This window comes from Anabrus simplex, chromosome 13 (assembly GCF_040414725.1).
Source record: "Anabrus simplex isolate iqAnaSimp1 chromosome 13, ASM4041472v1, whole genome shotgun sequence".
NCBI lineage: Eukaryota > Metazoa > Arthropoda > Insecta > Orthoptera > Tettigoniidae > Anabrus > Anabrus simplex.
Window position 1 is genome coordinate 49,864,513 of NC_090277.1, and position 72,089 is coordinate 49,936,601.

General features: G+C 38.5%; 1 long non-coding RNA gene across 1 annotated transcript; it reads right to left on the reverse strand.

Annotated features, from left to right (window-relative positions):
• Positions 1–1,700: 1,700 nt before the first annotated feature.
• On the reverse strand, positions 1,701–27,808 carry LOC136885117 (uncharacterized). Its single transcript, XR_010861464.2, has 3 exons — positions 27,620–27,808; positions 27,367–27,499; positions 1,701–3,016 (listed from the first exon to the last, which is right to left on the reverse strand). It is a non-coding gene; the product is annotated as an uncharacterized lncRNA (long non-coding RNA).
• Between the last annotated feature and the right edge of the window lie 44,281 nt (positions 27,809–72,089).

Below are 72,089 nucleotides of genomic sequence, written 5' to 3' on the forward strand. Positions count from 1 at the left end.
AATATAATATAGGGGCCTAACAATTTATGTTGTTGCACAAGTCAGCGATCAGAAAGTTGTCCATACTTGTCAGAAATGGTTAGTGTTTTAATTTTTATTATTTAGCAGTATTGCCAACTCTTGGAAGTGGTGAACAGTTGTTTTAAATGGTACTGATAGCCTGAGCCTTAAGAACTTGCCAGTCTTGGTTCAATTTTTGAGAAATTATCATAAAAAATCTTTAAATTTAATGATACTAATAAAACCAATTGCTAGTGTTTGGACTTGCTAGGAAGCTTGACTGAATAATGCCATCGTTTAAGAGTAGAAGAGACCAACAGAGTGAGTTGGCCGTGAGCTTCCATTTGGGAGATGGTGGGTTCGAATCCCTCTGTCGGCAACCCTGGAGATGGTTTTCCTTTGTTTCCCATTTTCACACCAGGCAAGTGCTGGAGATATACCTTAATTAAGGTCACAGCTGCTAAGGGATGATAAACACACGGCCTTTCAGTATATTGTGCCAACAAAACCAGTGTGGTCTAACCAGAGAAATAACGGTGCCATTTTAAGCTGTGGTAAAATTTGGGTGGTTGGTAAATATTTTGCTAGATTATTTCTTTACTAGTGAGCCTCTGTGGTGCTGGCGTCTCACCGCTGGGTTCCATGGTTCAAATCCTGGTCACTTCATGTGAGATTTGTGCTGGACAAAGAGGTGGAACAGGTTTTTCTCTGGTTTCCCTGTCATCTTTCATTCCATCAACACACTCTAATGACTGGCAGATGAAAATGAAATAATATTAATCATTGCCCCAGAGGAACGTGACTGACAGGCTTTGGCAGTCGGCACAATTTCTATCCTTGCCAATAAATAGGGGCTTCATTCATCCGATTCCTGATCCGGTTGAATGACTAGAAACAGGCTGTGGATATTCATTTCTTCACTAGTAGGCATTATATATTTTACATACACAGTTCCAATAGTTGGCAGTGCTGCTGCATTTAATGTTTTAACAATGGCAACAGCTTATCGTTGCACCTGCAGAAATACACGTATGAAATGTTTGAGATAACAGATTTGGCTGGTGGAGTTTCGTTAAGGTTCAGTATTGTGAGTTGCGTGAAAGAATCCTCAGACATCGTGTAGTGGTTTCTGCAGGTGCTTTGATATGTATGAAGTACTGCTATTGCACAAGAAGAGTATTTTCACACACCCCTCCCCCCCCCAGTCGCTATTGCACAACTGGGGGGTGGGGGGTGAAAAATGCTCTTCTTGTGCAATAGCAGTATTGTATTGAGAGTGTTTAATAATATTTTTTCTTAATTTTTTTTCTTGAACAGGAAAGTCTGCGATTCATCAAAGTTTCAACGCTGAACCTGGACACTTGAAATGAGGTGTTGGACTTAGGGTATATTTTTAAGCTGTTTTTCTGCTCAGAATGAGCAAATTCAGCTAAGAATTATGAATTTTTTTGGAAATTTTAAAAAATCCAAAAGAAAAATCAAAATTAAAGTTCAAAAGATATTTTTAATTAATATTGTTTTGTTTTCAATGTATTAATGTATTTGTGAAAAATAAATGAAAAAAAACTAAGTCCAAACTTTTGTAATTTCCATTTATTCAGAATGGAAAACCTAAAATGTTTTTACATTTTGCTTTGTTATGTGGAAAGGAAGATACAAGGAATGTATATTAACAAGTCATCAGTTATTTCCATCCTTTATTACATCATTTTTTTAAACATTAAATTAATAATACAATTGATGATACAGGCTGAGGAAAGATTCCAACTACTGTGACTTTGATATACTGTACATTTACTTTTCTGCAAATTTCCAGATAAAAATGAAATACTACACAAAATAGAACTGGCAGTCATTCAGTAGCAAACTGGTCACAATATTTAAGTGAACACCTGAACAGAACAAGAATACTACAAATAAGTGCCCTATTTAGAACACTAGCATTACAAAACTGAAAGATTTTACAAGAGTCACAAAGAAAAGCACTGGAATGCTATAAATTGTATTATACAAGCTTAAAGAACTACGTTGTCCACCAGAAATAACTCCAATAATTACAAAAATATATCCCCATTTTCATTTTACTTTCAGTAATGATACCAAGGGGCTTACAACCAGATTTACAGTACTTCATGATAACATTTAAGGTAACAATATAAACCATTTTTTCTTAAATGGAACTGCACACTTTTCTATACAGCCTTAAACTTCCATTACAAATTTGGCACAATGATTATTTTGAAAAATCAGATAAGTACCTCAAGAAAGTAAGACTTATTCAGACATTTATTTGCTAGCGTGAATACATTAAATTTTCAACAGGTACTTGTACAATTTTCAAAATAATCACAGTGCTGAATTTATAATGTTAAAGTTTAAGGCTATGTATAGGAAAGAGATTTTAAAACACAAATGCCATTAGATGATATGACACCATGAAAAAGTACTGAAAATCTGATTTTTTGCCCTTTGGTACAATTACTGAAAGTGAAACAGAATGTCAATATCTTTAATGGTGCAAGAATTATTTGAAGTGGACAACTTAGCCGAATAGCCCAATAATATTTGGATCACTTAAAATTTCACATTACACAATTGCTGCTACATATTCTGAACTTAATATGCCAAATATGTAATGGATCAATTTCCAATTATAGCCTAAGGCAACAGGTTTCATTACCAATTTAAAATATAACAGTAGAAACAATCCAGCAATAAGAACTGCACCAGTTATTTTGCATTTAATTGTCAAAAGTCACAATTTTAAAGTAACATTGCAAGTGAGAATTCATAGAAAAGTCATTCACAATGTTAACATTTAAAAGCATAGTTATATCACCTAGTAATAACAGGATCACAATTTACAAATCAATGTCCTTAAACTTTTATCAAAAAAACTACTTATTTTCATGAATGCAAAATTAAGACTTTTCTTGTCTGGGTTGAACAATTTTCTAACTGCCATAGCAAATCTCCATCTGCTCCAAGCAGTACAGGAGAATACAGCTCTCAGCAACTGCAAACAAAATGAAAATATATTTATAATATATATAATTCAGTATACATCCAAACAAAACTACTAAAGTTTATTTTTGCTAGTGGCTTTACATCACACCAACACATAGGTCTTACAGCAACGATGGGAGAGGAAAGGCCTAGGAGTTGGAAGGGAGAAGCCGTGGCCTTAATGAAGGTACAGCCCCAGCATTTGCCTGGTGTAAAAATGGGAAATCACAGAAAACCATCTCCACAGCTGCCAACAGTGGGATTCGAACCCATTATCTCCTGGATGCAAGCTCACCGCCGCACGTCTCTAACCGCAGCCAACTTGCGCGGTCAAAGTTCATTTAGACAATAGTGGCATTGCATTAGGGTGACCAGATGACAATAGATTTTTTAAAAAAAGGACAAAACTATTTGAAAGAGGACAATGCCAGAAAAAGGACAAAATCATCCATTGGGAGTCTGAATTTAGACTTGCTATATATATATATATATATATATATATTGTAATTTTCATATGGATAAACAAAACTTGCACATTTCCATATTATACAGTAAATTCTTACAAAATTTAAACAATGAAACTAATTTACATGCCTTGCTGGTACATTTAAGATTCACTTGCCTTTACAAGTTTTGGCATGTCTGAAATAATATTTAGATTATATTGAACCATTAAGAGAATTTTCCACTTTGAAAGAGTTCCTATTATCAGTTCATTATGCTGAGATGAATCAAAATAATTTCTCTACATTTGCATTATGGCCTTGTATAAAAATAATATTCTGCAAGTTTTAATAACTCTGAACCAATTGAAATACTTTTCCATGTCTGACTACAAGATTGTTCAATTCAGAGTCATTACTACTCTCAAGAACTGTTTGAAATTGTACAATCTTATGATCAGTTCTGCATCAAGGAATTATTACCATTTACTGTAAAGTGGAAAAATGATAAGTTTTAGTGTTGTGTTTCTTTCAGCCCTGTCATGATGCAACTATAGACCTTATAAATACACGACCCAAATGTATCCAACACAGTTCATACAAATGATGACCACAATGACAAAGTCCAGCTACTTGAAGACAGCAGCACTGACAGTTTGATGCAAGTGTGATAAACAGTTTAACTTAAAAAAATACTCTCACCCATGGGTGAATAATACAAGTATCTAGCACAAATTATTTTACAATCATTATTATTATGACAACTTGTGATGTACAGCCATTTAGTATTAGTATATTATTTACATAGTCAGATGATCATATTGTGTGTGAGGTTATGTCATGAAACACATACTGTACATAAATATTTATACAAGTTCAGTTAATGGAAATACCTGTAAATTAATGTAGCTTTCTAGAAGCCTGGCCAGGCACATATATAAGGAGATGGTCTTTATGGTAACAAGTTATTGTTCAGTAGAGTTATGGTGTAGCAAGAATATACTTGTGACCTCGTATTGACATGCAGCGGTTGAAGTGATCGGCAGTTGTCTAGAATGGCAGCTTTCTTGATGATCTGGGAACAAAGTGTTTTATATGTGATACTGTGATTAAGGTGTGTTAATTTGTAAATAGATGTGAATAAATAACTGTACCAACTGACAGCATTTTGTGTGCATCTTTGTGGACACAAGTTCTAATTCCAAAAGTGACAGTGCCACTTGCTGAGATTCAGCACAGGAGTGTCCTGGCAACACAAACATGAGTATCTCTTAGCCATCAATTAGTTAAAACTCAAGTTTTATATTATCCCAAGCTTATTTACTTGGGAAAGGAAACTACAAATAAGACACCGATGAAGAATCGGCCAAGAAAAAGCCAATAGTTGCTTCACCAATATCACCTGCACGTGCAAGAGAATATGGTCGCCATTTGTCTCAATGAATGGTATTCAGAAATAGAAGGCCAAATGTCAGCTTCAAGGATTCAAACATTCATTGATTGTGAGATGAGCAAAGTAGTTCTATGTTTTACTTCAGAAAGAATCTTGCTTCAGTTCCTTCCAGAAAGTGAAGCTGAAACAAGTTGATGTAGAAATGTTAATATTTTGTAATTGTAAATACCAATTTCAACACAAAAAATTAATTTGTAAACAATGAAATTGCAAATATAATCTTTATTTCTCAGAGGCCTACCATGAAGCAAAGGTTATTCAATTTATGTTTATCATAATTACCTGGAGGTATTGGTTGAGTATCAGGACAGTGAAGTAAAATGTAAAAATGTTAACAAATGTCTTTTACCATAGACCCAGTACACTATTTAACATTAATGATCCATGAAAGAAAACAACCCATATTCCTCCTCATGGCTGTAGAGGTTAAAACAATAGTTTATACTGACCAAGGAGCTGCTTCCAAAGCAATCCTGAATCAATGATGCTTGTTGTCTTAAAAGGATCCAAAATCCCAGTCAACAGCCCTCCCTCTCCCCACTAAATGGTACTTATCACTAGTCAAGTAAAAATATTTTATTTCTCATGTTGCAGTACTAATCAAAAGTAACAGACTTATGGTGGTTCCACACATTATGGTACTACTCACAAGTAATGTATGTCACACAGGTAACTCAAGACCTATGGTGTTTCTCACATAATGGCACCACTCATAGGCAGTGCATACCCAGAGTGTTCCTCACCTACATGTATTAATCACAGGCACTGGTACTCCCATGGCATTCCTCACATAATGGGTACTACTCACAGGCAGTGCCCAGACCCATGGTGTTTCTCACAATGGTACTAATTACAGACATTGTAAACCCATGGTGTTCTGCATAGTGGTACTAATCATAGGTTCTGTAAACCCACAATGAACCACTCACTGCTGCTACTAATCACAAACATATTGTGTACTTAACATAGTGGTACCACTCTCAAAGGCAACCCATGGTGTTCCTCACATGATTGTACAAATCACAAGTTTCATGGTTCTAATTAAATTATCCCTTGTCACCCCTTTTAGTCTCCTCTTACAACAGGCAGGGGATACTGTGGGTGTATTCATCTGCATCCCCCACCCACAAGGGTACCACCGATATCAGCACCGCTTGCGCCATATTGAAGGAACTTAATATCTTTGATATACTTTTATCCTCTAACAGTATTGCTCGATAGATATTGAATTTCTCCAGTTCACACCTATGCACTCTTGGCTCACTATCAGCACTTCACATCAGTTCCCTTGCTGGTTTGGTTATAACTGAGAAGACCTAAGCTAAGCTTGCAACAGTAAACAAGAAAGGAAATTCAATTATTCAGAGAACTGAAAGAGTAGAAGCTGGATGATGAACAATATCAAAGAGCCAAACATTTACAAGGGTTGATCAGATACAAACTCAAGTACTTATTATCAGCAAAACTGAAAAACAATCTGTAAGAACTTCAATATATTCTAGAGTAGAATGACTAAGAAATCTAGGACTAAAGGAAAAGTGTCATTGTGGACAACAGTTTCAAGAAAAAGGTGGTAAAATTTGATCCAGTTAACTCTCAATCATTTTCACTTCCCCTTGTCCAGCTCCTGCCACATCAGTGTATTGGTACTTCACCATTGCCTCTGCTTCCACCACTCCCCTTCAGTAATCTTATTCCATTCCAGCCTTTTTCTCATTCTGTTTGTGACAGTATCAATCTTGCTCTGGGTCTCCCTCTTGCCCTCTACCTTAGACAACATATACTCTTATCCCCCACCCCAGTGTGAGCTTGTGCCGACTTCACCGTGGCCCACATCCTCAGAGAATGCACAGATCTCTCTGGCCTAAGACAGAGCCTCAGCCTGCAGGAGACACTAACACATACTAGCTGATTACGTGACTACTGCTGATCTCATCCGCTTTGTGTATGACTGGATTAATCAAGAGTATATAAATTTCAAGTGTTCATTTTCAATTCGTTGATGACCTTTTCGGCTCGATACAATAATTTTAGTTAATTCACAGAGGCTTGCTGACTGAACGCCGAAAGGCATAACTGTCTATAAAATGTACTGGTATGTATCTATGTTGTATATAACAGAAATCTAACGGTCCCGTCTAAACCCTATATGAACACTGTATTTAACACTGGATTACTAAGCTTTCGTCTGCCGGGCGACGTGCGCGGATATTAGTAGCTCCCCTTCCCCCTCCACAAAGGTATTTGCTTCACTTTCTCTCTAGCTTCCTTTGTGCGAGTATTGACCTTGTAGAGAACAGTTGTGACACCGTACGTTGCTTCATTCCGTCTCTACGGGGACCCTGTCGTCTGAGGTACGAATGCTTAGTGACGCTTTTATATTTTATACATAGTGGAGCATTCATTCATTCACTTATTTATTCATTTGTTTATTTCTTTCTTTCTTTATTTATTTATTCATTCATTCACTCTGCATATTCTAAAAATAAATAATTTCATTGTTAGGTTCGCATTAACTGTAATTGTGTGCTGAAATCGGGAATCCACTCCAGAAAATTGAAATATATTTCAGATAGCAAAGAATATCAGAAATAACCCACACACAATACTACAACTTCTGACAGAAGTAGATGACACTGGCGACAACACAGCAGTAACTGGAGAGACGTGCAGTGAACCGAAGGATGGCTTTGAACAGGACGACATTGAACTAACTGACAGAGAATCTGACCCAGAATATAACCCACAGTTAGATGATTCCTATGATTCTGACAAGCCGGGAAGAAAGAGAAGATGTGATCCTGAACCAACATACTCTGATGAGGACCCTGATTCAACTAATAGCAATTCTAACCCGATTGTTTCCAGTGCGAGGCATCCGAATGTTGTAGTCCCTAATAAGACCAATCTACGAGGGAGAAATAAACACAAATGGTCAACACTTCCATCGAGAAACCGTAATACCCGGACACCCGCCAGGAACATAATTCATATAAAGCAAACCCCTTTAGGAGAAGCCAGAAATGTTTCAACACCCATGGAATCGTTTTCTTTATTCTTTAACAATTTCATTTTAGATAAACTGGTACAACACACGAATGAGGAAATACAAGTTCAGAGTTGTAACTATGCTACAGCTAGTGCAACAATTTCTCAAACAAGCAGGGAAGAAATCAACGCTCTTTTTGGTATATTTGTGTTACTTGTGTTAGCAGCCATGAAAACCAATCATCTTCCTACAAGAGAGATGTTTGATCCAAATTTCTGTGGTTACAGAAATAAGGCAACAATGTGAAGTGAGCATTTTGATTTTCTGTTGACGTGTCTTAGATTCGATGATAAATCTACTAGGGTAGAGAGACGAGCGAGTGACAAGTTTGCAGCCATTCGAGAAGTATGGGATGAGTTTATCAAAAACTGTCGAGACTCATACAAGCCAGAAAGTTACACAACCATTGACGAACAACTCGTTGGATTTTGTGGACGATGTCCTTTCAGGATTACATCCCAACAAACCCACAAAATATGGAATTAAGATTATGTTGAACAAAGTTGGGACTAAATATATGATTGACGCTAAGCCATATCTGGGAAAAAATACGAATATGTCTGGTCAACCTCTCGCTCATTATTTTGTAAAAGAATTGACCATCCATGGTTCGAATATGAATGTAACCATGGATAATTGGTTTACCTCCATCCCACTGGCTGAAGACCTTTTGAAACCACCTTACTCTCTGACAGTTGAATTAGAAAAAAACACAAGATACCTCCTGAGCTCCTTGAAGTGAAGAAGCGAAAAATCGGCACGTCAATGGTTTGTTTCGATGGACCAAAAACTCTTGTTTTGTACAAACCAAAGCAGGGGAAAGTCATTGTTCTGCTATCCACTACTCACGAGGACATAGAAATAAGGGATAACAGTGGAAAACCTGCAGCAATTGAATTTTATAACGAAACAAAAGGTGCAACAGACTCTTTCGTACAAATGTGTTGCAGCATGAACTGCAGTAGAAAGACCCAGCGCTGGCCTCTGTGTGTATTCTTCACTACGATCAATATGTTCTTAGTGAATGGATATATTCTGTTTCTTCTCAAAGAAAATTCTTTAAAAGTCTAGCTGGCCATATGTGAGCATAAAGATATTTAAGAATCTTTATTAAAGAAGCCAAGAAAGCTAAAGAAATTCCTCACAACCCCACTCCACTAACAGTACATATTTTAGCTAATTTTTTTTATTAGTTTTAAATTAATTTTGTTAATTAACCATCTAGGTGTGCAGCCTAAAACTTACAGATATTTCTAATAAAACGTAAGAACAAAACTGGTTTGTGCGACTATCTGCTATAACGACCATTGATTGGCAGTCCCCTCGGAGTCGTTATAACGAGTTTCGACTAATGGAAAAGGCTTGGGATCTTTTTGAACATCTTCGTCTGTTTCCTCAACTAGAACGCCTCCAACTGTGTTTATTGGAAAAAGTTGAGGCATGTGCCAGATGAATTTGGTGTCCTACCTCATCTTATATTACTGTATGACTGCAACTACAGTATAAAGGTAGACAAGATCTCAGAATACTTTGTCCTGTGGCACAAGACAAGGCTGCATCTTGTCCCTTCAACTTTACAATATCCACAGCAAGTGTAGCATAATTGAGTTGGCAGCATCTCAATTGGGAGAAAAAGTAACAACTTGAGGTTTGCTGATGACAGCACCCTGCTTGTCAACTGCCAGGAGGAGCTTTCAGATCTGCTTTAAGGTGCATCCACACCAAGATGTTTTCATTAACTTTGTTAATAAACACTGTTCATTCACTTTTCAAGCACGTTGATAACATTTCTTTTAACTTTTGTGAATGAAACTTTTCATTAACTTTTCATGTTTTGTGAACATTTGAGTTCACACATGCACAAGTGGGGCAATTAAGGCATGCAAATTCGTAGCACAGAATAAGGAGATTTCTTCTAAAAATTGACAATCAAATTGCAACTGAAATTTCTAATATACAGTATCTTTAATTCTGTATGATATTCTTTTAACTGTGTTCTAATGTAGTTTCATTTCCAGCTTTGCTCCTCTCTGAATAACGTAACCTCCCATAATCACTTGTATATCAAAATAATACTATCCTAACTACAGTAGGTTAAATGAAGATTCTCTATTTCATACCTTTACCAATTCCTTGATATTGTTGTATAAAGCTTCAAACACCTCAGACAATAAATTGCTTGTTTTGATATTCTAGACAAATAGGTTCCTGTATATAGTGAAATGTCACCAGTTGCTAGGAATCAAAGTTATAGCCTATAATTAGTGGAGCCTGCTTTCTGATAATCTGTATCATTACTTGCAATTTCAGACCCAATTACTGTAAACAAGAACTGAAAGTCATGTGGGGGCATTCTCATGAAAATTTTGAAAGCCTGCTGCATCACAAATTACAGTAAAAGTTCTGACATAAGTGTTCTTTCCAAACTTAATTCTACTCGCCTTTCCAGTATTTTTCATTGCCACACTTTGCGTCTGCACTTTTCTCTAATCGTACTTACTAAAATAATGAAAGCTGCAGCTGTAAGTTTTTTTTCCTGACCCTATCAATTGAAACTTCACAAATAGCTATTTTGGTATGGACACAATCAAGAAGTTTGTTTACAAAAGTTTATTAACATGTTGAGAAATATTTTCATTAACATTTTTTATTAACTTTGCTGTGGACTAACCATAAGAGTAAAGAATGCCAGTCTTGAGTATGGAATGGGGCTAAACCTCAGTAAGTCCAAACTCGTGGCAATTGATAGAGTAGCACAGTAGCAAAATATTTAAGAATAAGTACTCAAACATTCTATTTAGCATTAGCAGTCCACCTATTCAATACATGTTAAATACATTAATCTAGTGCACATTTTGTCCCCTAGGGGACATAAGCTAGAGTGCTAAATATACACCAGATACAAAATTTTAAAATGGTGATACACAAGCTAAAAATCATTACAATACAATGGGACAAGCACATGAAAGAATTATCTCTTAAAAGTCAACCTTCTCAATACAATTTGTGATTAGAAATTAAAACTGGTGTTACATAATGGAATAAGAGGACATGTTTTGCCATGTCTTAATACTAAAATTAAAATGATCATCTAGTCTAGCTATCCCTACAACACTACATAAAATAGCTTATGACATTGAAAGAACCATCAGAAAAATACACAACATTTACATAAAATGAACATGTAGGTGCACTTGACATTTGTGTTTTCTTAAAAGTTCATTTGGATAAAATAACACTTGTTGATTGTCTTTGACTTAATATTTATAACACTTAGGTACACTTGTAAATATATTTCACAAACTTATCACTTCGTTGGAATAAAAATGCTACTGTTGATTATGTTTGTAACTGTAGCATTTTACATTGCAAAATTCTGATGTCTCAATTGCTGGGCATTATTTACATACATCATGAAGAACAGAGCAGCCCTATGTGGACAGCACAGAAGCAGGGACTTAGAGAGGTTCTTTAAAAAAATATATCTAACCACAGAAAGAGTCCAGGTATGGTGAGAGAAATAGTCTGTTTTATGTCCTAGCTCTGCTGCCGACTACTCAGTCGCTACAGTGTGTTCTGGCCGGGGCCAAGGCTACGCGTGTAGTGTATACAATGAGACATTTAAAATAGATTAGCAAAATGTGAATTAAAAAATGGTCTAAGTTCAAGCTCAAATCACATTGAAAGCTTAATATTATCAAACAGGAAAGTCCATGAGACTACTGACAGTCTTTAAGTTCATGGAAAAATGTTTAGTCAATAAGTTTGAAGATATTGGTAATTGTCATTGGAAAGTGACACTTAAAATTTCTCTTAAGTACCTAAAAGTTTTCCCCACCAACTTCAGAACCTAGTCAAGTCTCATGGACTTTCCTCTTTGATTCATTTTAATGGATTTCAATGTGATTTGACCTCAAAAGGACAGAACACTTGATTGTTCACTTGACTTATTTCCTTGAATTCCATGTGGAACATAGGGCCTCGACGAAATTTCTCCAGCTTGTTCTATCTGCCGCCAATGCTTTCACCTCCCTCCATGTCTTGTTAACTCCAGCAATCTCCTTATCTATGGTTCTCTTCCAGGTAATCCTCAGTCTGCCTTGCCTGTGACTGCCTTGTGGATTCCAACTCAATGCCTGCCTTGTGATACTCTCTTGTAGTCTTCTCAGGGTGTGCCCAATCCATCTCCATTTTCTTCTCATCTGTTCCTGTATGGGACTGACTTGTGGCATCGCAAAGGTCTTTGAGATAGTTTCTGGCCACCATATTCTCATAATGTACCTCAAACACAGATTTATAAAAGTCTGTAACCTTGTGGTAATGTCTTTGGTCACTTTCCAGGTCTCGCTTCCATACAGTAACACAGATTTAACATTTGAGTTGAATATCCTTAGCTTCGTTTTTATACGATTGTGAGGGATCTCCATATTGGTCGTAACTGTGCAAAAGCTCCTTTGGCTTTATTTATACGACTCACCACATCTCTAAAAGCACCTCCATCCTGGCTTATCATGCTTCCTAAGTAGCAAAATTCCTCTACCCTTTCTATATCCATTCCATCTAGAGCCAAGTTGCAATTGTTACGATGGTTATTAATCTTTAAACCTACTTCTTTAGCTTCTATTTTTAAGTCTTTCAGTTTGATTTCCATGTCCCAAAAACATTCTGCAAGAAGACAGATCATCCGCATAATCCAGTTCTTCCAATCTCTTATTTAATCCCCACTGAATGCCACGCTTTCTATTCATTGCCTCTCAGCATACAATCCAGTGTCATAAACAAGATTGGCAACAGTAGACATCCTTGTCTTACTCCAGATTTTACAGCAAAAAGTCCAGACAGCTTCCCTTTATGTTCTACTTGACAAGTATATCCATCATACATTGCCTGTGTAAGACTGACTATATTTTGTGGAATTCCAAACTTTTCCATAACCTTCCACATTTTCCTCCGGTTGATAGAGTCAAAGGCCTTTTCAAAATCAATGAAAAGTATATACAGAGATGTCTGATTCAGCCAAATTGTTCGATGATTAGCCTTAGTGTGTTAATCTGATCCACAGTAGACCGACATTCTCTGAAACCTACCTGTTCCTGACGTCTCGTGTCAACGACTATGCTTATTCTGTTCAGTATGACTCTTGACATCACTTTTCCCCCATATAAGAGCAACGTTATTCCCCTCCAGTTATTGCAATCTGAGAGGACACCTTTCAACCACTCCTCAGGGGTGTTCTTCGTTCCATATTAGCGTTAGAAGTGGCTCCATGATTTCCGCTGTTAAATCTGGATCTACCTTAAGGGCTTCTGGGATAATGTTATCTACACCGGGCGCTTTGCCACTCTTCATTTGTTTCACTGTTTGTGCAATCTCTTGTCATGTTGGTGGTTCTACCGAGATGTCTGGATCCTCCAAAATGGTTTCAACTTCTTCTGTTCTCAATTCTTCACCAAGATTGAGTACTTCCATGAAGTGATGTCTCCATCTTTCCAATTGTCATCTCTCAGATGTCAAGGCTACTGCATTTGCATCTGATTGGTTTCTGCGCTGAAAACTTCCTCCTCGAAGCTTTCTCGTAATGGCATATACTTCTTTGCTGTTGCCGACTCTTGCTGCTTCTGCTTGTGTTGCCAGTTGGTCTGTAACACTTTTTTATCTCTCCTCACTTTCTTCTTAACCTCCTTGTATTTTTCCATTGCTACTGCTTTCTTGTTCTACTGGAGTTGACAAGTGCCTTGCACCCTCTTCGCTTTTGGATTGATTCCCAAGTGTTATCCGATATCAATTCTTTCCTCCCTGGCTCTCTGTAGCACACTATCTCTTCACATTAGACATGAAAGAGTTCCTTGACTATGTTCCATTTGGTATTTACATCATCTGGTTGTTCAGCAAGGGCTTCAAACCTGTTCTTCAAATGTACCTTAAATTAATTTTGCACTTCAAGTTCCCCAAATTTCCCAGAGTTAAAACGTTTCATTCGTACTGCTGCCTGTTTTACTGGTGCTGCCACCTTCAATCTATCAGCAATCATAAGGTTATGGTTGCTGCCTACATCTGCTCCACGTTTATTCCTCACATCTAAGAGTGAATGTCTCCATCTTTTACTTATCGCCAAGTGATTAATTTGGTTTTCTGTGCAGAGATCAGGCAACACCCATGAGATCTTGTGGCAGTTCTTATGTGGAAGCAATGATCCATCTATAACCAATCCAAAATTACTGCATAGGTCTATGAATCTGGCCATTATTTTCTTCTATTCCGATTTATCTTCATTTTCATTACCAATTTTTGCATTTAGATCTCCCATGAACACCACAATGTCCTTTATCTCTGCCAGTGTTGATGTCGGCCTATCATAAAACTCCTCTTCTGCTACCTCTGTTGGCGCATAGCACTGTACTATGGTCACAGGTGTAACTTTGGTTCTTATTCGTACAGTAATTATCCTGTGATACAGCGGTCCATTCCATTATGCAATTTTTTGGTTTCTTTGTAAGACACCCGCTCCACTTGAATGCTGATCATTTTCTCTTCCAGAGTAAATGAAGACACCCCCCTCTTCTGTCCTCGCCTCTCCGTAGCCTGTCCATCTTGTTTCACTCAACCCAAGTATCTCCAGTTTATACCTTTTCATTTCTGCCACCACTTCTCAGTCTGCCAGTTTCATACATAGTTGAAACATTCCAGAATCAGATTCGTGTTCTGTATTTCATTGCAAAAGTCGTCTCCATAAAATCCGGCCAGTATAAATTTCGTCTGGTTTCTGTAATAAGTTTAATTCAGGTGTGCGAGTTATTAGCCCACAGGCACCCTGAGTCCAGTGGAGGGGCTGCCTCCTGTCTGCGCCAGACCGCAGGATTTTTCTGTAGGGGTTATCTCCCTTAGCTTTTAAAGATTCCTCTGTACCACAAGGCAGTGGTTTCAACTTTATTTATCCCCAAGAAGAAGGGTTGCCTAATCCGCCAGCTTCGCCGTACCAAAGGACCCCTTCTCCGCCGTTGAGGTCTTCACCAGAGCCCCGTTAGCCGTCACTTTTCAGAGTTCCTGTAGGGTCTTCACAGCTACCGTAGCAGTCATGGGGCACACACAGTCCCCACTGTACATCACCCCTACTTCATGCCGTTGCCCACCTCCCACAACGTGAACGAGGGTTTGGCCTTGTGGGAGGCTGATTGTTTACATTTTGTAATTATTTAATGTCTCTTATGTTAATGATTTTTTGATTGTGTCTCACCATTTTAAATTGTGACTTGTTTCTGATGACTTACCCTAGGGGTCGAAACCTGTACTAGATTAATGTATTTAACATGTACTGAATGGGCAGACAGCTAAAAGGAATATATGAGTACATATTCTTAAATATTTCGCTACTCGATATTCTAGTCATTAATGGAGTTTTCAAAGATTTACTTGTAATAGAGCAGCACAGGCCGTTTGAAAGAGTTTGATGCAGTGCAAGACTTTGTATACCTTGGGGCAACCATCAGCAATAAGAGAAGTTCCAAGAAAGATGAGGTTTGCTAGGACGAGTTGCTATAATCAAGTTAACTAAGATCTGGAAGAACAGGGGAATTGCTAATAACACAGGGTGGCGTACGAATAGTTGACATTTGAAAAGCAAACTAAAATGCAACTTATGTACTATGTTGTTCGAATTTCACGCACACCTTCCCTGTTTCATGGAAATGACTGCAGGTGACACTGCTGCTTTGTCTCCGAATGCCTGCATTCCAGAGAGCTATCGGCCACGGTTGACTCCATTCAGCAGCACACCAAATCAGTTATCTTTTATTCCGAATCAAAAAAGAGTTACGGTACACAAAAAGGAAATTTTGAGCTGTATTTCAGACTACGTGTGTACCAGCAAGAAACCCTATCCTTTGCTCATTTAAGAACAAGGCAGTGTGAAGGAAGAAAAGCGACCATGTGCACCAACAGTTTGGTCTCCTGTAAACATCACTGCGCTGACGATCACCGTGCAGCGCAGCCCACACAAGTCAACACGGCGAGCTTCAAGAGCAAGTGGAATATCACGCTGTTCAGTTCAAAGAATGTTACACAATGACCCTCAATTGTACCTGTAAAAAATGACTGTACTACACAAGCTAACAGATCTTCACAGGCAGGAGAGATTGCCATACGCCTTATGGGCTGAAGAAAAAGAAGTACTGTTTAACACCGTTCTCTGATGAAGCCTATTTTCATCTTAATGGAGCAGTTTAGAGAACCGTTTCCAAGTTATACCAGTCATTATATACTTTCATCAATACCCATAACACATACAGGGCCTCTCATAAACTAAGACCGAACGCACAGCGTTTGTGTGTTACAGCAGCTGCCTCAGCCAAACCTATGTCGCCCGCAGCTGGCCTGCTTTAAGTGCGTATACAATCTTACCTTATAAAAGACTCTGAAAGTGTTGCCCTTCCTGGGTTATACAGGCACTGCATCTGGTAACCACATTCTAGGTGACAAGTGAGGTCTGCAACTGTAATGTTTCCAATTTCATTCGTAATATTTTCTTTCAGTTCCTCCATTGTGAGGATTTGTTCAATACACTTTCTTTCAGTTTACCCCACAAGTAAAAATCACGCACTGTTAGATCTGGAGAACGAGGGGGGAAAAGACCAGCACTGATCACGGTCTGCAAACATTTCCGAGATTGTAAGGGAATCATCTGCTGTATGAGCAGGGGTTGAATTTTGTTGAAACCACCCACAGGATTTTTCTTCTTCCTTTAACTGATAGCATCAAAATCTCTTTGTACCTCTCTGCATTTACTGTGGTCTCAAAAATAGGTCCAATTATTCATCTTGCACTAACAGCACACCAAACACCAATCTTCCTATCATAATGAGGGACTTCATAAACACCATTAGGATTTTCTGCACACCAATAGCAAGTTATGACTGTTGACAAGACCATTAAAATGAAACCAGAACTTTTACATCAGTTTAGCAATGACAACTGTCTCACCATGTTAACATCTGAGATCCAGACTGGTGACTCTTGCGTGCAAGTTCATGAACTACGCATGCACCTCCCATACTGCAGCTGCCAGAGCGAAGAGTACAAACACTGCAAGTTTGGTCTGGGTTTACACAAGAGACCCTTTATATCTACGTTCTATTGTCTGAGGAACTTCAACATTATGCACTTATTCTTTCTTTTTACTGCCTGTACAAATAGACTGGGTCGAACAAAGTTGCTTATTAAGACAAGGTTCAGATTACCATACTAAATGAAGTCAACAATGCATACAAGAATTTAAGGGAAGTTTGACATGATAAAAGGAGGATAGAATTTAAGTTCAGAGATTTGTCTAATAAAGAACTGATGAAAGCCATGAATGACAAATTAGATCTGAGGATCTACCCCAGAACAGACACCCCCTTCTTAAATTAAAATCAAACATAAGAAAAGCTAACACATAACCACCAAATCCCATCTTCCCAAGTTAGGTGCCCCTTAGGGTCCATTTCAGTCACCTATTAACCCCCGATTGTCATAAGTCGCCATATCTCCCAGGCCATAAACTCTGGCGACAGACACCCTTAGCAACCTAACCCTTCATCATCATTATTATTAACCTTATTGGCAACAATGGACCACTCGAGTCTTCCATGTACAAGTTTTCTTTGAAGGTTGTACCGTTTGATTCTTCTTATCTGCCCAGTACTTCATTCGATCTGATCGCAGTGTTCTTAATTAGTCTGAAATCTCCAAAGGCCTTCTGTGCATCATTTCAGTTGAAAATGTGCGATTCTTAAGAAGGCTGGTAATTTTATTCTTGTTCTCTGCACCTGTAATTTGAAGTCCAACTGTTTTGAGATCCTGTAATTTCTTTGATCCAATGCCCTCCTGTCTTCTCTCCCAGATTTCTCATCACTAGTCAAAATCCTGTTTTCTGGTAATCTTAAGATGTAAAAGAAATAAGATTTTTCTTCATCGTGCTGGTAACTGGGTCAATCTCTTGATAGCTTCATTGGGGAGGATTATCCAGACTCCTTCAACCTGGTACTTTTTATTTTATTTATGCAATTTCTGATATTTCTGATAATTCTTCGTTCCAGTTTTGAGGAGCTGATCAGTTCTTTCTTGTTTAATTTGGAAAAAGGTTTCGCAAGTGTGTGGCTTCAGGCACAGTTACAGTTTTGTGGTGTTGGACACAATGACAAGCAGTTTGTTATAAGTTGACCAGCTTAGAAATTGTGCTTTTTCATTTTGTCTGTTCTATTTATCCATGTTTTCTCGCTTAAGTTGTGCATAATGATTTCTCCAAGGTATTTAAAGTTTAGGACTATGTTAATTTTTTGATAATTTATGATGACTATGTCAAGCGGTTTCAATGGCATGATCTGTTTTCTCAAAGGATATTTGTAATCTTATTTTTAATGCATGAGCACGGACTTCCATGTCAAGGACTAAGAGAGCTAAATCTGCAAACCCTAGGCAGTTTGTCCTTATTGAGGATTTTGCTCCAATTTTGATTTTAGGTGGGTTTCCTTTTTGCCAAATTTTCACCATGTAATCTAGAGCCACACTGAAGAGCAGTGGGGATAATCCATTACCTCATCTCCCCCTGTGGGTGGGGGCGGTAGAATAACACCCACAGTATCCCCTGCCTGTCGTAAGAGGCGACTAAAAGGGGCCCCAGAGGCTCTGAACTTTGGAGCGTGGGTTGGCGACCACGGGGTCCTCAGCTGAGTCATGGCATTGCTTCCACTTGTGCCAGGCTTCTCACTTTCATCTATCCTATCTGACCTCACTTGGTCAACTCGTGTTCTTTCCCGACCCAACGCTATTAGGTTCGCGAGGGCTAGGGAGTTTTTCATTTTCACGCCCTTCGTCACCCTTGTCTTTCTTTGCCCGATATCTTCATTTTGCGAAGTGTTGGATCCCTTCCATTTTTCCCTCTGATTAGTGTTATAGAGGATGGTTGCCTAGTTGTAATTCCTCTTAAAACAATCACCACCACCATTACCTCATCTGAGGCCTGTATTTATTGTAAAAGCACTTTACATTTCTCCTCTGAACTTTACCTTTGAAATTGTGTTTGTTAAAGTTAGGGCCGGTTCTACCATCTGCTGGGGGTGTAAATCGCCTGGTACTTTGGCTTGCGTGCAACCACCTCGGCGCAAGCGCTAGGTAGCTACCCAGAGCTAGACACCGATATACGAAGTTGACTAGACTTTCAGAGACTTCTTGCTTTTGAGTGTGGTGCTACCTATCAGATGTATGAAACTCATTTCAATTGTCTTATTTTCCTGAACTTGCACCAGCTGATTATCACCAAAAAGCCTAATAAAGGGAGTCTTAAGAGTTATGGACAACGATTTATGTCAAGCTTTCGTGATTTTAATCTATGAGCTTCAATATCAATACCTAATTGGGATTAAAATTGAGATTACATTTTCTTACGCCAGTTATAACCTGTCATGTAAGGCAGAGTTTTTGTAAAGTATTCTCGTAGTAGATTGGTCAAGTTGCTTGCTCCGTAATAGAAGGTACGCGAGTTTTAGTCTTATTTCTAATTTACATTTTAAAATGTATTTTCGTTCCCTGCCGTTCTTAACTCTTACGTATTTCCATATATGTATATATACACACACACATCTTCCTTACAGACTTATTGCCTTTGAGCATTCTATCTGTAGGCTTCTGTGAATTGATTAAGTATATCCACAATGCTCTATTTGCAACTGGCTCTGTGACCTCGTTTAGTTCCACATGCTTCCATTTATTGATAATTTATTTCATTCTAATGTTTAACTTTATGAAGATAAAGCTGGAAAGTACTGTAAATGTAAACTAATCGTGGTAAATATCCATTCATAGGAAGAGGAATTCGGGAATGGAATAGTTTAATTTCTTCGAAATCATTTACAAGAAGACTATGTAAACAACTGATAGGGAATCTGCTACCTGGGAGACAGTCCTACATACTATATTAATCATAACATCACTTTCTATAAGTAGCACATATATAAAATAATTTCCTAGTAGACATAATATTGTGATTCAGCATTTCAATTAAATATATTATAGGCATACAGATTTACACAACGCTAATAATGGAAATAAGAGATTCTCCATAATAAAGACTCGAACCTGCATACCTCGTATTACAAAGCGAGCGTGTTAGCCATTACGCTACGAGCGCGCTCGAGATAATCAGGATACATACAATAAGTCATACCTCGTATCTGAAAACTGAAAAAGTAAAAAATTAAAGCCCATTTGAAATGATTGCCAAATAAGATTTTGATTTTATATCCTTTTAAATTTTCTTTACGAAAGCTTGACGTATAAAATGTGTTCGCTACACTACCGATGCGAGAGGCTGGTGAGACCGTTGCAACTTGAGGGAAAATCCTGCAATACAATATCAATCACTGTTACAATATCATGCTTTTTTTCAGAATAATAAGCTAATTTAAATTGTATGTCACCAGAAATGCAGCTAATAATGTTCAACTCTCAAAACTTGTCTTATACCAATATAAATGGTCTGTTATTGGACATTATAAATTTTCCAGCTAACTCATTCCTGGTTGCCAGCGTTTCGCCCTTGTGTGCTAGGTTGGGCTCGTCAGTTGGTACCTAGCACACCTACCAAGACGCATGGCTAGTGCATACTGTGCAGGCCACTGCGTAGGCTACTTGAAGCCACCGGCAGTGCCAATGCACTATGAGTGTCCACTACCAAAAATGAATGCCTGCTTGGCCATCAGATGATATAGATGTTGATTCCCATGGGAATACCTGGGAGTGATCGAAAGGAAACGTCCTTTTATGCGGAGGGTAAGTTACGCGCTACTTTACCAGTAGGTAGTAGAACCGGCTCTTAGTTTAATTTATTTAGGATGAAGGCCATTGATTTTAGAATTTTTAAAAGAGTGGGTCTGTGTATACTAATCATAAGCCCTTTTCAAATCTATGAATGAAATAAACAGCTGTTAATTTCTGTATTTGTAATATTCCATTATTAGTTGCAGGTTGAGAATTTGGTCTGGGCAACTTCTGTATGGGCAAAATCCTCCTTGGTATTCTAGTTGTGGTTCCAGAATGTTTTTTTATCGTATTGTAAATGTGCGGGAGAAAACTTTTGTAAGTGCAGTCCAAAGGAGTTATTCCTTTGTCTGGATTGGTTTTATTTCCTTTGTTGAATAATGGATGGATTATGCCTGAGGTCCAATGTTCTGGGATTTTTGACTAGATGCTGATATAGATTTCCCTGGATTTTTCCAGATTTCTGCAAAGACTAGGTCTTCACCATATGCCTTATTTTTTAGATCCTTAACTGCAAATTCTACCTCATTGATAGTTGGGAGGATCAAATAGATCTAGGGTGATTAAAATGGGTGTGTCAGTATTTACGTCCAACTTTCCAAGTAGGCCATCACAATTTGAAGTTTGGTGAATGTCTCTGCAAGGATCTCTGCATTTTCTTGATTACTATGGGCTAACCCTCCTGATTTATATATCAGCATTAATATTGGAGGTTCATATTTTTTAAGGTATTTGCCAAAGGTTTTATAATAATCTTGTGATTGTTTTTTATTCTCTTCTATCTTTTGTAAGATATTTTTAAGAGGTTTGCATTTGGTTTGTTCAATTTTATGGGTTGACTGTTTTAGTTCTAAATTTGATTTGTCTAACTTTTGGGCTTAATTTATCCAAACTTTGTGTCTTCTCTCAATTCCCTGGTCACATTCTTCATTCCAACATTGTTTTTTCCTAGGATTTGTTGGAGCTAACTCTTCTATTTTAGTTTGGTGGTCAGTTTTAATGTGTTAGTGTTGACAGACTTCTGTTTTCCTATAGTACTTTCCATTATTTCTTAAGGTGGTAGGGTAGAATGGTTTTTTTTCTATTTTCATTCAGAGTTCTTTTCTTAATCCTTGGAGTTAATTTTATTTTGATCTTAACATAGTGATCTGACCCTGAGCCCCCCCCCCCCCCCAGGACTTTCTCAATCAGGTGTCTTACAAATTGCAGTGCAATAGTTGTGAAAGTACATATATAAGGAAACAGATGTAATTTTTCAGTAAGATACATGGAACATGTCAGTGCTTCAAGATACAATAGATTTTCTCTTATGGCACTACACGACAGACTTAAAACAATTTTACATCAATTGACCAAGATCTAAGCATATTAAAAATGGATAAGAAGGGTACCATGCTCAACATATTGGAGAACTGTTACGTTGATTTAGAACAGTACTTTAACCCTAACCATAATATTAATGAAATAAATGAAAAATCTAATATTCTATTTGATATCATCATTCCTATATATACAAAGTATGAACAGAAAAAAATACACGTTATGTGTACCAATCAGTTCAAACCTACCTACCCGCCCCTCCTCACACATCACTCCTCCAACCCCTGCCATCATAAGCTATACTCCTGCTCCATCTTGGTCAATCTGGTGATGGTGTCTATTAGATGCATGCAACTTACGAAGAACATAGGGGTGAGATCTATCTTCCCTTCTTTCCTCAATTTACTTCAAATTATATTCTTTTCAGACATTCACTTCAAATCACTACATCGGACAAAAAGTAATACCCATTCAAATTACAAATGTTCCCCTTCAAGCTACACAAAAGTCACTACCCATATTACATTGAACAAACAAATAAATCAAGTTGCTCGTCTATGCAGACAGGGATGCCAACTCCCAGATCAGCTCATGAGCATTTGGCTGCTGTAGGACAGACATAGTTCGGCATCTACAACAGCAGTTTTTATGTGTCATTTAGTTTCAAGTTTGGATGTGTTGGAGTTCAATGTTTTAAATTAAGATTGTAAATTGTGCTTAATTTATTATTGGTACATGTGTGCATATGTCTTTGAACCGTAGTGTGAATGAAGATGACCCAATATATATGGGGTCGAAACTAGTCCCATTTTTATAAGACAATATACAAGCTTATGGTATTGAATAGGTGGACCTTTCTCTTCCCTTTGATATTGATGGTGCAATTTATCCATGCAAACATGGTCCAGTTGTCATTCACCTTTTTGGAAATCAGGATGTTTCCATGTTTTTAATTTGTGAGGATTCCTTTTAAAGTATATTTAGAGATAAGACTGTAGTTTCTGCATTTTCCAATGGTATCTCTGTACCTTCTTGTCCCAGTTGTGGGTTGAAATCGCCAGGGAGAATTTTAACGTGTGATGGAGGTATGTTTATTAAAGTTTGATCTAGGAGATCCTAGAACTTTTGTGCTTTATCCTTTAGAGATAACTGTAGATTTTATTTGCAGATTTCAGAGTTAGTGTTTCAAGTCTGGGGGATTGAGATTTAAATCCTGAGATTTATTAGAAATACATTACCAACCTGCAGACAGTTTTTCATCACTCTTTTTCTAGGGATTCCTTTATACAGTCAGTATCCTTGTGATTCTATTGGGTCTTTATCACTATTATTTCTTAAAAGCCCATGATTAGAATTTTATGTTTGTCCATGATGTCTGACAATCTGTCAAGAAGAGATTTGTTTAGGTTTAATTCTTTGAAGGTCGTGTAGATGCTGGCTGTTGAGTTTCAGATGCTCTGATCCATCTTCAAAATGACTGCCCACTTCATCCAAATGCTGTCTTTTCTGCAATATACGGTTGCAGTCAGTAGAATACTTCAAAAGACTTCATGGTCTAAGGTGTCGCCTTGAGAGTAGGATAAATCTTTGAGTTACAATTCTAAATGTTACTTAGAAAGGTGAAAATGAGATGGATGATTATATGAAATTGTGAAGAAGGCTTTCAGCCTTATTTCATCCTAGTTCAGGACGGAGTAGGCAATTCCTCCATACCGCACAAACTATGGTTTTCCTGCCAATACTCTGGTAACCGATTGCAGTGGTTTCCCACTGGGCGATGAGGTCGCCACATCCCAACCCTTCATTACTACATATCCAGGTTGCCACAGAATAAATCACATTTTGAAATAAGCATTCTATCTTCCCTCATCCTCACCCCACACCTGGGATCTTCCAAGAAACCATAGTCATCTTCAGGTGCTCACTTAACCTCAAAAACATTCCCACACATTATGAACCAGACCAACCTCCACCCCCATCTGGCTTTCTACCCAGTGAGCACAGCTGTAAGCCACTGTTTAGATACACCTAGCAAGTCTTAACCCATACGAGGTCATCGTGACTACAACATTATCTACCAACTTCAGTGCCGACTGCTCAGTTTTCTACATTAGATTAAACGTATACGCGATGACTACAGTACCTAACTACCCACATAGAGCGCCCTGTCCCCGTTCACACCAGGCACCATTAAACTATGTTCAATGAATGTCGAACAGTTTAAGTCCTCCAACATTTACCCCCTACTTCCCACTCTCTTCTTAGCAATTCCGAAGTGGGACAACTGATGCTCTGGACTAGGGAAGCACGCAGCCTTGACATTAGATAACTGCTACTTTTTCCCGTTCTCTTGTCTATCTCCCCACTTCTCACCACAGCGTCTACTTATCAACAATGACCATTATTCTATCCTCCATGATGAATGTACTCCTTTAAAATGTACTCTATCCACACGGTCTTACATGGCAAGTCGCTGCTCTCCATCCGATTCCTAGACATAACCTATACATACAGAGTGCACACAAAGTCCATATACTCCTACTCATTATTGATTTCTATTGTCAGATGCCCACTGTTATTGACCAATTGTTGACAGCAGTTGGTGCCAAGATACTGAATGGCTGATACAAGTGATTATACGATTTAGGAAAGTTTGCTGGCCACTGTGCAGATTCACGAGCGTAAAATTAGCGGCAAATCAATTAAAGGGACGATCTTGTTGCGGTTCGTGAAAGCAGCACCAACAAAGAAGACCACGTTACTGTAGGAAAAGAAAGCCTTAGTAACTGGCAGTGTTCATGATGCGCTGAGAAGAGGAAGACCATCCAGACTAACTTTGTGCTGACGTGGAAAAATTGATCTAACAATCTCCGGTTAAATCCATACAGGAATGTGTGACAGAGCGAGGAGAGACAAAGCCAGGGAGGTACTGAAGGAAATAACGGAAACAGAAGCGATGAACACAGATTCCTGGAAAGGACCGAACTTTCAATCCTGCCACCTATACACATGTTTTGCCGTCCATGGTTTCCATGGGAAGATACGTGAGAATGAAGTGTTATCGCAACCCTAAGGAGGACTGCATCTGTAAACTTTGCACCAAACCTTACTTCAAATACCATTTAGCAAAATGGTAAAGTACAACTTAAACACACTAACAAAAGACTGGTGAAAGCTTAACTCAAATGTAAGCTATCTGTACGCATTGTGTTTAATAAAGTTGTAAATTAGTTTTTTTCTCACCCTTCTGCATTCTTTTTAGAAATTTTCATATTTGACTCAGGATATCTGTCAGATATTCTTATTTTTCAAAATGGATACCAACGTTCATGCATCTCACGTTGCACTATAGGCATAAAACAATCAGGTAATATCTGTTGCACTTACATTTTTAATACTGAAAAATAAAGTTTTGACAAAAAGCTAATTTTGTATATCATTACAGTAGCTGCGTCACAACTTCACAGCACCATATTTTTCTCTTTCCTTGGCCCTTTTCTCCCTCTCTGCAACGGTTTATTATTCTACTACACTTATTCAGCCCTTATATTTAAAAAAAGAAACATACCCCTAGCAGTAATTATCGATCTTTGAGTATAGAAAGATTAGAATAGTTTTCATTAAAAATTGTTTGTATATTCCATTATGGTAAGCCACATCATATACGAATGTCAAGGTATTCATTTTAGTTAACTAATGGTAAATCTATTGCACTGAACTCAAGCTGAACTTTGAAATATTCCTCAGCAAACATGAGGCACGTGTTGTGGACATTTTCTGCTCAACATTATTTGTCATTATCATTTAGACTTTCACGGCCCGTGTAACTATTCATGAGTTGTATTTTTGGGCTTATGCCGTGTAAATTATAAACACACTCAACGTTTCAAAAGGAACCTTGCCTTTCTTCATCAGAAGACAAAAGAGAAAAACGACGTATTGATGGTTGCTAGGAGAAAGCAACAAGCAAGCTTCAAATGGTGCCCAAAGATGTAAAGGGGACGCCATTTTAGCCCAATGCTAGAGACAATGGTGTCCCCTTTACATCTTTGGGCACCATTTGAAGCTTCCTTGTTGCTTTCTCCTAGCAACCATTAATACGTCGTTTCTTTTCTCTTTTGTCTCCTGATGAAGAAAGGCACGGTTCCTTTTGAAACGTTGAGTGTGTTTATAATTATTTACACAGCATAAGCCCAAAAATACAACTCATGAATAATTATTTGTCATTCATAATTCACTATTTATAATGTTCCTCTGTGTACATAACTACGGGAACTGTCTGATGATACACACCAGGAATCACCGGAAATTAAAAAGCGGGAATATGAAACAGCGAAATTCCAAAGCTATTCGTTGAGAAAGTGGACGTGGCTTTTCGAAGGGATTTTTAAATACCTCAGCAGGACATTCAAAAATGACCGTACATACAAAGAAAATTATATCACCATGTACCCCAAAGAATGGGGTAACTTTTAGGGCAAACGACTCAATTTTGGTTTTTGGACCATTTTGGCTTGAAAACTCAGTAGGGTTCCCCATTAAAAAGGGAATCAATACCTTCTTTTAGAAGTTGCTTTACATGCACCGACACAGATAGGTCTTATGACGACAATGGAACTGGGAAGTGCTAGTACTGGGAGGGGAGCAACCGTGGCCTTAACGTACAGCCCCAGCATTTGCCTGGTGTGAAAATGGAAAACCAAAGAAAACCATTTTCAGGGCTGTCGACAGTGGGGTTCGAACCCTCTATCTCCCGGATGCAAGCTCACGGCTGCGCGGCCAACTCTACTTCATAAACACCATTAGGATTGTATGCAAAGCAATAGCAAGAGTTATGACTTCACGACTACCGAGATGAAACCAGGCCTCATCCGAAAAGAACACAAGCTGTGGGTCAAATAAACGATCATTTAGTGATGCAAGATACTATTTACAATATCTCACTCTTGTGGCTGGATCAGCAGGTTTTAAATAATGGGCCCGTGTAAACCTGTACAGTTTGATGTGTAACAGCTTTGCAATTCCCTACTTGTGCTAATTTCGTGAGTGATTTATTCTGCGAATGTTCAATGTTCTCACCAATTTCATCTAGCTTTTTCTCTGTTAAAACTTGGTGCACGCATGTTTTTCATTGAGCACTGAGCCAGTAATTTCAATTTTTTTTTTACAATTACGTGAATCTGTGCTCGTGAAGGTGGCACTTCTCCAGGAAATTGCTGAACAAATGCATTGCGAACCTGTCGAGCTGACTTACATAAAATAATGTTTAGATATGAAAATATGGTGTTGCAATGATAACTCACCATGTTAAAAGCCGAGACTCAGGCTGGCTACTGATGCTAGGTCGAACACGTGCACGCTCCTTGCACTGTCAATAACAATGCTCGCGCCTCCTGTACAGCTGCTTAGGTCTCCGAGTAGATGATGCTGGACAGCCTGGGTTTATAAGAGACACTATTAAAAACAAATTGGAAGAGTCTACCCAAGGTATTAAGAGTAAAGAGCTACTACTAAAAGTTATTAAACCATTATAAATCAAAATGGAGAAATACAGACCTTGTTTCTGTACAAGAAATGATTTCCCATCATGATTTGAAGCAGGTAACATGTAAACAGGATAGAAAACTTGAGACTACGGCGATTGTGCTTGTCGAGTCTGCTGTATAGACGAGTTTGACACCGGGACCTCTTCCGTTCTCTGAGCTGCTTGATCTACCAGAAATGGACAGAGCTGAACATTCCTGTACACCTAGAAAATACAAGAAACACAATTCAGAAAGCCAATTAAAAGTGACAAGAGCACATGGCATGCAGCAAAAAGAAACACTCCTCTCAAAAGAAAATGCACTACTGTAACTTCTAACGTAGATCTAGACAATGTTCACTGGACCAAGCTTTGAGATTCTGAAGGTGATCGAGTAATTATTTCTCTTTTTCCTAGCGTTTATCCCAAATTATGAGGTCCGCTGTCTTGCTGCATCTCCATTTCGTCCTACTGCTGACATCTTCAGGTTTTAAACCAACGTCGTGCATGTCTGCTTTGATAGTCAGTCCACCGCTTTAAAGGCCTTCCACATAGTCATGTTCCTCCCGGATCAACTTGGAGAGCTGCTTTAGCAACTGAGCCGCCAGGCCTTCTCATAACGTGACCGTACCAGCAGAGACGCGCTTCCCTCACTTTCTCCACAATTGGAGCGACGCCAAGCCTTTGTCGAACATAAGTAATTATTTATTTAATTTATTTATTATTTATTTACAAAATTATTAATAGAAATACGCACAAAATGTTCGCCGTGGCTAACGAATTTGTATAGCACCACAGCAAGTAGTGGAGTGAGGCAAAGTTGCAATTTGTCCCCTCTAATTTTCATTGTTTATACAGAAGAGACAGTAAAGAAAATCAGAGGATTTGGGAAGGGAATCTCAATCCAAGGAGAGGAAATCAAAGTCCTGAGATTTGCCAATGATAGTTCTTTTATCTGAGACTGCAGAGGATCTGGAGAAATAACTGAATGCTATGAACAGAGTCTTGGGTAAGGAGTATGAGATGAAAAGTCCAAAACAAAAGTAATGGAGTGCAGTCGGATGATGGAGGAAATATTAGAATAGGAAGTGAAGTCTTAAAGGTGACGAACTTTGTTACTTCTGTAGCAAAATAACTACGGCAGGACATAACCAGACTAGCATAAGCAAGGAAGGCCTTTCTTAAGAAATTTGCTTACTTCAAACACTGATATAGAAATTAGAAAGGTGGTTTTCAAGACTTTCTTCTAGAGCATGGCATTGTATGGAAGCAAAACATGGAAAATAACTAGCTAAGAAAGAAAGCATAGAAGCTCTTGAAATGTATTACAGAAGAATGCTGAAGGTGAGATGGATAGATCGAAACATTAAGAGATACTGAATCGAATTGGTGACAGGAAATCAATTTGGCTAAATTTGACCAGAAGAGAGAATGATAGGATACATCTTAAGACGAGCAGGATTTGTGCGGTTGGTTTGAGGGAAGTGTAGGCAGTAAGAACGTTAGGGGTAGACCAAGGTATGAATATGACAAGCAAATTAGAGCAGATGTAGAATGCAGCAGTAATGTGGAAATGAAATTTTAGCACTGGATAGGGTGGAATGGAGCGCTGCATCAAACCCCGTGTACGGACTGATGACTCAACAACTTCTAACACATGAGGAAATTGTTCTAAAGAAAGGCTATGAAACCATAATCCTCAGACCAGTATACTATCTGACCAGTGCAGTCTGCATTTCATTCTACAAAATTGGGAATTCTGGCAAGAAACTCATAAAACAAGTTCAGCAAATTCTTGATCCTTCAACTAAACATTCAAGGGGTCAGAACCGGTGATAGCCATCTTCAGAAATGCATTTTCAGTTTAATGTATCTGCTAACCGAGCCAGATTCTATTCAGTGCCAGAGAAACTTACTCTAAGAGAATTCTTCCATGCTCCCTACCTAAAAAAAAAAAAAAAACCAAACATTATCACCACCTGTCCTTTGTCTCTGATACAAGTCATCTATTTTAATTACAATGAGTTCAAAACCATTTCTACTGTCCAAAAATGTCTAAGCTCTTCTGATTTGTTTCAATTACAATTCATTATATCAGGGACCTTTAAAAATAAAGGAGAAACAGAATTTATTGGTTTTGTGTCAACAGTAGGGCACTTTGTGGAGAAAACCTTACGTTCTATTACATTTTTGTTGGCTGAAACTAGGAATTACTAAAAATAAGGAATTTGTACAAGCCCTGTTGTATTATCAGCTAATTTTTTTCTTTATTTTCTTTAATTATTTACAAAATTATTAGCGGAAATACGCACAAAATGTCGTCTGCCATCGATAACTAATTTGTATAGCACCACAGCAAGTAGTGGAGGAAGGGTAGCTGAGGTATATTTTATAGCTAAGGTCATGGACATTCGCCTGGCAGTCAGTTTCTTAGCATGTAGTCAAATACTAACAGATTTTTAATTGTATAATCATGCCACATTTCTATTTAATTGTAATAGATGTGTAATATTCCTTTGGTGATACTGAATCAAAAAACTTTATACCGCACTTAAGTTGGTAAACTGTCAACCTGTACAACATTTACCTCTGTCGACTGTCGAAATTCGCTCACAGAGCATAAAGAAATTTACAATTTGTAGCTTTTTCCCCAGTTTTGATATATATATATATATATTATGACCTTTCATTGACCTGTAGCAATATGTCGGCCGGTCATTGAAAGTCATAAGTGAAATGAAATGTGTATCAATGACTTGGAAAAAGGTGTAACGTGTCAATATGCGGCTTACGCGCATATTGATAAAAAGAACCGATACAACTCGTAAGTGTAGAATAGACATGATGGATGAGAGCCGGTGGATCGAACTCAAGACCCCGTGGTACATGTCGAATTACGTCAAGATCAGCTTTATTTACAAGCAAGAGCTCAGTACAATGTCAGCATCAGCTGAGAAGAATGTGGCTAGACATGATATCTAGTTTGAAGTTGTATAAGGGGGCCATGGATTAGCATGAAACTTCATATGGCAAATCATCTAATGGGCCCGTGCTGACGTGTTTCATAGTAAGAAGAAGAACAATAGTGTGTGTTTTCCTTTAGCAACTTCTATGATGAAGGTTAGAGTTGTTATTCAGTTCCTCAAATGTCAAAAACACATGTATAGCTAGCATAGGATTTCTCTGCTTATGGAAAGCAACTTATTATTATTGTAAATAATAATGGAAGGAGTTCGTGTTTTACTTACTGATTACTGTATGAAGGAAGATAATAGAAGCAAGCTTAAGGATCTGGTTCTGTAATTGATAAACATAAAGAATAAGCCCAGATATAAGTTATATAATAGCCAAAATCATTTGCAAACCTCGAATTATATGTTTCCTCAGGCCAGTATCAAACTGGAATAGTGAAAATACAATTAGTGTGAAATTGTATTCCTAATGATATTGTACAAGTTTCAGGTGGCGGCCGGAGATGTTAAATCACTATCTGACCAGGGAATGTAAATGAACAACATGAAGTGCTAAACCAATATAGTGCCCTGGCGGACTCAGGCCTCTGCCGGAATGGACGGAATTACAAAAATGATGATTAAACCGCTGCGGAATTACCATGAAGAAGCCAGATAAGTTATTGTACTTGTCTATCTTTTGCTTTCCTAGAATGCTTTAGTAGCGTTAGTCCTTTTGTCAATGTCACGTAGGTGACAAGGGTGTGTTAACTTGAACGATCTAACAGATTTTCGGTTGTATTTGTCGGGTTGCGATTGATCATACGCGGGTAAATAGTGTATGCCGTCAATTACCGTGGATGAGACGTTTTACTGCGTTGTGTCCGTATTATTTATCGCTGTGAAACAAAATAATATCATTTACTACAGGTAAGTTGCAGTGTGACAGTGTGTGTGAAATATTGGTGCGTGATCTTGGTATAATTCCCATGATGTGATATGGATGTTCATTAAGGTGTATTAGGTAATGTTCATGTATAATGTTGATAAGGCTCTTCCTTAATATTGCTTGTGCAGTTAGGATGTGATGATTTGTGCGGTATACAATGTGATGACGAACGTAGGGTCGTCATAAAGCGTGGCGGACACGAGATAATTTAGGTTGATTTTTATGGTTTGCGTGTCGAATTATATTGAGTTTCGAGACGTGTTAAGTTGTTAATGGTGTTGTTAATAGAATTTCCGCCGCATATTTTGTGAGATGATTGAACAAGCTAGTCCAGCGTTAGGCATTGGTATTGAAGAGAGTCATCAAGTACATGAATTAATAAATTAAGATTCGTAGTTGCAAGTAACGAAATGTTGGAATGTGCGCACGGTTAGGGTCTTAAAATGCAATTCAATGATAGTTATGTTTAAGATCAGAATCACCTATTGCGATCGATGTACATGTAGTAGATGCTTGTAGTAGATTCATGCTGTAGTAGCATTTCAGCTGATGGTGAAGGCAGACCTCGACGCAGTCCAGACTGTACCAACTTATATTTTCATGCCAGTAGATAAAGATTCATTTCAGGTGCAGCCAACAGCTCGATGGGTGGAAACGACGTGCATTTTACTCATTTATGTGTATTGTGTTGCTATGTGTGATCATTTATAAATGCTGAAATCTGTTGGGGGGTTCAAGTTAACTGATATTTAGTTAGTCAGATAGGAACAATGATAACTATGAAAGGCAAGGCGGAGTGGACAGGTACAATTAACATTTGCGACGACGAGTGAATGACATAATGACCCGATAGACTTTGATATATCCATAAGATTCTACGTTTCTGTGAATTTGTGTTAAATAATTGTTTCCGGTTTATGATGGACAATGCAAGATGGACTCGGTCCTTAGTTAATGTTAATGAATGCATATGATTTATTTTACGTTGTTCATTTCAGTTGTTCATATTCAATCAATTGATTTTTTTTAAATTAAAATGTGATCCTTCCAATTTCTGTTGCGATTTATTTGAAAACTTTGCCTTAGTGTATAATTTACATTTTATGATTGGCAGTATCTATAGCTCAGTCGTCGTTATCTGAATGTGACCGAATACTCTTCGAAGGGCCATGCCCTGAGTGGAGTATCATGCGAACCTTCTGTATACTAGTCGGCAAATAATTTGATAGTTCATGGTTATCTACAAACCACGGCGTCCACGAACGGTCACATAGTGTATTAGTGTTTTTGGTCGCCCACCGTTGGGCTGAGTATTGACGAGTGAGCAGGTTAATATATTATATTTTGATTGTCAATCGCGAGGCATTGAACGAAAATAATGATGTATTTTGTCCGCTCGATGATGATGCGTATAGTAGGCAACGGAGCGATGATGGTAAAGACTTAGTTTGGCAATGAGAAGTTGGAAGGATAAATTAATCAGGGTCAGATTATTCGTTCATTCATGTGAGTATGGTAATTATTCGGTCATTTCGGTATGAGCTTGGGCTCGTCAGGGCTTAATCAGTGAATTTTGTGGCTGCTAAAGCAATAGTGATAGGTTAGGTGATATTTGAGGAACGTAGGATAAAGACATTTACTGCTTGAATATCAGTGTTATTAGTGATGGCGTCATTAGCGCAAGTAAAGTTACTGCTAGAAGAGTTAGCGGGTAGATTGACGAAAGTACAGGAATCCCAGGAAACGACCGTTAATGAAATGCGGAAAGAAATTAGAGAGTCGCAGGGAGTCGCATTAAAAGAAATTAGAGAATCGCAGGAAATGTCGGCGAGCGAAATGCGAAAAGAAATTAGAGAATTACAGGAGATGACCGCTAATGAGGTGCGAAAAGAAATTAGAGAGTCACAGGAAATGGCAGCTATTGAAATGCGAAAGGAGGTTAGAGAGTCACAGGAAATTGCAGCTATTGAAATGCGAAAGGAGGTTAGAGAGTCACAGGAAGCAGTGGCAAATGAGATGCGAAGAGAAATACGAGAAAGGCAGGAGGAGACCAGTAGAGAGATTAAAGAGAATCAGCGTGTTGTTTCAGAATTAGTCATGCAGAACTCAAGGGTGATGCAGGAAGAAATATCAGCACTAGGGTCGCGAATAGCCGAAATACAGGCGGACATACAGGAGGACATGAAAAGCTTGAGAAGTGAGGTGACAGTAGCAATAAATGAGAATAGAAAAGAGATTAACGAGAGGTTCACCGAACTTCAAGCTGAATTGAAGGTCAACGTGAACGATATTCAAACACAAGTTGACCGTGATATTAATGAATTAAAAGAAGTAATTATTATGCAAGGGAAAATTATCGAATCGGATACTAGTTGGGACGATAAGTTTAGGAAAGTGACTGAAAATATTGAAGAAATCAATAGAGGAGTTCATGAGGAGATGGATACGGCGAAAGAACACATTAATAGTAAATTTCAGTCCATTATTGATGAGACAGATAGAAACAGGACCCAAACGGATCAGCAGATAAAGAAATTAAGTGACGAGTTGGAAAATGTACAGAAGAACATCCAGAATATGAGGATTGATTCTGAAACAACCAAGAAACTTGTGCTGACGACTTTGGAGAAACAGTCATCGGTCGATAATGAAAGGAAAACTGAGCTAGACTATCAGTTTGAAATACCGGTATATAACACCGACAGTAGTGAGAATAGTGTTGCGCATACAGCGAACGGAACCCAAATAATAAATGTAATACGCACAAACGAAGATAGACCAAAAAAGTTCACCGGAAATATAAAGTCGGGAATGACTCCTCGAGGGTTCATTCGAGAAATCGAAGAGTATTTCCGCGAGGCAAAAATAATGCCGGAGAGGCAATTAAAGGCAGTGGAACGACATTTGGACGGAGCACCACTGATATGGTACAAAGCGTTCAGGTACATTTTTGAAGACTACGCCGGATTTAAGAGCGCGTTCTTAGAACGTTTTTGGGGAATTGACGTTCAACAAAATGTCAGATTGGAGCTGTATTCAAAAAAATATTCTCTCAGCGGACCGAGTTGTTTCTCGGACTATTTTACCATGCAGTTCCACCGTTTGAAAGAGCTTGACTCACCCCCAACAGAACTCGAAATGGTGCGAGCCATAATTAAACAATTTCCACCTGATGTTCAACGGTTGATGACAACAGCGAACGTACAGTCCGCGGTGCAAGCAGAGGCAATTTTGAGGCAGCTTGACAGCACAAACACGCAAGTCGGAAATAGAATAATAAGGCATGTAGATCCAGTGGTAAACGTCGCAACGACAGTGGAACAGGAAAATGAATGTCGGGGGAATAATCAATGCTACTGCATGAGGAGAGAGAAGCAGGAGAGACATGATAATTCAGAAGACAACCAACGCGACCGGAGATGGACATCATGTCAGAATGGTAATGGAAGATATCCACGGTTTAGAAGAGGAACACGTTGGGGTTACCAACGAGATAGATGGCCGTACCGGAGGAATAGAAGTCAAGGAAGGATAGGATATAGAAGTGAAAATCAAGGAGACGTTGACCAAGAAAAGAGGAAATACGTAGAAGAATTAAAACGCCAACAAGAGACTAAACGTTGGGAAGAAGCGATAAGGAGTCAAGAGATGAACGCAGATTGCATTGGTGCGTCGAGTCTCGAGTATCAGCGGCAACAAAGAAAAGATGCTGCAGACCGGATGCTTAATCCTAATGCAACCTCATTTGATGATAACTCCCACGAGAGGAATGGGGTGAAAAAAAAAAAACGCCAAATTAGAATTTAAGGAGAATAAGATAGATTTCAAGCAGCAACTGAATGAGCAACGTGAAGGGGTGATTGGAAACATAGAATCTTGGGAATTTGAACCCGAAGAGTTGTTGGAAGACCGCCAATTGGGCGAATCTGAAATTAAAAAGAGGACTTCCGGTCATATGGGTCACAATATTAGGTATTAAAATTTACTCGTTGTTGGATACAGGCGCCAGTATTAGTATTATTTCAAAGGTATTATTAACAGAACTCCAACGCAGAGCACGAGTCCCCATAATGCCAGTAGCCAACATAAAGATAAGAGGGATTATTCCAGATAAGGTTGCCAATTGTAAGATGCAGACGTTCATTCCAGTTGAGATTGGCAAAGTTACATTCGAACATCCATTTTTGGTAATGGATAGGATTCAACATAATGTAATAATCTCGTTTTTGAGGACGATATAACAGACGATACCTTGAGTGGAAACGATCTCACGAGCGAGGAAGTAGATGTTCATAAAGCTGATACCAATGCATACTTCTGAAGATGAATGATGAGACGTAGCAAATAAATACACGGGTTTTGATCTGAGTGATAAGCACGAGTTGTTCGGAAATGAGGCTTGGAAGTATTGATATTTTAAGAAAGGAAGGATTTAGCCAGTCAAAGACTGATATAATAAGAAATTTCTCCCCATGTTCGAAATTTCTTCTCCAAGTAGAGGGGGAATATGACCTTTCATTGACCTGTAGCAATATGTCGGCCGGTCATTGAAAGTCATAAGTGAAATGAAATGTGTATCAATGACTTGGAAAAAGGTGTAACGTGTCAATATGCGGCTTACGCGCATATTGATAAAAAGAACCGATACAACTCGTAAGTGTAGAATAGACATGATGGATGAGAGCCGGTGGATCGAACTCAAGACCCCGTGGTACATGTCGAATTACGTCAAGATCAGCTTTATTTACAAGCAAGAGCTCAGTACAATGTCAGCATCAGCTGAGAAGAATGTGGCTAGACATGATATCTAGTTTGAAGTTGTATAAGGGGGCCATGGATTAGCATGAAACTTCATATGGCAAATCATCTAATGGGCCCGTGCTGACGTGTTTCATAGTAAGAAGAAGAACAATAGTGTGTGTTTTCCTTTAGCAACTTCTATGATGAAGGTTAGAGTTGTTATTCAGTTCCTCAAATGTCAAAAACACATGTATAGCTAGCATAGGATTTCTCTGCTTATGGAAAGCAACTTATTATTATTGTAAATAATAATGGAAGGAGTTCGTGTTTTACTTACTGATTACTGTATGAAGGAAGATAATAGAAGCAAGCTTAAGGATCTGGTTCTGTAATTGATAAACATAAAGAATAAGCCCAGATATAAGTTATATAATAGCCAAAATCATTTGCAAACCTCGAATTATATGTTTCCTCAGGCCAGTATCAAACTGGAATAGTGAAAATACAATTAGTGTGAAATTGTATTCCTAATGATATTGTACAAGTTTCAGGTGGCGGCCGGAGATGTTAAATCACTATCTGACCAGGGAATGTAAATGAACAACATGAAGTGCTAAACCAATATAGTGCCCTGGCGGACTCAGGCCTCTGCCGGAATGGACGGAATTACAAAAATGATGATTAAACCGCTGCGGAATTACCATGAAGAAGCCAGATAAGTTATTGTACTTGTCTATCTTTTGCTTTCCTAGAATGCTTTAGTAGCGTTAGTCCTTTTGTCAATGTCACGTAGGTGACAAGGGTGTGTTAACTTGAACGATCTAACAGATTTTCGGTTGTATTTGTCGGGTTGCGATTGATCATACGCGGGTAAATAGTGTATGCCGTCAATTACCGTGGATGAGACGTTTTACTGCGTTGTGTCCGTATTATTTATCGCTGTGAAACAAAATAATATCATTTACTACAGGTAAGTTGCAGTGTGACAGTGTGTGTGAAATATTGGTGCGTGATCTTGGTATAATTCCCATGATGTGATATGGATGTTCATTAAGGTGTATTAGGTAATGTTCATGTATAATGTTGATAAGGCTCTTCCTTAATATTGCTTGTGCAGTTAGGATGTGATGATTTGTGCGGTATACAATGTGATGACGAACGTAGGGTCGTCATAAAGCGTGGCGGACACGAGATAATTTAGGTTGATTTTTATGGTTTGCGTGTCGAATTATATTGAGTTTCGAGACGTGTTAAGTTGTTAATGGTGTTGTTAATAGAATTTCCGCCGCATATTTTGTGAGATGATTGAACAAGCTAGTCCAGCGTTAGGCATTGGTATTGAAGAGAGTCATCAAGTACATGAATTAATAAATTAAGATTCGTAGTTGCAAGTAACGAAATGTTGGAATGTGCGCACGGTTAGGGTCTTAAAATGCAATTCAATGATAGTTATGTTTAAGATCAGAATCACCTATTGCGATCGATGTACATGTAGTAGATGCTTGTAGTAGATTCATGCTGTAGTAGCATTTCAGCTGATGGTGAAGGCAGACCTCGACGCAGTCCAGACTGTACCAACTTATATTTTCATGCCAGTAGATAAAGATTCATTTCAGGTGCAGCCAACAGCTCGATGGGTGGAAACGACGTGCATTTTACTCATTTATGTGTATTGTGTTGCTATGTGTGATCATTTATAAATGCTGAAATCTGTTGGGGGGTTCAAGTTAACTGATATTTAGTTAGTCAGATAGGAACAATGATAACTATGAAAGGCAAGGCGGAGTGGACAGGTACAATTAACATTTGCGACGAGTGAATGACATAATATGACCCGATAGACTTTGATATATCCATAAGATTCTACGTTTCTGTGAATTTGTGTTAAATAATTGTTTCCGGTTTATGATGGACAATGCAAGATGGACTCGGTCCTTAGTTAATGTTAATGAATGCATATGATTTATTTTACGTTGTTCATTTCAGTTGTTCATATTCAATCAATTGATTTTTTTTAAATTAAAATGTGATCCTTCCAATTTCTGTTGCGATTTATTTGAAAACTTTGCCTTAGTGTATAATTTACATTTTATGATTGGCAGTATCTATAGCTCAGTCGTCGTTATCTGAATGTGACCGAATACTCTTCGAAGGGCCATGCCCTGAGTGGAGTATCATGCGAACCTTCTGTATACTAGTCGGCAAATAATTTGATAGTTCATGGTTATCTACAAACCACGGCGTCCACGAACGGTCACAATATATATACATACATATATATATACATACACCATCACCCCCTCCTCCCCCATCAGTGGTGGTGGTAGTGGTGATTACAGTTTTAAGAGGAAGTACAACTGGGCAACCATCCTCTACACAACACTTATCAGAGAAAAAGGAGAAGAGATACAACACTTCGAAAAATGAAAGTATCGACCAAAGAAAGACAGGAGCCATGAAATGCGTGAAAATGAAAGACTCCCTAGTCCTCGAATGCGTCTTGGGTGGTGTGCTAAGTCCCAACTGACGAGCCTAACTTAGCACACGAGGGTGAAACGCAGGCAACCAAGAATGAGTTAGCTGGAAAATTTATAATGTCCAATAACGGACCATTATATTGGTATTATAGCTCTAATACCGTCGTGGTCGGAAAAGAACAACAGTTGACCACGGAAGGTCGGACAGGATAGATGAAAGTGAGGAGCCTGGCACAAGTGGAAGCAATGTCAGGACTCGGCTAAGGGCCTAGTGGTCACAACCCACACTCCAAAGTTCAGGGCGCCTTTTAGTCTCATCTTACGACAGGCAGGGGATACCGTGGGTGTTCCTCTACCGCCCCCACCCACAGAGGGTCCCCCACCTGCTATATCCCACAAACCCGGGTACTTGTTTGTACAATTTTTTGCCTTGACTTCTAATTCCCAATTGCCGCTACCGTGTGTCAAACAGGTACCATAAACACAAGAAATTCGGAGAAGGAAGCTCTGATGATTATGATGATGCTTGTGGTTTAAAGGGTCATCGGCCCCTAATGGTATGAAATGAGAAAGTGGTATGGCAATTTAAAAATCCAGAATATTCCACTGACCAGATTCGAAAACGTCAGCACGAAGAATGAATGGATGGATATGAAGTTAAAACAATCAGTGGATCCGACCACCAATGCCCCACATTCCCAGAAACTAGCGTTAAATAATAGTATTGCTGAACAAGGGACTGTCTAAAGCACAATACTGAACCGATGATGCTTGTAATCGAAACTGGTCCAAAATTCAGGTCATCGGCCCCTCAAAATGGTACTAATCGCTAGGAAAATTGAACCATGCTATTTGTCATGTTGCGGTACTAATCAAAAGTAGCGTATACTTGCCGTATTCCACACATTTTGGCACTACTCACAGGTAATGAAATTCGCACGTGTAACAGACCTATGGCGTTCCTCACATAAGTGGACTAACCACAGGGACCCGCACTATCCCGGTGTTCCTCACGTAGTGGGTACTAAGCATAGGCAAGATAGAACCATGGTGTTGCACATATAGGGGTACAAATCACAGGTACTATAGAAGTCGCCAACGTACTCTATTGCTACTAATCACAAACCTATTGGGTACCTAACATAGTGGTACTACGCGCAAGTAAAAGCGACCCACGGTGTTCCCTGCGTGGTGGTACAAATCACAAGTAGTCTCATGGTTCTAATTTGATCATCCCTTTTAGTTGCCTCTTACGACAGGCAGGGGATACCATGGGTGTATTCGTCTGCGTCCCCCATCCACAGGGGGTTGTGTGTTTGGTCCGCGAGAGGTATTTTATTTCCCTCAAGTCTTCCGGCAAGCCAGTTAGAACCCCCCTATCCACCACCTGGGACGCGCCACATGGGAGTATCACCTCTCCCCCTGCTACGCCAGCATAGTAGGTTCATGGAAGGAAAGTCAACAGCTGTCCCGATTAAAAATGTGTATCTGATCAGAATACACTTTAGTGAGGATAAAACTTGGAGCATTTTTCAAAATATGGAATCATACAAGTTTTTGAAGATTTTGGTAGTAACCTGGAAAGGCTGGATCAAGCAGCAGGGAAACCTACGTAGACTGTAACAAAGAATCTTAGAAAGGGAGGGGAAAAAGGAAATTAATAGCATTATGGGTAAAACAGGTGAACTCTTAGCAGATCCCAGGGAATCACAGGACAGAAGGAAGAAATGTTCTGCAATTTTTTTAAAAATTGCAGATGTTTATGGCCATTGGAGACCACAATAAGCAACATTTGCACATTTTTAGAAGATTTCTTTGCAGCCCTGTGTCATTGAATTCTCTCTCTGGCAGTCTGCCTCCTTTCTGCTGTCCATCCACTGTTGTACTGTTCGTCTTCACGAAATTGTTTGAAGTTAATCTCGTGTGTACTTGGTTCGGTTCTGTTAAGGTCTTCACAATATACTTCAATTTTTTTCAGATCTTTCCTTGCCTCCCTGAACTACTTATCACATGTGTTAGGTCTGCTATAGACTATGGTAAAAATTAGGTTATATTAATAAAAACCACCTTTGCAACACAAAAATCCTTTGGATTTAGGATAAAACCATTAATCAGATATAATTAGGACATGCTTCGTGAGCATCATCAGCTAGAAATAACTTAATCCAAGGTAGGTCAGGGCCCTGATCCCGATATGTATAATGTAAAAAAGTCTAATAATACATTGATTAAAAACAAATTTTAACAATTTAAAAATAATCAGTAAGATTATATTATGTCTATTAAAACAAATACTGACCATTAAAATTACTTAAAATGTAGGTGGAATGAATGACGATTTTACAGTAATTTGCTGTGAATGACTGTTCGTATAAATAGATCGTAATAATCTTCACTCGATGGCATTAGACCGCTTGTAATTAAGAACAGTTTTTCACATTAGATGTCAGCTATTGTAAAATGAGCTGTGATCTTGTTTCATGGATTAAACATGATGAGGTCCGTAACTCGCATGTATTGGTTGAAAAACGAATTGTACAGATTGATAAAAATTCTGTCTGGATCGGCGTAAAAAACCTTACGAGACTCACTTGCGTTGTATTTCAAACGTTATGTAGAAATGGTCATCAGACCTTCGTAAACAACTAAGGGATCACCCCTCAACCAACACAAGGGTCACACCCGATTTATGTTTTTCTCCTAAGAGATTAGTAGTTCCCCATTTGCAGCTCAATGATAATAAACCATCTACATAAATGAGGCAGTCCGTTCCAAAACTTGTCTTATCCATTTAAAAAAAAAAGTTAGAGGTAGCATTGCTTTCTTGGTGATGTTTGTGATAGTTCTATCACAAAATTAATCACCAAAACTCGCTTTTTCCCATAGAAATCAGTCACCAAACTTAGGCTATTGTTCCATAACTCTCCGTATCCACGGCGCTTGTCGTTCCAAAACTCGCCTTATACAATCAACCAATAGGAAGGGATCATTTCAGCATGTGACTCGCACTACAATTTACCCGAGTTTTATCCAGTCTTTCCACTCTGAGTTGTTCTTGAACTGTGTTAGTCTTTCATGCAGTTTTGTGCTGTGAACAGAGTATTAAGACGGAAAATATTGCTCTTCAATCAATCAATACTGATCTGCATTTAGGGCAGTCGCCCAGGTGGCAGATTCCCTATCTGTTGCTTTCCTAGCCTTTTCCGAAATTATTTCAAAGAAATTGGAAATTTATTGAACATCTCCCTTGGTAAGTTATTCCAATCCCTAACTCCTCTTCAATAAATGAATATTTGCCCCAGTTTGTCCTCTTGAATTCCAACTTTATCTTCATATTGTGATCTTTCCTACTTTTATAAACGCCATTCAAACTTATTCGTCTACTAATGTCATTCCACGCCATCTCTCCGCTGACAGCCCGGAACATACCACTTAGTCGAGCAGCTCTTCTTCTTTCTCTCAATTCTTCCCAACCCAAACATTGCAACATTTTTGTAACGCTACTCTTTTGTCGGAAATCGCCCAGAACAAATCGAGCTGCTTTTCTTTGGATTTTTTCCAGTTCTTGAATCAGGTAATCCTGGTGAGGGTCCCATACACTGGAACCATACTCTAGTTGGGGTCTTACCAGAGACTTATATGCCCTCTCCTTTACATCCTTACTACAACCCCTAAACACCCTCATAACCATGTGCAGAAATCAGTACCCATTATTTACAATCCCATTTATGTGATTACTTCAATGAAGATCTTTCCTTATATTAACACCTAGATACTTACAATGATCCCCAAAAGGAACTTTCACCCCATCAACGCAGTAATTAAAACTGAGAGGACTTTTCCTATTCGTGAAACTCACAACCTGACTTAACCCCATTTATCAACATACCATTGCCTGCTGTCCATCTCAACATTTTCGAGATCACATAGCAGTTGCTCACAATCTTGTAACTTATTTATCACTCTATAAAGAATAACATCATCCGCAAAAAGCCTTACCTCCGATTCCACTCCTTTACTCATATCATTTATATATATAAGAAAACATATAGGTCCGATAAGACTGCCCTGAGGAACTCCCCTCTCAACTATTACAGGGTCAGACAAAACTTCACCTACTCTAACTCTAGAGATCTATTTTCTAGAAATATAGCAACCCATTCAGTCACTCTTTTGTCTAGTCCAATTGCACTCATTTTTGCCAGTAGTCTCCCATGATCCACCCTATCAAATGCTTTAGACAGGTCAATCGCAATACAGTCCATTTGACCTCCAGAATCCAAGGTATCTGCTATATCTTGCTGGAATCCTACAGGTTGAGCTTCAGTGGAATAATCTTTCCTAAAACCGAATTGCCTTCTATCGAACCAGTTATTAATTTCACAAGCATGTCTAATATAATCAGAAAGAATGCCTTCCCAAAGCTTACATACAATGCATGTCAAACTTACTGGCCTGTAATTTTCAGCTTCATGTCTATCACCCTTTCCTTTATACACAGGGGCTACTATAGCAACTCTCCATCTGGTATAGCTCCTCTGACCAAACAATCAAATAAGTACTTCAGATATGGTACTATATCCCAACCCATTGTCTTTAGTATATCCCCAGAAATCTGATCAATTCCAGCTGCTTTTCTAGTTTTCAACTTTTGTATCTTATTGTAAATGTCATTGTTATCATATGTAAATGTTATTACTTCTTTGGCCTTAGTCTCCTCCTCTATCTCGACATTATCCTTGAAACCAACAATCTTTACATACTGCTGACTGAATACTTCTGCCTTTTGAAGGCAGAAGGTATATAAAACTTGCTAATACAAAACAGTTTCACATTCATGTCTGCCAAAAGACATTCAAGAACGCATTGCATGTCAGCAAAGATCGAGTTTAGAGGATTGCCAGAAATCACTTCACGACAGGGAAACTCCAACAGAAAAGGGGGGAGGAGCAAGGATCAAACCTGAGTACACTGAAATGAGGCACTCCGTGAAACGTTTCACTGAAAGTTTGCAGTGTTGTGAAAGTCACTATTGCCGCGGAAAGTCACTGGTCAGACAGTATCTAACCGAAAATTTAAGCATCGCTAAGCTTTACAAAATGTATAACAAATCGCCAGGGTAAAGCGGTGGTTCTTCCATGAAATTTTTACACGTTGCTACAACATAGGATTCGAAACACCAGTTACTGACGCTTGCTCAAAGTGCATAGAGTTCAAGGAGAAAATTAAACTTGAAAGTTCGAACGTATCACTGAAGAATGATTTTATCTTGGAACTTAAGAGTACACAAACTAAGGGCTGCAGCTTTTTTCAAAAAGCTCCAAGAAGAAAGGGACAGCATGGCAATATTTTCATTTGACTGCCAAAAAATTCTTGTGAATCCAAAAGTTCCAGATCAAATTGCCTATTACAGTCACCAATTGTACACCTATAATTTTACCATTATGAGGGGTACCTCACATGCCAAGTTGACAAAGGAGAATGTTTTTACGTACACATGCATGGAGCATGAATTCAAGAAGGGGTCTAATGAAACATCTGCAGTTTACCATCGGTTATCACAAACTGATTTGTCAAACTTCACAACTAAACGACTGTGCGGATGGCTGCGGAGGACAGAACCGCAATTCTACAATGATTGCAATGTGCTCATAATTCTTGAAACACACAGCTCCACCTAATATAGAAAGTGTTGAATTGGTCTTTCCTATGACAGGCCACTCATTTCTGCCCTCTGACAGGGTATTTGCTCAAGTCGAGAGAGAGATACGGAAATGTCCTATAATCTGTAATCCAGCAGAATATAAAGACATCTTTAGCAAACATGCTGAAGTCTGCAAGTTTGGCAGAGACTGCTTGGTGAACAACTGGAAAATGGTTGCTGAAAATATGAAAAAACCTGCATCTTGGCACTTTAAATTTTCTTCAGTGAAACGATTTGTTATTAGCAAAGACTCGCTGGGAAATGTCGCCCTTAGGGGAGAACCTCATTACAACTCTGACATCGGTTTAGGAAAAACGGTAATGAAAAAGGGAAAAACTCCTGCGAGATATGCTAATGCCACCTGAATTATTGCCAGGAGTAAACTTGAATCCCGCCAAAGTAAAGGACGTAAAAAGTTTGCTTGAAAAGCATTTTGGAATGGATTGGAAAGGAATGAGTTCCTTTCTTTTTATAAGAATCTGTTCACCTCAATTTCTGTAGACGAAAACAATCTTGTTGAAGAAACAGAAGTTCTTTGTGATGGATCTGAAGAGGAGGGAACAGATTTGAGAGTTTGATTAACAACAAAGTGATGTTTTATTGTTTAAGTTACTTCTATTGTGAGTGCAGTGTAGCCTATAAAGGAAGAATTCTCTCCAAATACTATGGATAGGATGTAAATATGATGAAATCACACTACTGTGTTTAATTGATTTGTGAATATCATACTGATAGCAAAAAGGTATATTAGTGTACTGGTGAGTTTTATTACAACATTATATTCTCAATTCTTTCATTCTTCTTGTTTTAAAATAAGTTGTGCGAGGTTTTTTCTTTTGGATGCTCCAAAACTCTTCTTATCCAAAATACAAATGAAATTGACGTTCTACTAATTATATTTATAATCCTTCAGTAACACGACCTTATGACATTGGACTTGAGGCGTCTTAATACATTTAAACAAGCGAGACTTATATTACAAAAATTACAGGTTTTTTGCTTTTCCTGAAAAATCACTTATGGTGGATAAGACGAATTTTGGAATGGACCGCCTCACATAACATTTGAAATACAACACGAGGGAGTCTCAAGGTTTTTTTTACGGCGATCCAGACATTTTATCCATCTGTACAATTCGTTTTTCAACCAATACATGCGAGTTCAACACACATCACGTTTAATCCATGAAACAAGATCACAGCTCATTTTGCAACAGCTCACTCCTAATGTAAAAAAACTGTTCTTAATTACAAGCAGCCTAATGCCATCGAGCGAAGATTATGATAGATTTATACGAACAATCATTCACAGCAAATTATTGTAACATCGTCATGTCATTCATTCCACCTACATTTTAAGTAATTTTAATTGTCATTATTTGTTTTAATAGACATAATATAATCTTACTGATTATTTTTAAATACATACATACATACCGGGATCAGGGCCCCGACTTACCTTGGATTAAGTTATTTCTAGCTGATGATGCTCATGAAGCATGAGCAAAACATGTCCTAATTATAATATCTAATTAATGGTTTTATCCTAAATTCTAAGGATTTTTATGTATTGCAAAGGTGGTTTTTATTAATATAAATTCTTATTCTGAAATCCAATACGGTTTTTTGAGATTCATAACTTGCAATGGTAAAAATACTCAGTCAACAACCGTCATTCATTCTAAATAGGTGACCATGAAACTTGAGTTGTCACTTCTTGATGGATTCCATCAATCATTCTGATAAACTTCATCTCACCCTTGCAATATGCATTGTCCGGCCATGATTTTTCGAAGGATCTTCCTCTCAAGCTTCCCATCTTCTCCCAGACAAGCCTTACCAGGAACTGAGGCATTCACTTCCATATGCACATTCGGGATTAGTCACCGCGTTGTAGTTTCTGAGTTTAACTTGCACTGAAATTGCCTCTTGTACAGGTCGTGTGGTCTGCGAAATGCTGCGGCCATCCTATCTTGCCTACTATTGTTAGCTTCTCTTCCATTAGATCCCATCTGCACAACTTCACCAGGATATTTGAAGTTGTTAACTCTTTGAATCTTGCCATACCTTGTCTTTAGTTCTTGGGGAGCTGTGGGGACATTAGTCAAGTACTTTGATTTTTCAAAGGAGATCGTAAATCCAGCAAATCATCTTCATTTTATGTTTATTTACCACAAAACATACTGATTTTATGGATGGTCTAGTGAAAAAAGGACAACCCCCATGTATATAGATGCTTCACAGACCCACTGAACAGAAAAGGACTTTTTGGTTGAAGCCTCAGTTTGTGGGGAGGAGAAAAATGACAGTGAAATTACACTCCAGGAAGTGGAGAAGACTAAACTACATTATCAAAGCAGCAGGAACAGATGAAATTAGACCTGAAGTACTGAAATATAATTGGAAAGCAGAGATGAAATTTTTTTACTATTTGCATATGTTGCACCAACAGATGTCTTATGGTGACAATGGGATATTTTAGTCTTGTGTTCATTCCAAAGAAAATCATTGGATTCACTTAAATACGTTTGTCAAGTACCTAATGAATGGCTGCTACTATTCTTATCAAGCTCTCTGCACTTGATCTTCAGTGGCAGTATTTGTAACAAATTTTAGTAGTCTTTCTAACTTCCACCACAACTTCCACAATAAATACCATTTAGAATATTTATGGCTAGTAAATTTAATTCTTAAATCTTTCCAATACTTACAAACATTTCCTGCAAAAAGGCTCTCATGTGAACTGGTTTGTGAAAAATACAAAAAGCAGTATGCTGCATCTTATTTTTCAAAAACTAGCGACCTGAGACCATTCCCCACTTATCAATGTACGTGAATAAAACTAGTGAGAAGTGCCCATTTTCCTTATCTTAGAGAAAATTATTTTTGTCTGACAATTGGATAGGCCTTTCTGAGAAAAAAAAACCCTTAAAGCTGTATCAATAAATGAAGGCCAAGTTCCTGAATCAGACTAGCGTTGTCAATAACTGCCACTGGTCACTTACACCCTCATTTCACCACAAGCCCGTGCCCATAGTAGTCCATGCCATGAGCTCAAAGGTCTGTTACATCATCTTGCAATGCTGATTGTAGAACAGCAGAGTGAAGGCAGACACTAACAGCTGTGTAAATTGTTTTAATAAAACATTTCTTCTTCCATTTAACGTCCCAGGTTGGATCCACCTCTACCACATCAAAGGCAGTGTCCTAGAGTGAGAAACTCTGGATCATGGGATACAACTGGTAAGGAGAACTAGTACTTTGCCCAGGCGCCTTGCGGGGGGGGTGAGAAGATCGGAAGGGATAGACGAGGAAGAAGGAAGGAAGCAACCGTTAAATACTGTAATATTCTCCTGCTAATCTACAAGACCTCTCTAAAGAACCAGAGAAACAAGGAAATGCCACTTGGTCCTTGGTTCAATGACTGAAATAGTGACATTCACCTTCCTGCGGTAGAGAGGGGGTAATGACTGCATACAAAAATATGCCAACAGTCTCTGAGAGTGGATGAGCGGGTATGGGTACGGGCACTCTATTGTCCTGGGGACAAAAAATTGTTCCCAAAGGCAGAGGAACCAGTTTGGTCAACGGCATTAGGATGCAGAAGGCAACGGGAAACAACTGCATTAAAGATCTTGAGAGATATTCCAATAAATTCACATGGCAAGGCTGCAACGTCAAGATCAGAGCTGGCCGTGTGGATCGCCTACCTCCGTTTGGAGACGCCTTAAGAAGAATCTACAAGAAAATTCAAGAAAATGCTACCTTGCCTTGATTTTCTATGCTGTGCATCATTAGTTCCACCCACACATCTGAACACTCAGCTCTTCATCTCAGCTGTTTGCCACGTGATTCTGACTTCTATTTAACGTCACCTTCTGGAACTAACTGGATTCTCGATTTGTTCTCTTTTCCAGCCAGTCTAAAAGAACCATACACTCCACTTGGAATTCAGTCTGCTTTTGACTGGTGTGGTAAAGGAACCTATGCTCACACACTCTTGTTTACCTCCAAACCAGCTGGACTTTACCAACGGGATCTTGGGTGAGCAAAGTGGCATTTTAAGCCGTTTATTTCAGGACTTATTTCTCACATCGCTTCAGGCTATATTTTGGACAATTAATTTGGCCATGTTTATCAATCTCTCCAGCCACGAACTGTCTGCAAGTGCGCAGTGTTCATTTTCTAAATCTTGTTTAATAACTGAACCTTAGCAGAACCAGTATGCAAGGAAATTTAAGGTCATTTATCTACAGCTATTAACTTTATCATCTGTGAACTAGAAACATTTCTCCCTGAACAATTTCTCCTCACATGTACCTGATTTCCGTTTTGTTTGCCTCCTTCAGTTAGGGTTCTGTGTCTTGTCAGATTATTTCAAATCTGTGTCACTGCATTTATCTTGTCTGTAAGGCGATCTTGTAATTTAAACTTTTAATATACTGTGTTTCTGGGTTATATAACTTCTTACAATGTTGTAAATGTGGCTCGAATTCCTCATTGAAAACGCTTGATCTTTTCTTAATCTTTTCTCAAATTGCTGTTAACTGGGTCCTCTCCCTTCTTTTGCATACTGTTGTTACAAGTTTAAAAATACACGTTCTAACATATATGTTGTACTCGACTATGCTTATGTACCTACTACAATGACCTCTGAAATCCCCAGTCGCTTCCCTAATTCATGATGTATATTACTGTCAATAGTTTATTACATAATCTGACATTGTGATAGTACTATCCCAGCATTTGCCTGGAGAAGTGGGAAAACCATGGAAAACCACTGAGGATGGCTGAGGTGGGAATCAAAGCCCCTCTAGTCAGTTGACCTCCCACAGCTGAGTAGACTCCATTCCAGTCCTTACCACTTTTCAAATTTTGTGGCTGAGCCGAGAATCAAACAGGCCTCTGCGGGTGGCAACTAATCACAGTAACAAGTACACCAGAGGCAGACAAAAAAAAAAAAAAAAAAAAAATTAAGGACAACTCCTTTCTAGGTATTCATATCTGGGAGTTAGCATTCCCCATCTGTATAGATGGGAACTCCCAGATCAACTCAGGAACGTTTGGTTGCTGTAGGAGAGACGACATAGTTCGGCACCAACCGCAGCACTTTTAACGAATCATTTGGTTTCAGTTTTGGATGTGTTGTTCGGATTTCAAAGTTTTAAATTTGGATTATAAATTGAGACATACAAGATTGTTTACTTTATTATTGGTTGTATGTGAGCACAAGTTTTCCAGTTGGATCGTGGCTGAAGATGACCCAATGTATGTGGGGTCGAAACTAGTCCCAGTTATATAGGACACTACACAAGCTAATGGTATTGAATAGGCCAACCCTTCTCTACCCTTTGATAGTCATCAATTACTACGGACCATAATGAAATTCATAACTTATGACGTTAAGATTTGACGATGACGTAGCATTAATTGCAGAGAGTGAGGAAGATTTACAAATGATTTTTCATGTGATGAATAAAATACTGGAAAAAAGAATATAGCATGAATATAAATATAGGCCTAGAACAAAAATTTTAATATGCAGTAGATGAAAAAATAAAATAAAAAGAAAAATTGGGAAATGAAACATTACAGGAAGAGTTTGAATTTACATACTTAGGAATAAAATCATGAGTGATGGAAAAAGCTGTCACAATATATTGAGCAGGTCCGCTCAAGCTAAGAGTGCTCTTAACACATTCATGCCCATATCCGAATTGCCTGTAGCATGTGTCCACGCTTTGGACCATATCTGAGTTAGCCGGGATAACTGCAACCTTGAATTGTAGCCATTCCTACGCAGCTGTGGTTTGTCACAAGTATGTGCGACAGATATTAGGGTAATACTCTTATGAATGCTTCTACCTGCTTCTGCTCACCAGAAACCACATGGCCTTTGAGATTTTCCCTTACAATGCATTTTTTTATTCCATTTCTGAACGAAGGCTAGTGCTGGCCAAGCTAGCTGCGTAGTTTGTTTGTGATTGCATAAGCATGTGTATAGCCATGTTCTGAAGTGTAACCAAGGCGCTTAGGGACTATATAAGTGTTGGCGTAATTGCCGACAACCTATTAATGAAGACTCAGGTGAACTAATTCCTGAACTAAGTGAAAGTGTCAGTGATGACGGTGAAGAAGATTCTCCTGGACACATGACAAAGCACAGTACGTGAAGGAGTAACATTAGCTACCACACCTTCCAGAGATTCTAGAGGATTTCTTTAAGGTAAGTGCAAAAATTTGTTTCCATATCTTGTTTAGTTTAGAACTTATTGTGAAAATAATTTGTTGTTTGCTGTGCCACTAACAGCTGGAATAGCTGGGCCAGCCATTTAAATAGCCCGCTCAGATTATGGGCGTGAAAGTATTAAGAAGAACCTGTTTACAGCAAAAATCATGTCTTAATGTGGGGATACAACTGTTGAAGACATACGTATGAAGTATTGCTTTATACGGAAGTGACACTTGAACGTTAAGTGAAAGGGAAAACATTAGACTACTTTTAATTTGAAGCTTGGTGCTGTAAGGGATTATTGAAAATTAGTTTGAGAGAAAGGGTCAAATGAAGAGGCTGTTTAAGAGCAGGAGAGAAATGTTTTATGACACAAAAAGACTGCAAGATCTAGTAGACCATATACTCAGACATGATGGGTTATTGAAGAAAATAATGGAGGATTCCATAGAGGGGAAAAAATGAAAGAGGATGGTCAAGATTAGAGTATATGATGCAAATATTAGATGAGATGCAATTCGTACTATGAATTGAAAAGGAAAGCAGACAAACTTTAAGAATGGAGAGCTGCTGCCACCCAGCCGCATGGCTGATGACTAAAGAGAACTACAGACAGGTCAATGATTCTTATCCATATCCGAACCATGCAAGCCAGGAAGTGAAAAATGACAAGTGTCATTTTCTCTTCAAGAATATGTTTCGTAGTATTTAGAAGTACACTATTTTCTGTTCATATTCTTCATCAATCTGTGCAAGGCCTTTTCAGAAGCAGGCGTAAGCTGAAATTTGACCCTGAATGAATTTTATACTCCTACATATAAAATCTTTTTGAATATTAACCTACTACTTTGTTACCAGATAGGACAAATGATGGCCTATGTAGTTTAGTTTAATTTTTGTCTGTTACAGAATCATGGTAGCTTTTTATGGAACCTGGCACTCAGGTTTAAGTATTATGGTGAGTAGGAAGTGGCATTGATGTTTATTTCCAGATTAGTTCATATGGATAACTAGAAAGGAATTGTCCTTAAAAAGAATGCAAATAACTAAGTGCCAATGTTTTATTAACATTTTCCCAGCCACTGCTGTTCTGCAACTAGCATTGAGATAAATATGAGTAAAGAACTGAAATTAGAGATAAGGCTCTTTGCAGATATTCTGTATAGAATAAATAACTTTGTGAGCAACTGCAAAAAGACCTTGACAATGTTGCAAAATGAACAGCAGGCAATGGTATGATAAATGGGGTTAAAAGTCAAGTTGTTTCACTAATAGGAAAAGTCCTCCCAGTTTTAAATATTGCATTGACGGGGTGAACGTTCCTTATGGGGATGATTGAAAGTACCACTACCTAGTTAATACAAGAAAAGATCTTCATTGGGGTAAGCACACAAATGGGATTGTAAATAAAGAGTCGAGATCTCTGCACATAGCCATGAGGGAATTTAGGGGTTGTAAGGACGTAAAGGAGGGAGCATATAAATCTCTAGTAAGACCTCAACTAGAGTATGGTTACAGTGTATGGGGCCCTCACAAGGATTTCTTGATTCAAGAACTCAAGAACTGGAAAAAATCCAAAGAAAAGCAGCTCTATTTGTTCTGAGCAATTTCCGACAAAAAAAGTAGCGTTACAAGCAACTATTCTCATTTTTGTTCCGTATTGAAGATGACATATCACATAATATTTAAAAAACTACCTATTCAATACAATCCACTATTTTTATGTGGTTAAAATTTATACATAATACTTAAGTCTAAGGTACATGTTTCACCCTTTTTATGGGCATCATCAGCCTATATCAATCTTAAAGTTATTGGATATGGGACCTTTCTAATCTTAACTATAGAATAAAGTGTTTAACAATGATCTCATAAAATATTATACAAGAATATCTAAAATAAGGACAAAGCACAGAAAGTATGTTAAGAATACTGAAAATTAACAGTTCAGAAGACTAACGTGGTTAATCTTGAATATGTGAAGCGTTTAAAACCAAAATACACCATACACCATAGGGCCCTTAGGACTCTGCCTTGAGTGTGAAAGCATTCATCCAAGGGGGATATTTGTTCCATTCCCATAGCTTGGATTTCAATTCCAAACCTCTCCGCACTGTTCAGAATATGGGGTGAGGGCATACGACGCTGTTGATTACGATTCGTCTGGATGTAGACTAACGCAAAGAATATGGACCAATATGGACTAAGTAAGCCTTGAGCAGACACCTTGGTAGCTATTCGACAGAAATACGCAATGTGCCGGTGCCGGTATCGTGTTCCACCGTCTCCTATCACATTGTGTATCACGACATCCATTTCATCTCATTAACTCCCCTGATTGGGCTAACGTCAAGAAGGGCTTCCGACCGTCAAAACTTGACACCATATCCCTTTTGCTTGCTATGAACTTATGAATTTTCGTCTCTATTCATATTCTCGTTGATTCATATCAAACCCATTCGACTGTAAGCTGTAACGTCTCACGCAGTCTCACGTCCCAATTTTTCTCGCAAGTGAACGTACGGTTCCTTTTAATGGAGTTTGAATGGGAAGAAAAAATGAATATAACTTTCCGAACAGTGAATGCAAATACGCGCACTGTTCAATTATATAATTTTCCTTATCCGCGATCTGTAAATACCCTATATTTACTTCACACTTCCACAGCAAAGGGAATTTGAACACAGTATTATATGGAAACGTGCGGACAGTAGGCATTTTTCTTAGCTAGCTAGTTGCTTTACGTCGCACCGACACAGATAGGTCTTATGGCGACGATGGGACAGGGGAGGGCTTAATTAAGGAGGCCGTGGCCTTAATTAAGGTACAGCCCCAGCATTTGCCTGGTGTGAAAATGGGAAACCACGGAAAACCATTTTCAGGGCTGCCGACAGTGGGGTTCGAACCTACTATCTCCCGAATACTGGCCGCACTTAAGCGACTGCAGCTATCGAGCTCGGTATTTTTCTTAGCAACAGCCTCCAAATTTTAGTGTATTCGCAGAGAGATTAATTAATTACTTTTGGAATATATGAGGTGCATCCTACATTAATTTACGGCACCTCGTAACAAGAGCTACAGTCTGGAGTTTTTATTGATCTGTAATCTTGAGAGGAAAGTGTACCATACGTAAACCTGAAGCGTGTTTACGGAAATTATGAAACAATGTCTTGTAAGGTATTTTGGCCTAGCATTAGGTCAGATACCCCGGTATTTTAAACAAGGACCTAAAAATTGTAGGACGGAAAGATACTCAGGATACGAAATTAATACTTTATGTTCTGAGATCTACCCTTCCTAACGGTACCGGTATGTAACTTCCCAATCGTGTCTAAGCAAAGCGAGTTCCAAATGAAACAATGTATTGCAGGTCAAATTGTTCCAATTACAGAAAAAGTAGGTAGCCTACCTAATTTAAAGAAAATATTGTGGGGTTATGAGTTTTTTTGTTTTGTTTCAACCATTCAAGGAGTGATCATGAAACAACATATGAACGCTGCTAAATCTTAAGAAGCGGCGAATCAATATTTAAAAATAAATTTACGAAAATGGAAAATAGGCCTAACTGAAGTACGGTACGATGTTTAAACATGTAACGGAACTGCTCGCGTAACGTATCCCTCCGCAATTTTCCAAAAGAGAACGTATGGTTCCTTTTAATGAATTTTGAAGGGGAAGAAAAAAAAAAGTTAAATGAATAACTTACCGAACGGCGAATGCAAATACACGTAGAGTTTTTTCACTCCAGATTTAATTCATGTAACACTACCTAATTCACAGCTAAAGGAATATTTCCTTACGTTCCAACTGGTACCAATTTGACAAATACCTAGGCGTGGTGTTGCCTAGGCCTATTCCAGCTTCCACCGTCGTGACAGTTTTGTAACTAAACAATATTTTACAACCTTCAACAGCTAACGTTAGGTTATATTCAATCAATTTTCCGTAGACTTAAATCATTGTTCAACTAAATCCATAGCCTTACCCGACTCTCCTTAGGACTTGGACCGACTCGTAGCACCTGCAGCGTTTGCATTAAACAAGAACAACATCAACATGTAGTTGGTCTTGCATTAAACTGCGTTGACGTCAGGCGAGAGTCGACCAAAGAAAGATCAGATGATGGGCGTGACGTACCTCCCATTCCTCGCCGTTGGCAACCAATAGGAGCAACGGCCTGCCTCAATGGCCTGGCTCCAAAGAGAATGAGTAAAGAGGCGACCAAAGAGGATAGAATAGGCTGTAGGCGACACACAACAAAGAGAAAGACGGCCAGGAATTACATGCTAGCGCCTCGGCCCGTCACAGGCCTGAACTAAAATTACCGGGCGGGTGATTTAAATCTACCACCATTGTACATAGGCCTATGTCTTTATTATAAACTGTTATGCTGTTCTCTGTTCAGTTTGCAAGCCTTTCTTATTAACTAGGCACTTCTACACTCCGGTGCTTTCAGCTACTGTAGAATTAAAGTGCTTTGTCATTCAGTCAAATGTTTGTTGATGATGCTTAGTGTTGTAAGGGGCCAAACATCGAAGGTCATCGGCCCTCAAATGTTTGTAGCATAGCTGGCTGAAATTTTAGTGGAATACTGTGTATAAGGGATACTGACTGGAGGGTGATTGGGGATTTAAATGAGACTATGGAGTGGGTATGTGGGAAACTGGGAGTGAAATTTCTAGATCCTAATGGGTGGGTAGGAGATAGGGATCTGCGCTCCGATGGCCTTCATTTAAACCGCAGTGGTACGTGAAAGTTAGGAAATTTGTTTGGAAGGGTAATAGGGAGGTACATTCAGGGAAACGGCGTGGCCTAGGGAGCGGTGATAAGGGAACAGGGAACTGGAAATCAAGTAGGGATGACATAAAATTGTTGAACTGTAGAAGTATTGTAAAGAAAGGAATAGAATTAAGTAATTTAATAGATATATATTTACCAGATATTGTAATAGGAGTTGAATCATGGCTGAGAAATGATATAATGGATGCAGAAATTTTCTCACAGCACTGGAGTGTGTATCGTAGAGATAGGATAGGAATGGTGGGAGGGGGAGTGTTCATTCTGGTGAAAGAAGAATTTGTAAGCTACGAAAAAGTTAAAGATGAGACACATGAAATTCTAGGTGTAAGGCTCATGTCTAAAGATAATAGGCAACTTGATATATTTGGAGTGTACAGATCGGGAAAGGGTAGCACTGACGCGGATTCGGAATTATTTGATAGGATAGTCAGCTATGTGGGAAACGACATGGAAAGAAATGTGATTGTAGCGGGAGATCTGAATTTGCCAGATGTAAATTGGCAAGGAAATGCGAACGACAGGAAGCATGACCAACAAATGGCAAATAAGTTAATATGGGAAGGACAGCTGATTCAGAAAGTGATGGAACCAACCAGAGGGAAAAATATCCTGGATGTGGTGCTGATAAAACCAGATGAGCTCTATAGGGAAACTGAAGTAATAGATGGTATTAGTGATCATGAAGCTGTTTTTGTGGTAGTTAAAAATAAATGTGATAGAAAGGAAGGTCTTAAAAGTAGGACTGTTAGGCAGTACCATATGGCTGATAAAGCAGGCATGAAGCAGTTTCTAAAAAGTAACTATGATCGGTGAAAACGGTAAATAAAAATGTAAACAGACTCTGGGATGGGTTTAAAGAAATTGCTGAGGAATGCGAAAACAGGTTTGTACCTTTAAGGGTGATAAGGAATGGTAAAGACCCACCTTATTATAATAGAGAAATAAAGAGACTAAGAAGGAGGTGCAGACTAGAAAGAAATAGAGTTAGAAATGGCTGTGGAAGTAAGGAGAAATTGAAGGAACTTACTAGAAAATTGAATCTAGCAAAGAAGGCAGCTAAGGATAACATGATGGCAAGCATAATTGGCAGTCATATAAATTTTAGTGAAAAATGGAAGGGTATGTATAGGTATTTTAAGGCAGAAACAGGTTCCAAGAAGGACATTCCAGGAATAATTAATGAACAAGGGGAGTGTGTATGTGAGGATCTTCAAAAGGCAGAAGTATTCAGTCAACAGTATGTAAAGATTGGTGGTTACAAGGGTAATGTTGAGATAGAGGAGGAGACTAAGGCCAAAGAAGTAATAAAATTTACATATGATAACAATGACATTTACAATAAGATACAAAAGTTGAAAACTAGAAAAGCGGCTGGAATTGATCAGATTTCTGGGGATATACTAAAGACAATGGGTTGGGATATAGTACCATATCTGAAGTACTTATTTGATTATTGTTTGGTCGGAGGAGCTATACCAGATGAATGGAGAGTTGCTTTAGAAGCCCCTGTGTATAAAGGAAAGGGTGATAGACATGAAGCTGAAAATTACAGGCCAGTAAGTTTGACATGCATTGTATGTAAGCTTTGGGAAGGCATTCTTTCTGATTATATTAGACATGCTTGTGAAATTAATAACTGGTTCGATAGAAGGCAATTCGGTTTTAGGAAAGGTTATTCCACTGAAGCTCAACTTGTAGGATTCCAGCAAGATATAGCAGATATCTTGGATTCTGGAGGTCAAATGGACTGTATCGCGATTGACCTGTCTAAAGCATTTGATAGGGTAGATCATGGGCGACTACTGGCAAAAACGAGTGCAATTGGACTAGACAAAAGAGTGACTGAATGGGTTGCTATATTTCTAGAAAATAGATCTCAGAGAGAGTGGGTGAAGCTTTGTCTGACCCTGTAATAGTTGAGAGGGGAGTATCTCAGGGCAGTGTTATCGGAACTTTATGTTTTCTTATATATATAAATGATATGAGTAAAGGAGTGGAATCGGAGGTAAGGCTTTTTGCGGATGATGTTATTCTCTATAGAGTGATAAATAAGTTACAAGATTGTGAGCAACTGTAATGTGACCTCGAAAATGTTGTGAGATGGAGAGCAGGCAATGGTATGTTGATAAACGGGGTTAAAAGTCAGGTTGTGAGTTTCACAAATAGGAAAAGTCCTCTCAGTTTTAATTACTGTGTTGATGGGGTGAAAGTTCCTTTTGGGGATCATTGTAAGTATCTAGGTGTTAATATAAGGAAAGATTTTCATTGGGGTAATCACATAAATGGGATTGTAAATAAAGGGTACCGATCTCTGCACATGGTTATGAGGGTGTTTAGGGGTTGTAGTAAGGATTTAAAGGAGGGTGCATATAAGTCTCTGGTAAGACCCCAACTAGAGTATGGTTCCAGTGTATGGGACCCTCACCAGGATTACCTGATTCAAGAACTGGAAAAAATCCAAAGAAAAACAGCTCGATTTGTTCTGGGTGATTTCCGACAAAAGAGTAGCGTTACAAAAATGTTGCAGTGTTTGGGTTGGGAAGAACTGAGAGAAAGAAGAAGAGCTGCTCGACTAAGTGGTATGTTCCGAGCTGTCAGCGGAGAGATGCCGTGGAATGACATTAGTAGACGAATAAGTTTGAAAGGCGTTTATAAAAGTAGGAAAGATCACAATATGAAGATAAAGTTGGAATTCAAGAGGACAAACTGGGGCAAATATTCATTTATACGAAGGGGAGTTAGGGATTGGAATAACTTACCAAGGGAGATGTTCAATAAATTTCCAATTACTTTGAAATCATTTAGGAAAAAGCTAGGAAAGCAACAGATAGGGAATCTGCCACCTGGGCGACTGCCCTAAATGCACATCAGTATTGATTGATTGATTTGATTTGATTTGATTTGATTTGATTTGATTTGATTTGATTTTGGACAGAATGGTAAGGTTTAGCAAAAAGATGACTGGCTCCTTTTAGGGACAGCGCTGTTTGCCTAGGCAGCACTTTGCTTTCAGGTTGTCACTACTAGATGACAGGATCACAGAGTTTGTTTTGTTTAATAGAACTGTAGCCCTGTTGGTCTTGTGTACTCTATGGACCGAGCTCTGTGTGGATTTACAAATAAATATCTGCTAATGGTATAGTAGGAATAGTATAAAAAGTGATTTCCCCTTTTACCAGTGCTTTTCCATTAACATCCTGACAGCAAAGATAAAGTCTGTAGTTGTTCTTCCAGGCTTAAAACAGTATTGTTCCTCTTCCAATAAAGGTTCTACAATTTCTCTTAATCTACTTTATGTTTTTTTACCAGAAGGTCTAAACCATGAGAGAGCAGAGTAATTCCACAGTAGTTGATGCATTTACATCTACTCCCCTTCTTGAAAAGAGGTACAACTCAAGGGCGCCCATACCCGGGGGCAAGGTGGGGCCGTGGCTCCCCTCTAGCTCTCAGGGAAAGGCAAAAATCTAGTGTAGTCACATGTTCTCCTTTCAAGAAAATGATTTAAAAGTCAGTATTATGTAAAAGAGGTAGTACCATCCACCACCAACAGGCAGGGGAAACCATGCATTATTCTACCGCAGAATACAAATCTCCATTTATCTTCCAAAATATTAAAATTACTAGTACCCCCAGGCCTGGGCCCCACTCTAGAAACTGTCATATGGGCGCCCATGGTACAACTATACCCTTCTTCCCGTCTTCTGGGATAATGTTTTCCTGCCATACTCTGTTAAGTGTAAGTAGGTCAAGTAGGTCAGGAAAGAAAAGGAGATGAAGAGATTATAGATCCATTTGGATATGGGAAGAGAAGGCTGGAGATATTTTGGTAGACTTTTGTAGAAGAAATTAGCTGATCAATGCTAACACATGGTTTTGAAAGAAAATCAGTCAGAAGATAACAAGATATAGTTGGGATAACAAAATCAAAACTCTGATAGATTACATTTTGGTCGAGAAAGGTAACAGGAAGATGTTGGTAGACGTAACAGCCCTCCCATGTGAATCTTTCGAAGGAGATCACAGAGGTGTGATAGCTAAGTTAAAGATGGGAAAGATACAAAAGATGGCTGAGATTAGGCAGAGAAAGCTAAGTGTGTGGAAATTGCAGGAGAAATAAATCAATCAATCAATCAATCAATGAATACTGATCTGCATTTAGGGCAGTCGCCCAGGTGGCAGATTCCCTATCTGTTGTTTTCCTAGCCCTTTCCTAAATGATTTCAAAGAAATTGGAAATTTATTGAACGTCTCCCTTGGTAAGTTATTCCAATCCCTAACTCCCCTTCCTATAAATGAATATTTGCCCCAGTTTGTCCTCTTGAATTCCAACTTTATCTTCATATTGTGATCTTTCCTACTTTTATAAATGCCACCCAAACTTATTCGTCTACTAATGTCATTCCACCCCATCTCTCCGCTAACAGCTCGGAACATACCACTTAATGTAGAATGCAAAATAGTTTATTTTGACACCTATTCAATACATATATATTTTACATTTAGGAATTTATTTTAATTCCGCTTGAGACATGTTTCGCCCTTCATTGAGGGCATCATCAGTCAAAATTACCTTATCAAGGCAAAAATCGGGTACCGGTACCTCATTTTTTTAACATGAACAAATTAATACACATTGCATGGGAAAATTAATTAACAGAAGACATTGTACATGGTGATGGTTAAACATATAAGTTTAAATAATAAGAAGTCGGCACCAATGCTTAAAATTACTGGGTAATTATAGCAGAGTTCAGCAGTGGTGCTCTGAAGAATAATTGACGCACTCTTAGGAAAATTAAAAAGTTTATAAAATTATTTACAGTATAACAGTTAGGGGGGAAAGGGTATAGTGTTTGGCATCAATGTTTGTAACAAATTACTATCAATGGTTGGAAACTATACAGTAAATTTACATTATCTAATTGAACAGTTGAGAATTTACAGTTTATATACACATTTACAAGAGAGCAACAGTTGAGAATTTACAGTTTATATACATATTTACAAGAGAGCAAACAGTTGAGAATTTACAGTTTATATACATATTTACAAGAGAGCAACTCACTATTCAATTAGATAATGTAAATTTACTGTATAGTTTCCAACTATTGACAGTAATTTGTTACAAACATTGACGCCAAACACTATACCCTTTCCCCCCTAACTGTTATACTGTAAATAATTTTATAAACTTTTTAATTTTCCTTCAGAGTACCACTGCTGAACTCTGCTATAATTACCCAGTAATTTTAAGCATTGGTGCCGACTTCTTATTCTTTAAACTTATATGTTTAATCATCACCATGTACAATGTCTTCTGTTAATTAATTTTCCCATGCAATGTGTATTAATTTGTTCATATTAAACAATAATCAGGTACCGGTACCCGATTTTTGCCTTGAGAAGGTAATTTTGACTGATGATGCCCTCAATGAAGGGCGAAACATGTCTCAAGCGGAATTGAAATAAATTCCTGAATGTAAAATATATATGTATTGAATAGGTGTAAAAATAAACCATTTTGCATTCTACATTCAGTATCTTCAATACGGATAACACTGATTCTTATCACTTGCAACATACCCCTTAGTCAAGCAGCTCTTCTTCTTTCTCTCAATTCTTCCCAACCCAAACACTGCAACATTTTTGTAACGCTACTCTTTTGTCGGAAATCACCCAGAACAAATCGAGCTGCTTTTCTTTGGATTTTTTCCAGTTCTTGAATCAGGTAATCCTGGTGAGGGTCCCATACACTGGAACCATACTCTAGTTGGGGTCTTAACAGCGATTTATATGCACTCTCCTTTACATCCTTACTACAACCCCTAAACACCCTCATAACCATGTGCAGAGATCTGTACCCTTTATTTACAATACCATTTATGTGATTACCCCAATGAAGATCTTTCCTTATATTAACACCCAGATACCTACAATGATACCCAAAAGGAACTTTCACCCCATCAACACAGTAATTAAAACTGAGAGGACTTTTCCTATTTGTGAAACTCACAACCTGACTTTTAGCCCCGTTTATCAACATACCATTGCCTGCTGTCCATCTCACAACATTTTCAAGGTCACGTTGCAGTTGCTCACAATCTTGTAACTTATTTATCACTCTATAGAGAATAACATCATCCGCAAAAAGCCTTACCTCCGATTCCACTCCTTTACATATATCATTTTTATATATAAGAAAACATAAGGGTCCGATAATACTGCCTTGAGGAATTCCCCTCTTAATTATTACAGGGTCAGATAAAGCTTCACCTACCCTAATTCTCTGAGATCTATTTTCTAGAAATATAGCAACCCATTCAGTCACTCTTTTGTCTAGTCCAATTGCACTCATTTTTGCCAGTAGTCTCCCATGATCCACCCTATCAAATGCTTTAGACAGGTCAATCGTGATACAATCCATTTGACATCCATTTGAAGTGTTCCAGACACACATTAAAACAGGTATACCTAAGGAAGACATTGGAAGGCTTGAAGAAGAATGGGCATATTTTAAAACAGTCATGGTTGAGTCTGCAGGGAAGAAAGATCATGAAACGCCCTGGTGGAATGACAAGGTAAAAGATATGGTTAAAAGGAAGAAACAAGCTTGGATAAGATGGCTGAGAAACAGAACAACAGAATGCAAAACAGAATACAGGCATTGTAAGAAGGAGTGCTCCAAGGTGGTTCAAGAATAGAAACATAAATGCTGGTAAAAATTCACTGAATCTCTGCAAGAAGATACAACTGGGAATAAAAAGATCTTATTCCAGTGGGTTAAAAAGAAGAAAAATCCAGGTGAAGGTGCTAACTTCATTAAAAATGAACAGGAGGAAGTGATGACACAGAAGAAGGATATATTGCAGAGGTGGGGAAAATACTTTGAACAGCTTTACAATGTGCAAAATATCTTGGTACAAGGAAAAATCAAAGAACCAGATTTAGTGCAGATGGAAGATAAGGAAAACAAGGTGTCTATGGGAGAGACTGAGTGGGTTACTAAAAGAATGAAATGAGGCAAGGCAGCTGGAATTGATGAGGTCACCATAGAAATGATAATAGCAGCAGGAGTAGTTGGTCTACAGTGGTTGTATAGACTTTTCAGAGGGATATGGAGAGAAAGGACTGTTCCAAAAGAGTGGACGAAAGGGGTCATTAAACCAATTTTCAAGAAAGGAAACAGGAAGCAATGTGAAAATTACAGAGGAGTGACACTGATACCTCATACAGCTAAGATCCTTGAAAGAATCTTGGATAGACGAATAAGAGACAGAGTAGAGGGAAAATTGGCAGAACACCAAACAGCTTCTACAATTCGTCAAGATTCTTCACACCCCCAAATCCATAAACGAGTGGCATACAATAGCATGGTTTATCGAGTCTTTACTGTACCAATGCCCAAAAGTGATATTAAAAAAGAATTGAACAATATTCATATGACTGCAAATCTTAATGGATACAATAGTTATTTCATTGAAAGAATTGTCAATAAATACAAACACTGCCCTTTAACCACTTTGAAAAAAAAAGAAAAACCCAATGTTACTTTATTTTCTACCTTCATGTTCAATGAAGAAATTTATAAAGTCACTAACGTTTTTAAAAAACGTCATGTTAAAATTCTTTAAAACTATCAATAATAACGCAACACACCAAGCTCGATAGCTGCAGTCGCTTAAGTGCGGCCAGTATCCAGTATTCAGGAGATAGTAGGTTCGAACCCGACTGTCGGCAGCCCTGAAAATGGTTTTCCGTGGTTTCCCATTTTCACACCAGGCAAATGCTGGGGCTGTACCTTAATTAAGGCCACGGCTGCTTCCTTTCCACACCTAGCCCTTCCCTGTCCCATCGTCGCCATAAGACCTGTCTGTGTCGGTGCGACGTAAAGCAACTAGTAAAAAAAACCGCAACAATCTTACACAACTCTACTTATATTAATAGTTTTTCAAAATCAGGAATATATAGGATAAAATTCAACAGCTGTAATTTTTCTTATGTTGGACAGACTGGAAGGAACATGTCAATGGCCTAAAATACAATAAATGTTTAGCAGTAGGACAACACATGCACGATTACAATCACAAGTTTACTGACATTAAGCAGGATATGGAAATCCTCAAAGTTATGAATAAGGGACCCCTCCTTAACATAGCAGAAAACTGCTTTATACATTTGGACCAATATTTAAATCCAAATTACAATCTTAATGACATTTCTGAAAAACAGAATATTCTATTTGACCTGCTCATTCACATTTTCAGAAACATAAAATCAAATAGTCAAGGTCCGATTTTTCGTTCTATTTACAGTACTTTACTTAGGCAATTGTCTGTATTCCCGAATCCCTCAGCCCCCTCCTTCTTTCCGCTTCACTTCCTTCCTCTCTCCTCTCTTCCTCCCTGCACCTCCTTCTCACGGCTTCGTTAAAACCTCACCCATTCCACTCCTCATTTCCAGCTTCGCTCAACTTGTTGTAACATGAGGTGATTCCCATACAACATATGTCATTTAAGTATATTCTTCCCCCCTAACATCACTCTTTCTATCTTAGCTGTCATTTATCCAGGTCAACTGTACAGTCTGCATTGAACTGTGAAATCCAACCATCTTTAATTACTATAATGTATTTAGACCTCCATGCGCAACAATCATCATCTTTCAAGATTTTTAAAACAGAGGAGCCTTTCTAACATCATGCATCACATTCATGTATATGGAATATATGAATATCTTGAGAGGACAGCGTGACTTCGGCTCAGTTGAACTTTGAATAGAAAGAAGCATATTTAAGGAGCCAGCCTTTATTGAACTTCTAGGCATCATCCTTGACCAGCAATTTAAGGATCTCTATCGTAAACAACCTTTTAATTTAGTGTGGCGCACCAGATTTTTATGAATCTCTATCAAAGAACAACTTTTTAACGTAGTGCAGAGCATCTCTTGAATCTTACCTTAAATTCTTACATGGTATGTTTATTTCATTTTTTTATGTCATTGACACTGCACTGTGTCTTAAATTGCTTGAACTTTAAACAGAATTTTATTTTAGGTAACCAGTTTTAACTTCAATTCTATGAGTTGCACATACAGTTTTTAAGACCTTTGTGTCTATATATTGTTTATTTTCTTCGATGTATTTGTGTTGATTTGCTTTAAGGCTGATTGAAACTAGTTCCTGAACGTAGATGTAATGTAAAACATTGTACAGTTTGTATTGAAAAGGTGGACCTTAATAATAATATATTTAAATACTATTGTTCCTTCTAGCTGTTGGTTGAGGATGTAGGATATCCTAGGTCTACTTCCTGCTAATGTACTCCTGAAGATCTTTTCCTACTGTTCCTACCTGGATCGAGTGAAGCTTCAGTTCGTCTGCAGATGGTGGCAGCAGGTATCCAGAGACAAATATTTGTGGAGAGACACAGTGTACAAACCTCACTGGAATGACTGTACCAGGGAGATAATAGACAACTTGAAGGCATCCCTCAGAGTGACGAGCTCTTGACCTGACGGACGTCAAATTTGGAACTGTCACTAAGGAACTAGTTGGAGAGATGGTGAATATGTGTCCCAAATTAGAGCAATTCTCAGTATCATGGAATAGCTTGAACAAAAAATATTTCACTTAAAAATGAACAGGATCAAGATCTTGATTTTAGAAAGTTATAACTTTGTAAGTTTTCAATACCTGTACTGTTATTTTCCTAACGTTGAACACCTAGACTGCAGTTCTGTCTGTATGAGAGAAAGTGACCTGCAGAAGTATTTAAGGAAGAAAAAAAAAGGTCTCTGCACAATGTAGGTTTTTCATGTGAAGCAGAGCATTCTTACTGCACCTTGCCATATTTATCAATGTGCAAAAACATGAAAAGTCTAACTTTGCATCATCCATGATTACCTAGTTTTTCAGTACAGATTGTGTTGCAGACTGTTTAATATATTTGTAATATCCATCATAATTACCCATTTCATTTACTTTTGGGTTGCAATCTATTTTCCTTTCCTTGATTATCTATTCTCTTCTCTTAATATTTGGTTATTTAAATACTAACAGAAATGATTTTAACTTCAAGGTTATCTCAATTAATTGACCTTGTTTTTTTTTTTGGAATACTGTTTGGAAACTGTGCCAAATTAATTAATCATTTTCAATATCCTTTAACTTGTATTTAAAGTACTGTGTCCAACATTACATTTTAAACTACAATATATTTTGATATTCAAATTTCTTTCTAGAGTTCAATGATCTAGAATATTTTCATTAATTTATATAATTTAACACCAATAACTCCCACCTTTAATGTGTATTTATCTTCAACCATTTATAATTAAAGTTTTTTTTTTTTTTTGCTAGGGGCTTTACGTCGCACCGACACAGATAGGTCTTATGGCGACGATGGGATAGGAAAGGCCTAGGAGTTGGAAGGAAGCGGCCGTGGCCTTAATTAAGGTACAGCCCCAGCATTTGCCTGGTGTGAAAATGGGAAACCACGGAAAACCATCTTCAGGGCTGCCGATAGTGGGATTCGAACCTACTATCTCCCGGATGCAAGCTTTGGATGAATTGAGAATAGAATTTCATTTCAGTACATTGGTGCTGTATCTCGCATTTATTTGTATTTCTGTTCCTGCCCTCTTAAGCACTTGTTCACAATGTTACTTTTGAGCTTATTTGTCTTGTGAGTTGGTAGTTTAAAGGTAAGTGATGTTTATTGTGACTGATTGTATCTTATTTTCTTGTATTCTTGTGTGTCCTATCCTGATAAAAACTTGCAACCTGAGTTATGGCGAGCTAAACACTTAGTTTAAATTCCATTTTGTTAAATTGGTTGCACAAAATAATTAAGAAGAGTGTGTGAATAAGTTATTGTTGATCAGTAAAGAAACATATTCTCAAAGTCGTCAACATTATAAATGATAAAGAAACATGTACCATTTACGTACCAAGACTGGAAACAACAATTAAACCCGCCAACCGCTCATTTGCAAGTAAACGGGTATAACTCAAAGAAACGTTTGGCAGCAATGACTGCTGTTATATCCATCTGTTACCGCTGCTTGACGGCTGTTTGTTGGTGAGGACTTATTTATTTCTTACCAACTGTAAGCATCACGATTGGTTTGTTTATAGTTCATTTACGTAGTGCCAAAATTGGTAATGACATTTATCTGAACTGAATTCTGGGAGTGATGTGATATTGCAGTGGTTTTTCATGGGAGTAGTATGGAAAGTGTCACACTATTGATCATATCATGTTAGTCATCATCATCATCATTGTCCGACTCGTTGGCTGAATGGTCAGCGTACTGGCCTTCGGTTCAGAGGGTCCCGGGTTCGATTCCCGGCCGGGTCGGGGATTTTAACCTTAATTGGTTAATTCCAATGGCACGGGGCCTGGGTGTATGTGTTGTCTTCATCATCATTTCATCCTCATCATGACGCGCAGGTTGCCTACGGGAGTCAACCTGGCGAGCTGAACCCGTCCTGGGATATCCCGGCACTAAAAGCCATACGACATTTCATTTCATTTCATTTCATCATCATTATCATCATCATCTGCAGTTTACAGTTGTTGGCTGGGTCTGCTTATCATGTTAGTAAAATAATCATACTTTTAAGAGCAGTTGGCAGGTCTCTGGTACTTGCAATGAGAACATCACTCACCTGTAAGTCTTACATGATTTGATTTATACAATTCACTTTTCAGAATACTGTTATGATTCTGAGTGTTTCTTCAAGGTTCACCGGAAACGGTAATTCTTATACAGGATGTATCCGTGACGAAGTTACAAACTTTCAGGCATGATGGAGGACGGCAAATGGATCCATTTGAGATAAGGTATCATAGTCCAGAAACATTCGAGTCAAAAGTTATTAATAATCCAAGCTGTTTAACGTCGCTGTTCAAACGACCCCGGAGATATTCGAACGGGTACGACAGAACTTTGTGTGATCATGCCGTGCCGGCATTGACGCAGCGGGACGCCATTTTGAACAATTGTTGTAAATGGAGCAGCTTGTGAAACTTGTGCAGGTAAAAGGACATAAAATGAGTAGAATATTGCATAAATTTTTACTCGATTGTTTCCGAATTATGGTTCCTTATCTCAAATTGATCCATTTCCCGTCCTTCATCATCCCTGAACGTTTGTAATGTCATCACATTCCCTGTATACATGTCTGACTCATTGGCTGAATGGTCAGCGTACTAGCCTTCGGTTCAGAGGGTCCCGGGTTCGATTCCCGGCCGGGTCGGGGATTTTAACCTTAATTGGTTAACTCCAATGGCACGGGGGCTAGCTGTATGTGTTGTCTTCATCATCATTTCATCCTCATCACGATGCGCAGGTCGCCTTCGGGAGTTAAATATAAAGGCCTGCACCTGGCGAGCCGAACCCGTCCTGGGATATCCCGGCACTAAAAGCCATACGACATTTCATTTCCCTGTATACATTAATGATATGAATAAAGAACTGGAAAGAAAGATAGGGCTTTTTGTGAATGATGTTATAGTGAGTAGTAAGGAAGTTACAAGCTAGTAAGTGACTACAAAAGGAACTCCACAACGTTGTGAGATGGAGAGCTTGACAATGATGTGATGGTAAACAGGATAAAAAGTCAAGTGGTAATTTTACGAGGAGAAATCCTCTATATTTTAATTACTGTACTGATGGGGTGATAGTATCTCATGGGGATGACTATAAGTACTTAGGGGAAAATATAAGGGATTATCTTCATTGCGGTAATCACATTGACCAGGCCATTGATAAACGTTACAGATCTTCATATAGTTATGAGGGTAGTTAGGGGTTGTAGTAAGAATGTATTTAGTGTGTTTTGCTATAGACTCAAATACAATCTTAGACATAAATTATATGGAGCACAGAAATCAGATACATCACTTTTCACTGAAAAATCAACATTTAAACCATCACACGAACTGAATGTATTCCAAATTGCTTCACTTAAATCCAACCAGTGTGCTTTAATTTCAGTATCTTCATTATTATCACTGCTTTCCAGTGATTTATAATGCAGGCATGTGAAATGAAGTTTCTATGAAATACAGTCAAAAAATACAAAAAACAAAACAAGGACTATGAAAGGAATAAGGACATCAGAATGGAACTGGAGGTGGACTTGATAGAAGAGAAGCTAAGGACTTAAGAGACTAACATGGTATGGACATGTAAAGGGAAAGCCTGGCAAAAATAAGACCACACGCATGCCTAGAAAGAATGGTTTAAGGAAGAAGGCCGGTGGGAAGGGATGTCTGCACCTGCTAAGAGAGAATGTGGAGAGAATAGGAGGGAATAGGGAGTCAGTGGTGAGAGAGATGGCATTTCTGGACAGACAATGATGGCGAAGACTCGTTCAACACCACCCTCCCCGGCACGCTGGAGGGTTCTGTAATGATGATTGCCGCTATCATCTTCACTTTCATTATACTGACACACACTTCTGAGACAATCCTTTTCAGTTTTGTCTTGTTTAATTTAGATCTGTTAGGTTCTTCAGTCTATTGAAATTAATTTATCAATAATTAAAATTTTTAAAAATACAGGAAAAAATAGAATGGCATGTTTTTTCTTAAAAGAACAGCATCAGATTCTGTCAAATCACTGCCTTTAAAAAAAAGAATTATGAATTGATTAATATTACGGAGAAGTGTAAAGCAATTTATGTTAAAACCTGTGCCCATTCTTGCACTATTTGTTGTAATGTTACAATGTATATTAATGAAGAACTCCTCTTGTGGTTCTTCTCTCCTCACTGGTCCACCTAGGACTTGAATGCTGCTAAGAGAAAAGAAATGACATACGCAGCAACAGGAAAGTTTCAAGCCAACTTTATTTGACTTTCACAGCAAACAACACATCGTCGAGAGTCGACTGCCGCTGCGAAACAGTTAACGTAAGGAAAGTTCTTCATTGAGGTGATCAAATAAATGGGATTGTAAATAAAGGCTGCAGATCTTCATATGGTTATGAGAGTATTTAGGGATTGTAATAAGGATATAAAGGAGAACACTAAACAGTCACTGGTAAGACACCTGTTACAGTTGGGTTCTAGTGTTGGGACCTTCGCTGGAATTACTTGATACAAAGCTGGAAAATATTCAAAGAAAAGCAGCACAATTTGTTCTGGGCAAATTCCAACATGTATACTCTTCCTCTGATCACAGAAGAATACTATTCCCTGCTAGATACTCTTTGATTTTCTAACCTTTTCCAGCTTCCAAATAAAGTGTGTTACAAAAGCGTTGCAAACTTTACGCTGGCAAGACTTGGAAGTAAGTAGACAGACAGCTCTTACATGACTTATTTCCTGTTGCTCCCTGTGGAGCATAGGGTCTTGGCAAAATTTCTCCACACATTATGGTTCCTGGCCATTCTCTTAACTTCACTCCAGGTCTTGTCCACCTCTACGATTTCTTTTTCAGTCGCCTCCTTTCAGGTCTTCTTGGGTCTACCTCACTTTCTCGTGCCTTGAGGGTTCCAGTCTTGCGCTGCCCTCTCAATGGCTACATCCAGCATCCATAGTGTGCGCCCAATCCTGTGCGATCTCCTCTGCTTGATCTGGATGTCAATCGTCTTCTGATTGGTCATGGTCTAAAGATCTTCATTTGAGATTATGTCTGGCCACCTGACTTCTTTTTTTCTTCTTTTTTTTCTTTTTTTTTTTTGCTAGTGGCTTTACATCGCACTGACACAGATAGGTCTTATGGCGATGACACCTCACATTTGTTATGCGACGCAGACATTAATGAACACATGAAGCTGGTTGTTTTGTAACTTTCCATGTTTCACAGCTGTATAGAAGAATCGACTTTAGCCCGCCTGGTGGCCATGATCGTTAAGGCGCTGAAGTCTAAAAACGGTCTAACACCGAGGTTAGCCGGTTCGAGTCCCGTTGGTCGAAAAAATTTTCACCATCAGAATGTTGGCCGGCAGGGTAGGGGAGGTGGTGGTATACAATTTCTAATCACTAGATTGCGTGCCAAAAGCCTGGATTAAATTCCAAACCTCTCCGCAGTGCTCATATGGAGTGAGGGCATATGACGCTATTGATGGTGATTCGTCCGTCGGATGGGGACGTTAAGCCTTGAGCAGACCCCTTGGTGCTATTCGACAGGAGTAGGCTATGTGCCGGCACCGGGTTTCACCCTCTCCCTACTATCATATATCACGTCATTCATTTCATCTCTCATTAACTCCTCTGATGAGGTTGACGTCAGGAAGGGCATCCGGTCATAAAAAAACCGCCACGACAAATTCATCTCACCTCATACCCGACCCCGTAGGGAAACGGGACAAGGGTTGGACAAACATAGAAGAATCGACTTTACATTGCTATTGAAGAGGTAGAGCTCAGTCTTCCTTGAGTTGTTTCTATTGTTCCACACAGGGTTGAGCTGGATGAACGCACCATTTGTCCTTTGGAAACGGCTTTGAATATCTTCCTCTGCTCCCCCATCAGTTGTAACTATACTTCTAAGGTAAAGGAAGGACTCAACTCGCTTAATTTCCTCTCCATTGACTGTCAAGCTGATCATGACATCCAAATTAATCCTATCTCTTTGGTCTTGTTTGTGTTGATAATGAGACCTGCACAATCTGCTTCCTTCTGCAACCTACCCAGTTTGTTCTCTATGTCCCGGTACCGCTGTGCCATAAGGCATAACTTATGTCGTCTGCAAAGTCAAGATCTTCAAGCCTATCTCTCACTCCCCATTGAAGACCCCTCTACCTTCCTCCAATTACCCTCTTCATCATGCTATCCAGGACCAACAGGAACACAGTGGGGGAGAGAACACACCCGTCTCACTCCAGACTTGTCATTTATCTTTTCTATTAGTTTCTCTTCATGAAGAACCTGACACTCATACCCCTCGTACATCTCTTTCATGAACTTGATGATCTTTGATGGAATTCTGTTTTCCTCGAGGGTCTTCCATATGATTTTTTTATTTACAGAATCCAAGGCTTTCTTGAAATCCATGAATGTGAGGTAGAGGATATTCCGCCATTCCACTCTCTACTCTAGGATGATTCGGAGTGTACTGATGAAATCCACACAGCTCCGATGTTGCTTTCAGTACTTCCTCTGGAATATTATCCAGATCTGGTGCCCTCCCATTTTTCATCTGCTTCAACGCTGTCTGTATCTTACCCTGGGTTGGAGTCAAGGCTCACTTTCTGCTTCTTGTTCATCATCATGTTCTCATTGCTGCTCATTTTCCAGTCCCATATCTCTATTAAAAAATCTCTGTAAAGTGTTCCCTCCATCTACTCAGCTGTTGTTCGCACGTAGTGAGGATTTCGCCTGTTTTGTTCGTCCCAGGCCCAGTTTTATTAAAAACTTTCTTCGCAAACATCTTTGTGATGCCAAAAAGCTCCTTTTGATACCCCCTCCCTTTTATGCCACTTGTTCTGCTTTCTCTGTCTGCTCATAAATCCACTTCCTATGATCCTTTCGCACACTCCTCTTTAGTTCCCTATCTGCTATTGAATACTCTGCCTGTGTATGAGCCTTCTGCTGCCTAGTCTTGCAGATGTTTAGCTTGATCTTTATCTCCTTTCTGTAATTTACTTTTTTTTTTTTTTTACAAGTTGCTTTACATTGCACCGACACAGTTAGGTCTT